The 72,089-nt window shown below is 30.2% G+C and overlaps 2 protein-coding genes across 2 annotated transcripts in view; both read left to right on the forward strand.

Moving 5' to 3' along the window:
* The first annotated feature begins 18,753 nt into the window (after positions 1–18,753).
* On the forward strand, positions 18,754–54,485 carry LOC147078439 (uncharacterized). Its single transcript, XM_085960472.1, has 6 exons — positions 18,754–18,763; positions 19,491–19,702; positions 21,855–21,990; positions 49,006–49,268; positions 50,698–50,839; positions 54,082–54,485. The coding sequence occupies exons 1-6, from the start codon at positions 18,754–18,756 to the stop codon at positions 54,168–54,170; spliced, it is 852 nt and encodes a 283-aa protein (XP_085816598.1). The 3' UTR covers positions 54,171–54,485.
* An 8,611-nt stretch (positions 54,486–63,096) lies between these two features.
* Positions 63,097–72,089, forward strand: part of LOC147078440 (leucine-rich repeat-containing protein 40-like) — a 15,295-nt gene continuing 6,302 nt past the window's right edge. Inside the window, exons 1-4 of the mRNA XM_085959633.1 lie at positions 63,097–63,360; positions 63,442–63,629; positions 65,033–65,236; positions 69,934–70,057. Coding sequence (XP_085815759.1) covers positions 63,210–63,360; positions 63,442–63,629; positions 65,033–65,236; positions 69,934–70,057 — 667 coding nt within the window. The 5' untranslated portion in view covers positions 63,097–63,209. The remainder of the gene's footprint in view (positions 63,361–63,441; positions 63,630–65,032; positions 65,237–69,933; positions 70,058–72,089) is intronic.

The raw sequence follows: 72,089 nt of genomic DNA on the forward strand, positions 1-72,089 counted from the left end.
GGTCTTCCGCCGACTATTGGCAGAATAAATTATTCAACAAGTATCATGGCGGAGTTTTTCGTCGAAAGACAACAAGATAGAGCCTGCCATTGTAAGTTTTTAAAGCAGTTAATATTACATAAACACACAAACCGGTAATTAATTAAATTACGTAAGTGCTGATTGATACCTTATGACGTATGCTTCTTTCACATTATGCGGGTTTGACCATATGGCAAAAAATCAAACGGCGACATTCTTTTAGTGGCATGAAGAAGAGCATGGCCTTTTTCACATTACAAGGTGACGGTTAAAAACTGAAACGGCGCCGTATAGCAGCCGTCCGTTTTCACTGTATTCACGGCACCCGGACGGCCACCGATGACTCAGTGGTGTACATGACCTAATGCACGCTTTCATATTATACGGTTTTAAATCGTATGGTCAACACAAAACTCAACCAAAAACTGAGGTTGTGACGAAAACAAACCGTGCATAAACCGTATAGTGTGAATAGAGTGTGAACTTGGTGCCGATTCGGATTTTTACCGTTCGATTTTTTCCCGTACGGTTAAACCGTATAGTGTGAAATAAGGGTTAAGGTCACATTTGAACGGACGATATACCAGAAGTTGTAATTTCTTGATAAGGGATGAGTGATAAATCAAATTAACGATTCGTATGCAGAAGAGATCTCTCCGAGCATATTTATTTCATGAATATTTATCAGTAAGAACAAAGCAAAGTATTACAATACAAATTAAACTTAATTACAAACTATTGGTAGGCACAGGATAAGTCCCAAAATATAGTATAACCTCGTTTTTACGTGCCCGGAATTCACGTTTTCCCGGCAATTGCGTGTATTTTTTTCAGTCCCGATGTATTTCAGTACATTTAATACTCGCATTTACGTTTCTCTTTCCAGCGATTTACGTCGGAAATATTCAAAATATGCGAATTACGCGCGCTTCTGAAGAACTGTCTGATGAAGAAGAGATTGATATTCCAACAAAAGAAGAAGCAATGAGGTTCACCGAGGGTTTAAAAACCTACTTTACAAACTTTGCTGATATCCAAGATGACACTTTTAAATGTTTATATAGTCTTGAAAGAGAATTACATAACAAAAAACAAAAATGCAACAAACTAATATACATGATTTTTTAAATAAAATTTTTAATTGAATGTTGTTTTTTAATAAAACGTTATTTTTTTAGAAACATAAAATTTTAATGTTCTTTTTTTCAATACCCCCCTTTTACATTTTCCCTCCAATTAGGTTTTTTTTTCCAGTCCCTTAAAAAACGTAAAATAGGGGTTATACTGTAGTTATATACAAAAATGACTTATCTTTAATTTTAAAACAATCCGTTTTGCCGGCATACGATACGGCGAGCGGCGAACTGTACAAAGTAGATGAGAAAAGGTTCACGCGCTATTTCTAAGCCGTCTCTCCTCGTATCGTTTTGCAATTTTCAGAGTGTAAGAATGGTGGAAAATCAAAAATTTATAGAATTAAATGGCTATAAAGTTATTGATGTAAATAAATAATTTGCGATATTTCATTTTCTTATACAATATGAGAAAATATATTTAATTGCACCCCGCGACAGAATATTTTGAACAGCCATCATATACCATCGATCGATACATGCTATATATGAGAAATATTACTCTAATTAAAATGAATTATAAACATTCTAATCATCATATTAATTTTCTGCTTTAACTGTTATACATTTATGTAGGTATGTATATCAAAATATTATTAATCTTTGCAAAATATTAAAATATTAGAGTAATTATGTTATATAAGAAAACATAAGTTTACTTTGATATTTTATAAGATAAGTGAAAATAAATTTAAAGTACAATAGAAAATAATTTGTAGGCTTACGTATATAAAAAAATTCTGACCCTATCCTGTAGTTAATCAGTTAAATGATCACCGAAGTTCTTCTTTATATTTGGAATACCCACTAGTACTACGAGTGAAAGAAGATTTTATGGTATTTTTATATCTTCCTTTATATTGCATAAAAGGAAAATGATAGATATAAAAACCAGGAGAATAAATTCTGTCGCGATAGTATGTAAAGAGATTTTTGTATCTGGCAGAGATTGATCCATAACTGTAAAATTTCTATGAAAATTTATATTAACGCTAGGTAGGGGAAAATAATTTATTTTTACAACAATTGATAAAAAACGAAACTGAGATATCTAGACCCTTAGTTATTACAAAGGTAGTATTTATTTACTAAGTATACACCATCGTCATTAGCCTAAATCAATCCAATTCTGGATGAAAGTTTCAATAATCTGATTCCCATCATTATGTGAATCGCTCTGCCATGTGATTCTATTTCTTTTTGTCGATCAAGTGGTAGGTATAGGTACTTCTTGAACGTTTTGTACCCATGTCTTGGGAACCAATACAAATGGACGACTGATTTTTTTTTGAAAACAATTTTCTTTTATTTGAACTGTGTGTTCTACTTCCAAATCCATTTAAGATTAAAAAATATTTATTATGGTCATATAAAAATACTCATATTAAATTCGCAATCGATTTTTAAGTATTTCGATTGTTGCACCTTCATCAAGGCAATTTTTGCGCATATAAAATATATCAAAATGAAACTTAAAATTAATTTTAATCAACTTATGGCAAGATTTCCGTTGTAATTATAAACTAAATACTAATTAATTTATAAACATTAGAGTAGAATGAAGATAAATCATGTGTTTTATTTATTAATATAATTAGAAAGTATTTTTAACTGTTGGAGAAAATATTCACAAAATCGAAAATACAAAATTTCATACCTCCTTAAGACGTTAATATCATAAGATCTAATATTATGTAAATTTAATATTTCAGTACACGAAACCGGTTCTGATCTTTATTTTATTTTGTGAATTTTTTCCCTCATATTTGTTATCCTCAATGTTGAGGATCGCAAACTCAACTCCATTGCTCTTTACTATCAGTCGTACATTCCTTCGTGGTTATTCTCTAACTCTTGCAAGAGAGAAGTTCGTAGTATCCTTCACCTGATTATTCTGATGAGTCGATATTCTTTTCATTTTTCGGCAACTTCAGATTGTCGCCGTTGTATCGGGAAAAGATGGCGAATAACTGTATTACTCATAACGCTTGGATTTTGGAACATATCCAGGATATGTAACAACATCTGGATAGAGGCGATGTTACTGTGAATGATCATGGAATTTAGAACATATTGTTCCGGCACCATAAAATATTCCAGAAGATTAAGAATCCAGTTGTTGCCACCCTCTTGATTTCAATGGTCATGTTTTAACACCGTGAAGGCATTATGGAGAATACTAGTGATCATACTAGATGTCTTTTAGTCAGCGCTCGAAATGGAAAAGTTTACGAACCGGAGCGCTCTAAAATTTTCTGGGGATATTATCATGGTTATCAAATTTTATGTGTATTTTATAAACATAAGTGTGCTCGATTTTTTGTTATATCTATGGCATATCTAGCTCAGACGGTCAAATTATTTTGTCCGTGTGACGGAGCGATAACTTTACATATTTCACGAACCGGAACGGCGCTCCGATGCGTTCCGGTCCATTTCGAGCCCTGCTTTTAGTCTAAAAAATTCTTATTAATTAAAATAAAACACAGTGCGAAATACTACGTCCACTTATTTTATTATAAGTCATGAATGATTTCAACAGCTTCAATGGGATCTTGTTAACTGGGTTCTCTTGACGTTTGTGTTTTATTTTAATTAATAAAATGCATTTCCACCAAGAATTTACAGTTAACACCATACAATTAACTGAAAATTCTTTCTAGCTGAGGTGTCTGTTTTTGTAATCTGCATTCGCATAATGATTTTAGGTTCACAAATCTTACATTAAGTAATATATAATTATTGTCTTTTATTTTAATAAATATAATGTGTTTATATCAAGAATTGACAGTAAAAACCAATACCTATAGTGATTCTAGTATGTAAATTTAATATCATTAAATATCAAATTATAACTATCAAAATACACCTGTATACCTGGATAAGTGTAAATATGTAGTAGGCATAATATTAGTTTATTATACACTATTGTTACATAATTATAATAGTACCTATATAATAAATATATATATATATATTTCATAGCTGCTATGGTATACATTTAAATTACCGCATTGGCAGCTATGTGGTTTAAGGAGGGATGTAATTTCATTGTAATGTTAACAAGAGGTATACGGCACTGTTATTACCATTATAATCATGTATTATGTTATCGTCTTATGTTTGATTATATTATGTATAATAAAATATTTTTTATGAACAATACCTATATCAAACAAAATTTCTACTTTTAATTATTTAAGTGGTTTTAATTAAATGAAAATTAATATTATATAGATTTTTACATAATATATATTACAGAAAAAAAAACATAATCTCTCGGATAGTATAAGTCTATGGGCTCAAGAGTGAATAAAATGTAAAACGACAAATATTTGAACATAGATAATGGTTATGGATTTTTCATAGTAACCATGAATCAAAGTGTTCATAGAATAATAATAGAATATCTGTAGCTCTTCGAACATATTTTATTACTTGTTTAACAATATTTACTCCTGAGCCATTCAATTTGTAAGTATTACCTTCTACTTCTTCTTTTTCGATTACGCTACGACTCAATTCGAGCCTTGGTCTACTTCACCGCCCTTCATCAGTAAATAAAATAATTTATGCTCAATCTCCAGTCCTTGGCATTGGACAAATTTCATACATACCTACTTCTAATAACACTATCATCATTGTCCCAGCGTGATTTCTTAATTTTGATTTTATCTCTGTATTCCCTGAAAAGACTATAATAGTCTTCATTTGCATATGCAGTTTTATCAGTTTTACGGAGGTAAGAAATGGAAAGTTTAGAACCCTAATAATTAAAAACAGTAATACTCATCTAAGTAGTATCTCTCAGATTCTCTACGAATTACATTCATTCATGAGTCTGCATAGTGAGTAGTCGTACCTACTGCTTGCAAAATTAACGAGTCTAGATAGCTTCACTCCTCCACCTTATGTAATCTTTTACACCTTGGTATCCACGATTCGATTCCATTTTCCATCACTACGAGTATTTGTATAATATTATTATTTTTCTTCTTCTCGTGCCATCCCCTAACGGAGATCGATCACCATCAGGGCGATCTTTACTTTATCATTTGCTACCCGGAACAATTCGACTGAGCTGCATTCGTACAAATCACGGAGGTTTTTAAGCCATGATATGCGGTTTCGTCCTCTGCTACGTTTAAATTTAATCTTTTCTTGAATGACAAGCTGGGAAATGCTGCACTTTTGTCCTCTTATAATCATAACGTGGCCGATATACCTACTGTAGTTTTCTGGTTTTGATACTACGCAGAACTTCTTGTTCCTTTCTCATTCCATTGAGAACATTAACACAGTGTTATTGTTAGTGGCGAGAGGTGGCGGCAGGCTGTTAAGATCTGAAATAAATAGTACATACTAAGCTTTGTCAATCATACTTATTTGTTTTCATTACAATAAGAATACAAATCGCAGATGGTACTGGTTAGTTTTTAAAGTTCACTTAAAGCCTGCCTATAGTTTAGGTATGCTAAGGGCGATCCGATAAAAATAGTGCTCACTTTTTCAGTCATACATATTTGTTTTCGTTGAATTATGAATACATTTTATATATTATGGTGTTGGTTAGTTTTTTTTTTAATTTTTTAAGCTTTACCTAAATAAAACCATTATCGAAAAAAAAATCTTAAATTATGTATGATTTAATGACATTATTTCAGATATTTTATGGTTAATCGAATATTTTTTACTGTTATCTAATACGGCTTGGTTTACGCGCAGGGTTTAATTGATTTTTTTAAACTAACAAACCCTATCTGCAATTTGTAGTCTCATTTCAATGAAAATACATATTACGTATGACTAACAAAGCTAAGTGTGTCTCCCAATCTTCGCCACCATTGTATTTTGCATACATACATATATTTATAACGTATATTTAATATATATATATATATATATAATTGATATATTATATCAATACGTATTTGTTATATCAGAGAGATTACTTATTACTTACAGATTATCTTTGTTTGTATGTTATCAGCTATGCTATAAATTAGATGAGTATTTCAGTCAGAAAATACTAAGTATTCATAATCTTTAAACAATAAACTACCTGCGGTATTCTCCAAAAAGTTACAACGATTATGACACTCAAAAGCAGTATCTCAAAATTGTATAGCTCCAAAAAGAGTAAATAATGACAAGTTAGGTCGAGTCGGCATGTACATAGGTACTCGCGCACTGAGACACCCTGACACCTGAGTGATTACCTGTCGCGCGCGCCGTGTGACACATCGGGCCGACCAGGTGGAAGGGAACGGAAAAGCTAATATCAGAGCTTTCCACAATGCATCCACGCAGGCATGTCATCGTTATATTACTGAGGAAAAGGCCAGCGACTTAATTCGGTATATTATATGAAGGGTCGTCAAATGTCTCACACTGTTATATTTATTACTATGAGCAACAGTGGGCTTATAGTATGGGTATATTGGAAGGTGGCCTTGTATTATTGAGTTCAAGCACTGCCCGATGCTTTTGTTATGAAGTCTTTCATTTCCAAATTTATTCTGTAATCGATACAAAAAAAAACAAGCCTGCCTAAAACGTCAAGACGTCAGAAATTGTTTGCTACGTTGACTTACTAAGGCCTTGTTTTCATTGGTATAGTTAGCGGTAGACTATACTAGCATACTAATTACTAAAACACTTTATTTGACCGGATTTAGTAGAGTACACGTACATGAGTAAACTTGAGTTATCGAAGAGTTGAATTTTTCTATCTAGCTCGCCCAATGTCATTTTCATCGCACGCCTCGCACATTTTTGAAACTCACGAAAAAAAAACACTTGGAAAACAATCACGAATAGTACTACTAGATCGTAGAAAAAGGTGGTGGGGAAAGGCAAGTAGCAGAATTACTATCCCACAGTACAATCTTATTCAACTCTCTCTACTAAGATCTACTAGTCTACTGGCAGTACGTATTTGCTAAAGTACACTACCGCTAACTCTACCAATAAAAATATAAATCAATGGACTCAGCATAATATGAAAAACAAAAGAGTCTTCGCAAATGACCCTGCCCATAGGCACATGAGTCTGATAATATTATGAATTTCATTATTTTTTAAACAGATAATAATACAAATTAATGTGGTTGATAAAATGCACTTTTCCTGACCATGTCAGATCCTAATAAGATCATAATATAGGCCTCTACAGAGTGGAAGTTTACATTAACAGATTTTATTTTTTACGAGAAATGGATATCAGATGCCTACTTGCTCAACCTATTAGGTCCATAATCTGACTCTTACACGATTTGAAAAAGAATGTGTTTGCTAGACCCAGGATTCGAAACTGGGACCCACAACGTTATAGGCATACGCTTAAGCCGCATGGCCATCGTGGGTGTACTCTTATATCGTTAAAATCTGAATTCATATATTTACAACGTTATTGTTATAAGTATCATATTAATGCTGGTGTAGTGGCCACAAATTATATTGTATAAAACATGTATGTGGTTAAAACATGTATGTGGTTAAAAATTAACTCAATTATTGCAAATATGCGTTAAAGTTGTTGATTTATTTTGCTAATATGTTTACTTTACCTAATATTCAGATTTCATACATGAGAGAATATTCTGGTAAGTGTATATAAATGGTTTAATAACATAAATTTTTCTATAACCTCAGTCGATAACGTTCACCATGAGACAGCGATTAAAATGTTCAGTTATTGCCCTATAACTCGGGGATTCCATTCCTGCATCAAATTCTCAATATAAATAAGTATTCAATTTTTTTTTTAAATTTATATTAGGTATTTTAAAAATTTAGGTCGTAGTGAGTCAATTTTTTTCAAATGTTAGCTTACAACCTATTCTTGTGAGCATCGGAGAGGATAACTGTCATACCGCGTCAATTTTTACAAACACCTACACATATATAATATATCTATCGTGACGTCACGTAGGACAACTTTTTGACGGTTTAATCCTCCATATGCAATGCGTCATTCATACTTTCCTGACAGTTAGCCCTTAATGACGTCATGAGCAATAGCAACTAAAGCTGGTATTTTAATAATTATTCTACCCGTCCTATCTGATTATATTCCATATCGGAACAAAATTTTAATTTGTATACGCATCGCTTATCCACTCATAATAAGTTCCATTAAATTTAGTCATACGTATCGTGGCATTTACTTATTTATCGCATCATCAAAAATACCTACATAACTAGTCAGAGTGGGTTAAGTGCAATTTCATGTCTAAAAATATGGTGATTTGACATATTCGTTAACTACTTTGAGCACTAAACACTCTTCCCCCAACTCTCGTGACTAAATTTGAAAAGAGATAGGTACATAATATTAATAATTGTTCATAGTAGTTTATTCTTCTGACAGGTTTTTGAATTGATTCTTGTCGCTATAATTATTATGTTCTGTATAATAACAATAAGCAATACTTTCATACAAATTGATAATAATAATATTATGATAATATCAGTGCCGAACGTTGGACTTTTACTTGCAGGGATACTTTTGGAAAAATAGATATAGCCCTACTTATTATTAGATTCATATAGGGTTATGTTACTAATTGAATCATATCGAACAACTAATGAAGTAGTATGCTGTGTTTTATAACGGAGTGGTCTAAACATATGCAATTATGTATGTATTATTTCATAGTATGAAAGTAAATAATAATAACAATCAACCGTGAAATCTCAAGCAAAATATAGCCTTCAGAAGAAGTATAGTTAAGTAAAATTTACAAAGATGTTGCACACTAAAGACATACTATAATTTATCCAATATTTATGGGAATACTTTGCATCTACAGACTGCATGCTACTGGATAATACATAACTAGATATACTTATTAAAAAATCATAGAAAAAATCTTCTATCGGGTGAGATTTGATCATTCATTTTTCAATCAGGGCCCGACCCAAGTTTTAACCTTGTAGATAACATATAATAGTATTATTAGCTTAATTCATAGATGGGGTTAGAATTACTAAAAAATAAATAGTAATTATATGTATTGAAAACTTTTAGTAATTCAAATGACGCCATAACTTATTTTTATCTTGACGCATGTCGATTAAGTAAGTGATTGTTACCCCAATTGAAATCCAAAGATGGTGACAGATATTGATGGTCTGTGAAAACACATGAGGTAGGGTAGTTATTAGATTATATTATCTCCAAGATACTTGGATCGGTAGCTAAGTGGTCACTAACGTTGTCCAGAAATTGAAAGATGTGTATTTTTTTTATATTATTCTTTTCTGAAGGTATATATTTTCAATTAATAATGCACATTTATTAAATTTTATATAATGTAAGTGTTTAATAAAAAATAAATTAATTAATATAATAATATTCTGCAAGTAAATTATTGTAAACAGAACCTTTTCTATCATTATTCCATGATTATACCAGTATCATAATATAAAATTATAATTTCTATTTTTTTAAATAAAGCGATAAGTTTTATAGTATTGTTAGACCTCAAGGTAAGTATGTTTATTTTGGTTGTAAAAAAGGCTGAATAATAATTATGATTGTCACCAAAAAAATAAAAATATCTGGTTGTTTCTTTTTCTCTGGTATGGGGTTTATGTCACCATTTGTTATGTAGGTAGGTGAAATGTTAATTTTACATCCTTTGAACTACAATATTCAAATGAAGTTTTATACGCAGTGTTGTTTCAATAAAATTCTAACAAGTTAATAATAATTATTATGTAGGTATGTTATTTTTAGATATTGCGAACTTTGTGTCAATAGAATAATATTAGGTAGGTATCAATAAAGTTGCAAATGAGTATCATCATCTATTGACGCCCACTTGTATCATGATTTTTTCTTATTGCACAATTTGAGACAATATTGTATCATTTTCAATGACATTAATATGGACGAATCATCTGGAAAAAAAATGACACTCACTTTATTGTCGGGTCTGCCGAATGGCATAATCTGTTCTAACGCCATTACAATAGAGGTGATATTGCTATAAATTCCTGATGCTTTTTGTTGGGTCTGCCGAATGGTTCGGTTCGAACGGGTTCGCTCAAATGAACATTGACATTAGAAACACGGCTGTAACGCCATTACAATAAAGGTCATATTGCTATAAATTCTCGATGCGTGATATCGTATACTGGAAATTGCGTAATGTCTACCTATACATGCGAATGCCCGAATTTACTTGCTAGCTACTGTACTTACTAGCGTCGTCCATTAATAATGTCATTGAGTATTTTAGTGAAATAAAAATAATGCTTGTTTTTCAATGAAAGTACGTGTTCATATTATTATCTACCTGAATTCAGGTTGTGATTTTCTACAGTGATAATATTATAATAATATATTTCTTCTCTTTAATTTGTTAAACTTGCTCGTTCTGTGATTTCAAATCACGTTATACACTATTTTCCTTAACCTATTTTACATTTCAGTAAATATATTATAAACTACTTATTTATTTAATATTTGAGATATCAAAATAGTAAATAATATTGATAAATCAGTGTGTGCTGCCATTTCTTAATTCACTTATTGTATACAGTATACATACTAAGAATATTAATAATATACAATAGCTTCATAAATATAATAATATATTTATCTATAAAAACATTTTATTCCACAAAATTGATACTATTTCTCCCATAGGCCACAAAATTATAAAGTTCCCCTGAATAAAAATTTCAAATAAAAGCAATATTCTCTGGAGCCTCTATCTTATCACAGGAAATTCTGTAATCTATACGCAAAACGTGTGGGTTTATGAAAAAGTCAGGATCTTTGATATACATTTTCAGAGTACATTTGCCCACATGTATTGCTTCAATTTATAACTATATCTGTTTTTTTTCTCTTTCGTGAAAATAACCATAATGATGTGGCTTTATTCAAGAACATTGTTTTTGAATACAAAGTCGACATTTTACATTTTTTACAGAACATTTTGTGTATGAAATATTAAACTAGGTACCACTTACATAAACTCGTAGTTTTCTTTAAAATGGATGTAGCAGTTATTTCTTGAGAAATAAAAGAAAGATAAAAAAAATATAGAGAAAAATCACAAAAAATTAAAACAAAAATTGAGATGAGACCACATTTCTCAAAATGAGGCACAAAGACTTCAATATAAACCTAATAATACGCATACGTACTATTCGATATTATACTATTTTATTACATTATTTTACACGGCATTATCATAGACACTAAACAAGAAGTGATTTAGCTTTTATGCTTCAAATACACTCTATGACGATCGGTCATATATATGTCGAAAAACCAGTTTCTTATGTTGGCGTCCTGTGTCACAGGGTGTCACAGAGTGTAAATATGAAGTCATAGCTGTCATACAATATGTATGTATAAATGTCAGAATGGCATAGATTTGATCATAGACACTAAAACGCTCTTAGCATATATGTGCCCGATCGTCATATAGTCTATTTGAACCATTACAGATATGCAGATATGCAGATACATCCTCTGCATATATGTACCCACATAATATTATTCACATCCCTAAATAAATAGGAAAGGATTGTGAAGTTATACGTACAATAAAAGTTTAAAAAAACCAGTTTAATAATCAAAACAAATTAATGTGAATAGTGTTGTGACATTCTTTGGCATTGGCTATATAAATGTTTCCTCAAAAATCATTCAACTGACAGAGTGACTTATATTAACGCTTTCAAAAAAATTCGAAAGGACCGAAAAGTTTTGCGTAGAATAAAACTTAAAACATACATTACTTTACAAGTACAACATTCTCTAACTTACTATCCAATAGTAAATAACGGTATATTATTTGGCAGAAGAAGATTCAGTCAATAAAACAAACGCAATAATGGTGTCCTATCATTATTAGAAGATGCCACAAGATGAATAAAAGCTGTTTAAATAATTTATTCAGTCTTTTTCATCTTCGATATCTTCATCGTGGAAATTTCTCAAATAAATGAAGAAACCTTAAAATAAAATATTTATTTCTAAATAACCAGTTTACATTCATAAGAGATTAAATTAACGAATATAAATATTGTAAGTATTCTAATTATCGAAATATTTTTACCAGTTCGTTAACATAAGGAATTTTTCCTAAATTCTTTATAGTTACTTTCTTCCGGACCCAATATCCCGTGGCCATCAATTTTCTCTTGACGACTGTCATGCATAATTATAATTATTGTTTTCACGACTAACAGTTATTATTATAGACTTACGATTTTTTTAAATTTCCACGAATATTCCCAATTACATTTCTATAAAATGATAAAATTACTATAGATTTAACCCTTTCTTTACGTTTAATAACAAATATTAATAACAGTAATGTACGAGTAACAAAAAAATAAGCCTATGTTTGAACTTTACGAAAGCTTTTCAATTATTTTTAAATTTAACTTGATTGATATCTTTGCATCAACTGGGCTTATTCTTAAAATAAATGGGGGCAATATTTCTATCATTTCTTTTGTTTTATAAATAATATTTCAAGAATTCTAAAGTATGCCAGTTGTAACAATAGCTTATTGGGCTACTTGTGTATGCTTCTACTATACAGAATGTAAATTTTCCAGGCTGTGAACTTGGCGGGCATAACACAATATTTCTTTGAGAAAAAACGCAAAAAGAACAAGTAGGAAAAATGTAGAATAAAAAGAAAATATTTTCCGGAGAAAAATGAAACATGATTTGACGTAAGCTACAAAGATTCAAGAACAAGCACAATTGAACACTCAAATATAATGCCGCGGTTTTTGACGGTAATTCTCTCTGTTTTGTGCTTAAAAATTTTCTTGCTTAAATCTGTCTTAAATTTTATTTAAAATACTAAATATACATACAAACGTAAGTATCTAATATTTGTAATCATTAGGCTTTTATTGTTAATAACGTATACATTATTTTATCATATTGATAGATTTTTTAAAGCTACACAAACACTAACAGCATCAAGATTGCAAGAGATTGCAATCCCGGGTTGATTTCTTGATTCCGTTAACCCTTGATATTTCTCAGTTAAGTCATGAACTGTAATTTAACTAAAATGGTTAGTTTACAAATTTAAAAAATACTAATAATACCATTAATCTTCTAACTTTCATGGAACTACTAACATAGGTTAAATATGCATGGTTATAAAACTTCGTACCTAGCTAGGTATCTACTTACTAAATTTTCAATTAAAAAAATGCTACCTAATTTATTGAAAAAATTATATCTTCTTTTATGTTCTATTAGTGACTTAGTGTACCTAACTTGATTAAGCTAGCGCTATAGACCATACAGGTCCATGACCGACTTCGCGGCCGTCCTTCAGGTATCTTTATACCGAGCTCTCTTTCTCTCTCTTTCCAGTCGGTCATAATCAGCATCTCTGCGCCCCTGTTAACGTTACCCACTCATATCCTACGGGGGTGGACCAGGGGCCGAGTGACTATAGAGGTTCTTTCATAAACCACATAATAAATAATATACCTATTATGTTGGTATCATGCAGGATTTCTTATCTCGTATTGAAAACTCTGCCCGTGATTGATTTCTAATCTATATATTATTCAAATTTCAAATTCAAAACAATTATTCATTATGATATAAAGTGAATATGAAAAAATATTATAAATTAAAGATGTTCATAACATAACATTGGGAAAGAACAAATAACTTTATTAATATATCACAGTAGTAACAATATTTATAAAAATATAAAATTTACTTAATTATAAGAGTAAAACATAGAAACATCGTAGAAAAGTACACGGAAAAACACAAAATTATATATCAAATAACGTACATCTAAACTCATCCTCACACAATTAAAATATATCAATATCTGAAGCGAATTGATTGGAAAGAGTTATTGCTCTCTCAATATTTGCCATTACCAATGACATTCATAACACAATGACATGAAGATTTCGATTTCTAAGATAGTTATCAGGGACACACAGGTCAATATTATAAACTACCAAGAATGGCAGGGTTCTCATTTACACTGCGTATAAATCGGAAAAAAAATACGTGGCCTAATATACATAGGTAAGTATATTCTAGTATACATACGAGTTTGTAGGCATAGCTAAGATATTGTTTTGATAGGACAAATGCAGTTACTTACATTATAAATAAAGTTTTGTATGTTATATAGGTACAGATTATTTTTCACAAAATAAAATAAAATAAAATATGAAAAAGTTATTATTACTTATAATGTTATATACTTACTTTTTAGACCTTATGTGTTTGTTATTCGTTTTGAGATATATATATTTAAATAGAAGCTTTTATAATAATTTGAAATAATAATCTATAGTTGGTGGTTGTAGTTTGCTCTTTATCATAGGGATGTGCTATTTTAAAAGTAAATCAAACCACTTTCTATCAAATATCTTCATTATTATGAATATATTTCCCGAATGGTTACCTGAGTAAACTAGACTATTCATCACAGGCATACGTAATTATCATTGTTTAGTTTAATAAAGTAAATCATTGCTTTTATGCCTTTAATTAAATAAATATAACACTATTTTGATTATTATATATTTGAAATGATTGTTATTATCCAATGTGAGATTCTTTTTCCACCTATTTTTTCATAACTGTCAACATTAATTCATGATAAAATTAAGTCTGGATATTATTCGTAATTATTGTAATCGTTATTTATTATCCTGTAATACTTAAAATATATGACAAAGTTTTTTTTCTAATGGTTGTTTTCCACATTATATTTGAAACCTTTTAATATAACATTTTATTAAATAAATCACTATAAACTATTTAAAACTATGACAATAAAAACATTCGTAACATTAAAAATGTTCCCCGTTTAAATCTCAGTGCATTATTCACTTCACAGTGATTTTTTTTGAAAATATTTCATAATGCGGCATGTTGTTTTAAAACTAGTTCAGCTGTATAATACTGCAATTTCAATTTTATGTGAAACGGTTAAATAAAGGAAAATTACATGTGCAAAATAGCTTATTGTCGGAAAATTGCGGCAAGTATTTTAAGCTCTCAGTGTCATGAATAAATGAGGTTTTAAACAAAACGATATTTCATTTTTAGTACCTACAAGTAACCTTAAAATGTGTTTAGGTATATATACATAATACACGTATTATGTTTTATACAGAGCTTCAAACTTTTGTTAATAAAAGCTATTTTATTATTTGTTTATGGGAATCAACACAGGACATTCTTATTTACCTGTACCTTTACCTGTACCCGTAGCCTTAAGTCTAATTTTGCCAAGAAATAATTAAAGTACAGATTTTTAACTTAAATTATTACATTTGTCAGGCCCAATTCACAAGTGAATTCATAACACAAGCCCGAAATTCTTGAAAAAAAAGCCGTACTAACATTATCATTACCAGCATAAAAAATCTTCCAATGATTTTTTCTCAAAGTATTCTTATTTGGGGATAGATTTAGTCTGGTTTACAGGTACAGAATTATTATTATACCGTAGAGATTGACTCCTTTTGTTTTAACGATGTGCTCGCATATCTACATAATGTTTTTTAAACATTATGTGTATCAATAATATGGATGTTTGAAATGATGCTCTGTTATCATACATATATTTCTCCTAGATAAGGATTAAATAAAAACCACTCGTTCTAAAATGAATACTTTTCATATGGATACGGATCTATGTGCTATGTATGACATCATAATAGTGAAATAAATAATGGTTTATAAATGGAATTTATGTAATTATAATGTACCCATAAGAAACTGGCGTTTTGTTGTTTTCACTTTTCGAGACGGGATTACCATTAATAATTGTAGTTTTTTGTTATTTTAATTTGGTACCTATGACGTCCAACTACTAGAATTGATAAACACATAAGTAACTGTTATTATGGTTGTTTTAATGTATGCAGTTGTACACTGTATCGCATTATTTGTAACACAGTATGCGATGAACAATCATTCTTGCTTGCTTGATTGAAAGGTTTGATATTGAATAATCATTATAATATCTAGGTAGTGCAGTGCCTAAGGCATTCGCCTTCTACCCGAGAGTTCTGGGTTCGATCCCGATGAGGACACAAGCTGTATATGTTTATCTCAAAGACTGGGTATTTGTGATTGTTCAAAATTACTAACAACCATCTTGTACGAAAAAGCAAGGATATGGTTATTAATAATTCTATAAAAAATCATTATATCTAATACAATGTAATATGATAAGTTCGAGTGACGAGTAGGTATTTAATTATTGTCTGAGATTATAAGTTATATATATTATGTTGATAAATGTTACTATAATTTTATTTCAGAAATTAGACATAATATGTCTAGTAAAAAAAAATAATGAAATAGTTAGTAGAGCGCCAGTAAAATATGGAAGGTGCAAGTTTAAAACCTGTGCCTGGAAATAAATATGTTAATTTATAATGTAATATTTCATCAACAGAAAGGAACCATATGGTTGGGCGAATGGGTAAAAATAATTTCTTATAGAAAAGGGTGATAATACTTTTAAGTAAAGGTTATAATATATAACCTTAATTTAAAGAGACTCATATAATTTACTTGTTACACAAACATGTATAAAACCATTAATGATTAATAGTGTGTTTTCATTATCTAGCACTAGTTTGTTATCTAATGCCGGGTCCACACTGGCAACATGTCGCCGGCAACCTCGTTAAATTTTACGATAAGTATGATAATTATCGTAAAATTAAACGAAGTTGCCGGCGAAATGTTACCAGTGTGAACCCGGCATAACGCTAACGTAACATAACATCGAAACTTATGTTTTCAAGATCGAATTCAGTTTTGAAAGGTTTTATAATATAGTATTAAATGTTTATTCTACGCCTTTCAGAGAAACGTCACAAAAGTTATGCAAAAAGTACCATTGGCGACAATCTGATCTTATGAAAGGTCAAAAAAGGTTTCAGAGTCGCAAGGCAATGATATTGAAAAATCTATTATTGACATGCAAAATTATATTTCCCGCGTTATTCGGCTATTACACATTTTCATATTCTGAATTCATCCAAATGGCAGTTTTTTATTGGCTCGTTATGCTAATGCCTTCGCTCCCGCCCTTGGGCGATGGTCCAATAAAAAGCCTCTGACAGACTCTAATGTAAATAATAGAATGAGACAAAGTTATAACAAGAAAATTAAGATAGCTTATTTTCAAAGAAAAAAAACCATACGTTTTTTTATTCACCAGCGGCTGCTTGGTACTAACGTTAAATACTTTAAGGTGTGTTTTTGCTTGTGCGCACAACGCATGCATTGTGAGTACGCGGTGAACGCTCGCGTATTCGTATATTACGCACAACGCATTCAGTTGCCTATTACGGCAGTTATAATTATCGAGTTCACTTCCTCTCGTACTATCGTATACATACTCAGCAATAATTTGACGGAGAGAATTGAATAAATGTTCGCACACAGTTAAGTTAACAATATTCAAATAGAAAGTTTAAAATATTTAACTTGGTAAGCGTTATCATTAGTCCAATTGAACTCTTCTTCACTTGTGACTTCAGGTGAGCGGAACGTGACGAAATCTCATCGATTTCTTTTTCCTTTACCTGAAGACGCTGTAGTGGAAGTGCCGTGTGCCTTACTTATAAACAGCTCACTGGCAGAACATATTGTCTCAGCAGTACTTTACAATTCTTAAAGTTTATCAATCAAACATGTATGGACACATAGACAATAAAATAATATTAATGTTAGCTAAATTGCAGCCAACTACTCCAGGTTATAAAACCGTCAGAAGCAGTTTAAGCCTAATTTAGTGGATATTAAGTAAGTTTGTTGTTGATTGCATTTTGACTAATCTGCGGCATACCTGTAATTATCGTCATTTAGATTATGTTTATAGCTTTGACCTAATCAATTAAATATTAATTTTAAATTTGGTCTTCTTTTCTTTAAAAAAACTTTATATTGTTTTCGATTTTTTTTAAATTGATGAATTGTAAAATATATTTTATTGTGTTTCTACAACATAATGGTAAATGTTCAGTTCAGTTCAGTTTGATATTTGTAGGAAAGAAACTCAGTAATATACTGAGTAATAATTTTATGATAATTTTACATATTCTGAAATTATGTTAGTTGCCGGAAGCAGCTGTCAAGTATTGTTATTATAAAACCATAATATGAAAACATATTTTACAAAGTATCCGTTTTTATTAAATCAATACCTAATTAATAAAAACATTTTAAATGAAAATATTTTTAACCTTTTTTAGTGAGTAACTTATGCTTCAGGTGTCTTACATATACAAATCAATGTAATATGAACTTGGACTACAAAAAAAAAAACTTCCACACTTGTTTATAATAATTATATAACTAGCACACCATCATAGGATTCAAAAGAGCGCCTGTCATATTATAATAATGTCAAATTAGTCGTAAACGTGATATTATGTAAGACGTGGTATTATGTGCATTCAAATTTCGTCATATAAATCGAAAGTTTCTATTCTAAAATGAGATAAGTGATTTTTTGGTGAACATAAGTTATTTAAGACGATAGATTGTTTATAATCTCACATTTGACCTAAAACTCCTTTAGCAAGAGTTATTATGTCACAGAGTAATATCAAAGATAAAATTGAAAAATTCTTTTTTCAAATTCCTATCTAGTACAGTTACAAATTATAAAATTTGCTTTCACTCTCGGTATAGTTAGGTGTTGTTTTATTATATTCTTCTCAAATTAAATAATTTTCTGGCCTGACATTCCACTACCTTGTAAGTACATGATAATAGTAGGAATGATAATCAAACTGTTTAAGATATTATAGTGACAATTTTATCACATACAAAAACATGTACCTGTTGGCTTGGTAAATTTTGTTGCTGGTATGTGCTCCCATGGCAAAAATTACGTTAATTCATTTCAGAACATTAAGAAAGTAGTATGTTGTTTGTGTATAGCTATTAAATTTCAAGAACAAAAATGACGAGCTCTAGATATCTATTTGCAAACTAAATTATAAATAGGTAATGCGATAACGTGATCTCACATATATATTAAAATGAATTATACCTATATTAATTGTCTCTACAATTTTTTTAGGAGTATCTTTATGAGAAATGGATTTTAGTTACATTCTCAACATATTAGGAATGTTCATATCCTGAGTTAAAACAACATATTGTGAATTTTCCAGACCAAAGATTCAAACTCAAGACGACTCTTTAAGTCAACACGTTATTGTTTGGTCACCTCGGACCTTGTGAAAAAATCCAATGTATAAAATAGAATATGTAGGTATACATCAAAACATTAAATAAAGCTATTTTATTTTTTCTTTTAGCATTCAGCTGTTGCTTGAATCTGGTAGAAGTAAAAATTCCAAGCCATGCCATCCGCGACAGCCTCGCAAGATTGGAATGCAAATACAACTTGGACCCCGATGAACACCTCTACTCAGTCAAGTGGTATAAAGATGGAAATGAATTCTTCAGATACATCCCAGGAGATGATCCACCATCGCAAGCTTTTGACTTACCAGGTGTCAATTTAGATGTAAGTATTTTTTTTAAATATTTTTATTGCAAAATTATTATGGATCATCTCATACCATAAAACAGAAATTGCTAGATAGTTAGTTTATAAAATTACGTTTTATAATAATTGCACAAAAATATAGTCTCTATAAACAAAAATGGCATTTTCTATTTTTTCAAATGTTGTCTATAAAAATGTCCTGTTTCGCTCTTGTCGATATATTTAAAAAAAATATATATAAATAATATAATGTCATATTATTAGAATACGAGAGACTTTTAAAAACACTTTTTCAGAAATTTTACTTAAGTGTAAAAAGGATATTATGGTATTACTATAACTTGCCAATACTGTACGAAATGGAAACTGCCGTTTTTGTTTCTAAACCCCTCAATGTAGGAATTATTCACACGTATTAAAAGAATTAATAAATTTACCATTAAGATCATTATTTTTTTCTTTTCTTTCTTCTAGAAAACGTGTATCTTCCACGCATGATTAAAAAGAAATGATAAATTTGAAGTTTACTTAATTTTATTTCATAAATCATACCTTATTTTTTAGAGAAAATACATATTATTAAAATAGTGTAATAATAATAGCAACGTATTATTCAATTCAATCGGTATTTTAAAATATTAATTATTAAGAATTGATTAGACATAAAATAGTTTTAGTTACCTAATAAATAAAGTAGCTTCATTTTAAAATCAAGCCTGCCCTGATATTTAAAAAGTATGGTAAACATAATATAATACTTAGGTACTTATCGTTAACTAATGACATATACATTCTATTTATCAATTAATAGTACCTATATAGTTATTTTTTACATTGATATGATAGAGAGCTAATTAATAAATATATATGAATATAGATAACGCTGTATTTTTTCAGCTAGAAATTAACTATACTACCTTATCATTTTACTAAATAATATGTAATGTATAAGTACTTTGGTATGTACATATGAAGCGCCTAGTTTCAAAAGCCCCTAAAACGATTTTAGGTTGTTCTGAGAAAAATGAGAAAAACGATTTTAGGTAGTTTTGAGAAAAATGAGAAAAAATCATATCTATTAAATCTCTGAACTTTATGTATTTATTTTTTAATTCGTCACATTCTAACGAGTATTTTATCTTTCCATTTTAGCGGTATTTGTAAAGCACACCCAACCATTTTAGCGGGTTTTGAAATTTACCCTAATTTTTGATCATACGTATTGACGAATTTTGGAGTTTTTTGAAGTTCAATCTTAAGCCATCATATAGGACACAAAAATATCTATCTAACTACATATCTAACTCAAAAATTTTCAAAAACCGTTTTAGGGGCTTTTGAAACAAGGCGCTTCATATATGAAATAATATTATTATTAACTAACTATGTAGGTACATATTCAAAAAAGACCTTCTATAATATGAATATTTTCATTTATAATAGCATTATTTGTTTCTCATATCAAAAGAAATTTGGAAAAAGATCAGCTATTTTTGTATTAAATATTCCGTTTTTATTGAGATTTCTTTTCTGCTGACATCGTACAGGGTAAATTAAATTAGAGTTTTATTTCGGAGCAGGGTTTGTTTTTCCTATACATCTTAATATGTCACGTGGAGTCTCAACAGGATAATGCTTTCCTTTTTATCTTATTATTATTGCATGCTTGGCATAATAGTCTATTTAAATTTGATTTTTTATTTATTATTTCAACTTTATCAAAAGCGACGACAAATTTATCAAAAGCAAGGGATAACATAAAACGATAAATATAATATTCCTATATATTCTAAAGTGAATAAGAATGATATTATTTATGTACTTGTTTTTTTTTTGTATTACAGTGTATTTCAATCAAGTCTGATTTGGCCAAAAAAAATAGTAATGTACAGATTTCGTACCTAAATTATCATTTCTTTCAGGACCAACTACCTTAAGAGTTTATACAAAACATAACTAAAAATTCTTAAAATTATATATATAATAAATCTTAAATTAATGTATTTTTTAATATACCCTTTTTAAATATATTTTGTGTACACTCAGTTAGTCAACAGTTAATAATAGAGGGTCTCGGTGTTATATCTTAAGTGACAATATGACAGGTATAATACTGATCCCAATAATTAATTACCTATGTATCTGATATGTATATTATATTTTATTTTAGGTGGAAAATTGTACAGAGAATACAATCTCGTTAGGTCCTCTGACTCTTGCTTCATCGGGCCGTTACCGCTGTGAAGTATCTGGAGAAGCTCCTCTGTTTCAGACAGTTTCTAACCACGGGGATTTAGTTGTAGTGGGTAAGTTGATTTCAATAACAATATATGTATAGCTATCTCATTAAGATCTTATCATAATTTATATGTTAATATGACTGCCATTAATCAAACCAATATCTGATTTTGCTTTAGATATGTTTCCAGATTATTTTTACACTCAGATTCTTAATACAATTTCCATATTTTAAGATTTTGGTACTATTTGATAAGGCGACCGCTTAGTTTCATTAATATAAAACTACAACTGAGCATAGAGGGGTGAAATTGGAAAAAGATATTACTTATGTTATTTATAAAAATAATGAATATAATGAATAGGTAGCGGTTTGCGATTTGTTATGAAATTTGAATGTGTTCCATTATTAAATAAATGAAATTATATTAAACTAGCGCATAATAATTGGTATTACCAAAATGGCAAATTTGAAAACGATTCGCAAAATATGAAAGGTTTTATAAACTGATTACATTCAAATCAATTTTAATGGCGGACTTATTATTTGATCACGTCGAAAATTGGTTCACTTAACGCGGATGCTATGAAATATTATTCAATCAACTTAAAAATTTACGCACAGGATTTACTCTTATAGCATTTTTTTACGAACGGAAATTCAATTTTTCCCGTCATTTTCTTTTTTATAATGACCTAAATAAAAAATGACTCCCCCATAACAGTGAAAAATAAAAGGGTGAAAGGGGAAAATCGGGGTTCTAATTTTTATACTGCGTTTTTATATTAAGCTCACCCCCTCCTTTCGCTGTATACCACAATAGAAACTTAATAACTAAATTTTAAGGCTTCTCAGCTAAAACGGTCGTTATCTGATAAGCCGCAATGATTGACGCCACTAGTATACGAAATGCACTATTACAAATTCTCCGTCGGGATTCTGTTATTTCGTTTGAAGTAATTATATAATACAACCAAGATTGTTATCCTTTATCCCGAGTATTGTTGTCATCTTCATTGTGCCGCGTGGAACCTCGTTACTGGGGAACAACAAAAGGCTCTTCGACTAACCGTGGAACGGCATCAATCTTGGAAGACTGTTCGCAAAATACCCGGCCGAGGACAGATAAGTACCTACATACACAAATTGTGTACAATGTACATCTTCTACGGCGAGTATATCCCATTCTTTGCGCTACGCCAACTCGCACTCTGTACACAAAGAAATTTGGGAATTTGAAATTATCTTTCATAATTTTACTTTACTCGTGAGAGTATGTGCGGCGAAAAGAAAGGCTTCTATGAGTTTGACAAAGTGAAAGGACGTGTTTTGATAACGCGGCCTTTTTGTAAGTAAACAATGTAGAAGCTTCCGGGATTTATGTTAAATTATTCAGTTATTTATTTTCGTGTGTTGTCCTGTGACATAAGGAGAAATCTTATTTACATGTAATTTATTTTATGTACATAAGACATAATATTATGCATATTGTATTAATTTGTCACAGGTCGACTTTTTAATGTTTGCAAAAGTGGTTTTAGCTCTGACAAGTGATTATAATTAATTAGGCCATTCTGAATTTAATATTTTTTAGTGTTTTTTACAAAGAAATATTTGATTACGTATTGGTGTAGTGAAGAGTACTCATTTTTTATTATAATTATTACAGTACATCTGTATGAATGTAATATATTTATAATACAGAAAATATTCATATTCATAATATTGATCTGCTATAAATTTTCTAAACTGCATTTTCTAGTTTTCCTTCTGAATTCTATTTCATATTTCTTTAGTTAGTAACAGTAACCAACCATCACAGTCATATAACATGTATTTCCTATATATCTTGGTGAAATAATCTTTTTTTTCTTAAATTTTTACCGACAAATAGTTGACATGCAAATACAATAATTAATGTTAAAAACGCACTTTTTCATTAAACGAAAAACCGATTGCAAAAAATTAACGCAATTTATTAAGCGATTCAGATTATATAATTAATAGATAATTTCATCGTAATTAGATAGGACATACACGGTTTAATTGGTAAAGCGTATTAGTCAAAATCCAGTGGAGTCCAGGTGTAATCTAGTGGAGTTTGTTACCCGAAGGTCATCATATTTTTTTCAAAGTTTTTTACTAGTAGTATCTTAGCTGTTTTAACATGTTATTGTATTTTCATATTACAACTCGTTTAGATATTATTTAGCATATTTTAGCCATTTTTTTATAATTTGTTTATTCTTTCCAAACAAATTATCTGCGACATCTTTAAAACTAGATCAAGCTTATTTTTTTTTTACATAAATCATTATTTATTTAAATTAACCATTCGATGTCCATATTCTAATTTGAGTGAAATTCCAGTACTGTGATGACTTTAATATAGCGATAGAATACAAAGCATGAAATATAATACAACTTAATGATAATTTACATTCTGAAATATTTTATGAAATCAATACGTAGGTACCTAACTAAAAACATTATGAAAATAAATTAATCAAGTAATATATTTCTTTAAATTAACATATACATTTTATTGTATGGTTATTAATATAATTCAAATGTAGTTTAATAAATTTCTTCGAGAGGACCAGTTTTTTCTTAAATATTCCATTTTATAATATTATTTTATACTTACATTTAATTTAAAAAATGTCCGTTTTTTTTAATCTTTTTTATTTAAATCAAACCGAGCTTCGCTATCCTAACCATACCTAGATAATCATAATATTATATTTTTTACGTCAACTAAGTTTTCCCGAACAATACTTCTGGTATTAGGCTTTCTCGAACCGGCCATTGTTATTGTGTTTAATGTTTATCAGGTGTTTTACTTTAAAACAAAAAAACTTTATGAAACCGGACCGTTGACTGAAAACTATACAAATAGTTGCAAGGTATACACATATGTTCTAACCATACCTACACCAAAACACTAGTTTCCACTAAAATATCTTGTATTTAGCCTTAACTATATTTGTGTAAAGATTAAAGTATCCATATTGTACAGTGATAAGTTAAATCAGACTATTTATATGAATTATCAGTTACAAAATTCATACACATGGCTTAATTATGTTATTGGAAAAACATAATATTCGTTATCAGATAACCAAAACTAATACAAACAAGTACCCAAATTCCCACGTGCGCTCGCAACCGGAACATAATAATATATAGGCCTCCACAGAGTTGACGTTACTGAAATATAACATATTAGGAGGAATAGTCGTTAGCCATTTATCCAACCCATTGGGTGCGGGCACTAGATGAAATAAGCAATGAGAAATATGCATTTTCATGCATTAAATTGAAAGCGGCCATCTCTGTATTATTTGTATATAATAGAGCATCTTAATATATAATGCATAATAAACAATCCTACCCCTCATAATGATAATATGTAACTATTTAAGTATAACGCTTTTATAATTATTTTACATTTAGAATATGTACAGTATAAATTCTATATAGTGTACCCATGGTGACCTGGTATAGATGTCTCCCACGGTTTAACGGTGAATTTATTACGCGGCAGGGTTCAAAAAAATGCATTTTTTTTTTGCAAATTTTCGATCGCCGATAGTTTTAGTATAAGAACCCAATAGGTTGCGTAAAAATACTATTAACATAACCTTCGCTCTATAGACAGAGTCCCACATGCTTGCTCAGAAATGAACATGGTGGTTTTTTATTTATTTATTACTTTTTTGATTTTACTTTTGAGATAGTAATATTTATTCAATGGGTACATTATTATTATTGTCGCGCATTTTTTCGATTTTTAAGTGACGATATTAAAAATTAAAGAAGAATAGTAAGATTAGTTTTCATAAACCTGTGATTATATATAATTTAATACTGTATAATCATAATGAGTACTACAGCATGAAATCCTTTTAATTTATATACTAAACCTACCCTATTTCATCAATATAAGATAGTCTATGGATATCCATTACCTAATTTATGTATACTACATTGCACCCAACTCAATTAGTAGTACTTATTAAAACATTAAACAATATCGAAATTTTGGGTGTTTTGAATCTAAACGTTCAATGAATTGGAATTTGATCTTATTTTAATTGATGTTTCCTATCCTGCAATTTAAGTTATTGTTTTAATTAATAAGAACCTGTTTATCTACTCCTACTATTATAAATGATTATAATATTTCATAATTATTGTTATTGTTGTAGGTATTATTAAGTAAAAGGGTTTAGGATTCATTTGTAATAATTCATAAGGTAAATTAATAATAAAATAATACATACACAATGTTTTATTTGTAAACTCAGCATTGCGTACCTACATGCTGACTAACCCCACATGGCACAACATTTTTTTCAAATACGTATGGACAAAATGAAAACCTGATTTGCTTTTCAAATTGCGTAAAAACAAAAAGGAGAAATTCATGTAAAGTAGAATCCCAAATAAAGAAAATGTTGACAACAAAAATATATTTCCGGATATTGGATCAAAAAATTAAGTATTTCACTCCACAGGTGAATCAGCCCGGGAATTTATTCCATTGTTATTATTTTTGATAAATTAAGGTTCATGTTGCTATACTAAAGCAGTTCATTTTAGAGGAGAATTGTTATGAAAGATTTTGAAATAATATTATAAATAAGATTATAAACTGAAAATAACACATTAGAATAGACAAAAAAACACGTATTAGCTTCCACTAAAATTACCCAATCTTTGTTAATTAGAGGAGAACTGGCTTCTTACGGTATCATAATCAAGAATTGGTTGGAATAGAGTATACAAATATTAAGTCTCTTGCCGATTTTAATCTGCTTATATACTTTCAGCTCATTACACTGTAGTTTTTTTCAAATAAAAACTGTTCTCTGACTTTATTTGATTTCTGGATATCTGGATACGTGATACATCGTAAATTGGAACAGATGACGCCTAAGAGTCTCGTATCAAACAGTAGGTACCTAATACTAATAATTTACTATTATGAGATATAATCTGGATGATGCCAGACCAAACAAAGCCTAAACCAAGTGTATATTACGAAACCTACACAAGTGAGCAAGACAAATAATATGATCATACCTACATACATGGTTGGCAAATATATTAAGATAGTTTTAAATCGAGACTGCAATAATAATAATAATATTATCAATCCTAGAATTTCGGCAATAGTATTTTTGTTCACGACGGCTATCAGAAAATTAGGAAATCTGAGAGAAAATGTCGCCCATCTTAAAAAAATGTACTCATTAATTATTTCTAAATAATATGAATTTACCTACTCGTACGAATTTACGCTACCTACTTAATAAGAAAATTTTACAAGAATTCCTCATTTGACATTTTTTAAATTGTAAAATAAATACTTTTTTGTTTAGTTCATGATTCACTATCAAAAAGGCAGGTACCGAACGATATTCCAAAGATGAATTTACCAAATTTCGAATGTCGAAAACGTAACTGATTAACTAACCAAAAGGTGAACTATTTGAAGTCTTGATTTTAATGTGAATAGATTAGTTATCTCTAACAAATTGCTATACATAATAGATTCAGCTGGAATACCACGTTTAAAGTTAATAAAACGTTTAATACAAATAAAATTACCTACTTCCACTTTCAATAGTTTGGAGTTATTGATAAATGTAGAAGAATTGGCGCAGAAGAGAAGTATTTAAATGTTTAATAATAACAGGTATTGTAATATTATTTATTTAAATTCAATCACTATCTCTTATAAGATAGATAATACATTCAAAAACTTATAATATATATACATTTTACTCAAGTTAAACATAATATTATACTACTGTTATACAAAAGCGTGCATTTTGTATCCCATATTTACATTGAAATCAGAATCAGTCGATCAAGCTATGTTTATGCAATAAATATTTATGAGGTAAAACATAGCGTGGCGAACTGATAACTAGGGCATGACGTCTGCATTTTCTTAAGGCATACCTGATACGTGCTCGGAATTACATATTGAAGCGGAAACTCGATAGTAAGTAATAATGCTTTTTTGTATGCAATTTTCATTTGAAAATGCAACAGTAATGCTAATATGTTTATTCAGCGCAACTTTCTTGTAAAGTTCCTACAATAATTATAATCTTATATAACTTTAAACATAATAATTCTAATGGATTTAAGTTTTGTATTATTCCATTTGAGTCGTTTTTTGCGCCGCGTGTTTCGCCTTTCGGCATCTTCAGACACTATGTACACTCAACAAAAGGCAAATATACACTGACAACGAATACAATTAACACTAATTTATATAACAAATCAATACAATAAAGTAGGTAAAATCTTTATCACCTACCTATTAATTCTATAAAAAAATATATAACAAACAAATTATGAATAGTTGAAGTGTTTGTACAAAACCCCCTACCTTATCAATACCTAATAATACACTCGATAAGCATATATAAATCGTCAAAATCTTATAATATATCATTAGAAATTATAAAAAAAATAAAAATACTACACCCAAAAGGTGTAAAATCGTCCATTCTGGGAGCAATGGTAACGTATTGGGAATTATTGGAGTTAACTAATGAGATATATCTATGATAGCAGTCTTTAAAAGTTAGTTAAACAATTAATGTTAAATAAATCCTTACATGATACCTACATTTTTGTAATACTATTTTTTAATTTAAAAATCCACAGTGCCTGAAGATGCCGAAAGGCGGAACCCGGGTCGCACAAAACGACTCAAATGGAATAGTACAAAACTTATATTCATTAGAATTTAAATTCAAATTCCATTTAGTACCTTCGGTCGATAGTATTAATATTAAACATAATATGTATATATTTGATTACTCATAACATTAAGAGAGAAAAAACGTATAATAGTATTAACATTAATGTGGAGTGACCATGTAAAGGAGCTCACTGGGAGCAGCTTTCACTCTGTCTTGAGCCTTATGAGAGGACCCAGAGGGTGGAAAGTCTTGGTCGCTCAGAAGGTAATGGAATTTCAGGTGGCCATGATTCTCAATCATGAGGGAACGACCAAAATTAGAGAATGTGGATTAAGTAATTATATAATATATTTTATTTGATTTTTATTAAAATATTGTATTTTAAACAAAGAATGACGCTTAACAACTACTGATAAGTACTTCAGTTATAAACATAAATAATCGTTTACTTTGGTATTAATCATTAGTACTCGCTACTTATAATAATACCGATACGTTATGTAAACAGGCTGAATATTCATGGCTATTACTAATTCGGATTATTTACTCGTGGTATTCAATTGTTTTTTTTTTTTTTTTTTTTTTTTACATACCGTGAACATTACAAATTACAAATTTAAGACGTTCACAACATAACATTTAAAAACAAATAAACAGTGTATAGAAAAAAAAATATGTGCAATATCACAAAAACAGTATGAAAAGTAAAGTAGAAATTGAACATAAAAAATATAAATTATAAAGCATGGAAGTATACCCTATGTTAAGAATTTATAAAACAACGTCCACCTATACTCATCCTCACGTAGATGGAATATATCAATATCCGAAGCGATTTGATATTACAATTGGTATCACCAATGGCAGGTTAGTTCTACTCCTCGGGTGAACAAACAACTGATGCTCCCGATTTCTATGATAGTTATCAGGGACACACAAGTCAATACTACAAAGAATGACAGAGTGTGCGATAAGTGCGAGTTGTGAGTACTAATAGTGTTAGCACTAAGCCGGTATAAACTATCCTTAATTTTGTTTATAATAAATAAATAAAAAATATTATGAGCTGTCTTTTCAACTACCTACATATTTAAAATAATTAAAATTATTTATAAAAATAATCCAGATAAATCGTTATTTATTCGCATTATCATTAAAAATAAACTATACAAAGATAACAGTGTTATACTAATAGGCCTCTCTTATGATAGCACAACCGACTTATGCCAAGAAAGACTGCAATTTTATTTGGAATATGCAGACGCCATAGTCAGACTTGAACTCACACCGTGCGGGCCTTCATCTGAATACATCAAAACTCAAAATCCTTGTATCCAGCTACAACATTTGATGGCGATTCCTTCATGTTTTAGTATAATTGAACTGGTAGCTAAAATAAAATATTATTCTGTAGGTATGTTGATACAGTGAAAGATAGCGGCTATATATATGTTTATAATTGCTATCATTTTCACTGTATATTGCACTGTAGTCCATTTAACAGTATTTCTAAATGTGTACAATAATTGATACGGTATTTGCTTTCATAAGAAGTTATATCTTCATTTGTATTAGAAAATGAACGCATTGGTTCCGGTACAAGTCGAACCCGTTTCTTATTCTAAATGGCCAACATGTAATAATTAATTATTAAAAAAAGATACCATCAACTCGTAACAAATCTTGATTCATGGTTTATATTGGCAATATAATCTACATACTTCTAATAGTTTATAATGCGTTTAAATATTTGCGGTATATGATAAATATGTGGTATAATGGTTTTTTTCTTTTAGTAATCAGAATCTTTGGGTTAGTAAGTTAGTAAAATCATTCCAATAGTTAGATTACAGTATGATGCAAATACCGATTGGATAATAAATTAACATCACTTCTCACACATTTTCACAAATTTGTTCATTTGCTATGTATTTTTAATAAAACTGCAGTATCGTAACAAGTATTGTATAGTTTCGGTGCTTTTAAAAAAGCTCTCGGTGGAAACGGTGACCGGGCCGATAGCAAAGTGTGGGAAAGCGAGCAGATGTTCTGGGCGTGCAATCCGGTATAAGGCCGGGGATTAAAGGGAGCAAACATTTTAGTGCTGGTGGAAAACCTAGCGAAAAATTTATTGTGATACCGCCTCTTCCTGTTTATGCAAGGGTTTAGAGAGGCGAATGCAATTTCTCTACGAGATTTTTTGGCCACATGTGAATATGCGACATCAATGAATTGTATTGTATCTTTTTAGCACCGTCGTATTATAGCTTCCAACTTGTTAAGCATTCTTATTTTTAATAAGTATTCTCTGTCGCATTTATTATGTGCCAAAATATTAAGTTTGCTTTTTTAAAATTAGTTTCTGCTTTTTTATCGTAAGGTCCATCAGTGGATTCTTTTTATTTTTTGATTTTTTAATCTCAAATACCATGTCTGTATTTCCTGCATTTTTTGTTAATTTTTTTTATCGACATTTACTTAAGCACTAAAACATGTTTTTTTCATTCATATTATTATTATACCATCCCCTAACGAAGGTCAACTACCATCTGTGCGAAATTTGTTCTGTTTAAAATATGTGTTAATGTAATGATGATAAAAAAATGTAAATTTGTACTCAGTTTGGTATGCATGCCATGTCATGAAATGCGCCGTCGTTTTCTTGGGTAACAAATAATTGGGGAATGCTGTACCTTTGCCCTCTCATAATATGGCCGAGGTACTGTAGTTTTCTGGTTTTGATACTTTTTGGTCCTTTCCTATTATTTGAAAATATCAATCAACCAGTCATTTTAAAGATTTTTGAAGATGCATCTATATAGCCACATCGTGAAAGCCTGCACTTTCTGTAAACCTTCTGCTTTAGTTTATAGGTAAGGTTTAGTTTACGATTCTTATACTACTAATAATAAAACAAATGGGTTTGGGTTGAAATCCCGAAGGCCAAAATTCCGAAAAATGACAAAATATAAACAATAATAAATGTCAACCGCTACCACCTGAAAGCAACAAATACTATTTTTTTTTAAATAGAAAATGTAATTTAAAATATATATTTTGACAATTATTAATGTCCGTTGAAAAATCAGATTTTTTGAAAAGTTATTTGTAAACAATATTTACTGTAACAGAATTTCTATGTTATACCTAGATACTTTTTATTCCAGAAGTTTCTAACCTTATTTTCATCATGAGCTCATATATTTTATAGAAAAATATGGAATGGCGAGCACTATTTTGTTCAGTGAAACTTACATATAATTTACTGACGATATTTATTGACGAATAAATATTGGTTTTATTTTTTTAATAATTCATAGTCCCCCGGTATTAATGAAGAATAAATATAATTAAAAAAACATTATTCAATAATCTGACGAAAAGGATACATAATTAAGAATATGTAATCATATTTTGATGAAAAAATTGATAAACAAATGATAATATAAATTATATTAAATTCTACAGGTGTTCTCTCTCTCTCTCTCCTCTACTAATATATTTTTCATTGAATTTTCTTTTTTAAAAAAGTAGTATTTTTACTCTCGGGTAGGTAGTTGTTGAGAATAATTATTAGGTATTTTTCGGGATTTCGGCCTTCGGGATGCCGGCCATTCGGGAATTAGGCCTTCGAGATTTCGGCCTTCGGTATTTTGGCTTTCGGGATTTCGGCCATTCGGAATATCATCATTCGGGATCGTAGTATATTCTTGGGTTTTCACCGTGTCTCCTTCTTCCTTCTTTACTCGACGTTTCGGGCTCGTTGCAGAGGCCATTATCAAGAGATATGTTTTATGATGAAATGTAGTGTATGTATGTGAATGTAAACGTTGCTCTAAGAAAGTCAAAAGGAATCCGATTATCTAAGAGCAAACGTTGTTCAGAGTAATCTGTCAATCATTACGACCGGAGATACTGGCTCGAATATTAGATTTTGGCCTTCGGGATTTCGTCCGGCACCTACGGCATGGATTTTTAAAATAATAAAGGTCTTTAATTTTTGGACATCCCTCGTACACTCGTGCTGATGATTCCATTTTCACATGGAACCTGAACGTTCATATCGAAGATAACGACCAGAATAACGAATTAAGAAACGTAAGAGAATACTTGTTTCTGTTACCTATTTCTGAGACAATAACAATAATACTATATATTTTATTTTATTTTCTCAATAGGTACGTCAGTTTCATGTTTTACCCTCGATGTAAAACCATTATTCAATAATATTTTCCCACTTACTATTAATAAACTGGCCAGATATATTGTCTAGTCTTTAATAGTATTTATTTTGTATGATGCATAAGAAAACGTATATATTGCATTGCGGAATTTTATCTGGAACTCTTTTTGTTCAGCTACACACTGTGCTTATTTATTTATTAGATGTTAGACTTATTATTATAATATTGTCTGCAAATCTTGACAAACTGTAGTGCATTCTTCATTATCCTAGTTTCATAATTTGAGTATTATGTAATCTTTACATGTCATCGAACTACATCTTTATAATATTATATTATATAATCATATTTTGAATCATATATTATCATTAAACAAATACAAAGAAAACACTAATCTACAAGTGCATTCGAATTGCGAATAATGATATATTATATAAATTTAATAACAATATGTTGTTTGTCTTATAATTTAACATCATCCGCTTAATACATTTTCTTTCCGGCCTTATAAATTTCGTTGATGTTGCATCCATTTAATTTTATACCTAAAGTATCACTGGATGATCCACTGGATTATTCAGAATTTGTCTCTAGCTTTATCGAGCATATTTCTTTTTAGTGTTTTTTTTTATTTTTATTACGTCGCATACACTAATTTTTTCCCTTATCTTAACACGTTATGACTAGCATGTATGTCTCTATACCACGTTATGCAACTAGGTCATTATTTGGTACTGTCAATTAAAAACAAACTTTGGATGGACGTTTAAAATTTGCCACCATTCACATCACCGAGTCAAACAGTACGACATAATACCGTAAGGCAAAAGACGCGCGCATACTTTTTTCTCATGTCCCGGAGATTCAGTCAAACACCGCCGCACGCCGTCTTTTGCAACGTATCTCGTCAAAATGTTATTAAAATGTAACCAGCTTAACCCATCGTTTATTATAAGGGCCAAGCAAAATTATTAAAGTCACAAGACTTACTCTGTAATTCATTTCGATTTGTATTGTGTTCTTGTTAACTATAAAATTACTGTTCGAAATATAAACACACCTGTATATTAGGTTCACTACTAATTATAGCTCCTTCTTCATTATGGTCCTTTCTAAAGTCATAGACAAAAGGTAACACTACGTATTTAAATGAAAGCAGTAATAAAAAAAATATCTTACTAGTATCAACGTAGATATAGGTACACGTTTTAGATATTCGAGTAATACATCTGACTTTAGTGAATACTTTAAATAGCATTTATTATAAAATATTAATCATAACGATAGTTTGAAAGTGATATGTAGCTCATAGCTTTCATTGTTTCATGAAGCCCTACATAACAGTCATTTAATTTACGTTCGAAACATTTATTTTAGGGAATAAAGTGAGCTTCGACCGTGGCTATTTTTGCCGTTTAAAAGCTTTTAAATTTATTCAAAGGCAATTTCAGGTGAACGGATGACCATTAAGTTTTCAAATAATGTTTTTTATACCGTCCATTATGTGGAATAAAATTTTGTATTCATAAAAATATCCACAATAGTATTTAACTATTTATTGAAATTGTTAACCACCTTCGATTAAGCTTTTGAATATGCTTTAACCGGCAATGTATCAATAAAAGTACGTAGTAATGCCTAAGTACTAAGTAATAATTTGCGAAAAAAGCTCACATTACCAACTGCTTTCATGTTATTTTTTTTTTTTTTATATTATTTTAATTTAATAACCAAATGACCTAAATAATACTGTTAAAATTGCTAAGATGTAGAACAAAACCATTCGCATTTCGGATATATTGCAGTATTTATTTTACATTTTTGAACTAAGTATATTGATTTCTACAGAATGCAAGTTAATAATAATAATTACAAGATAAAAAGAACTTTTTATGTACAACGTTTCTAAATTTTCTGTTGAATCATATAAACTCGACTTGACTAGCTTAAACGATCAAAAAAATTGTACTTAATAAAAATACTGAATAATGAAATGTCATTCCATATTGGTTTGCATAGTAACGCAAGTATATATTATTCATAATTTAGTTACTAGGACCTCCTAGCAAACAATAATGGTATTGAAATAACTTTTCATACAAAACAGAATTAACTAAAAATGAACCCAATTCTAATTAAAGATGGCTAAAAGTATAAAAAAAATGCATTGGCATCGTGTTCTGATATATTCTAAAAGTTTCAAATCTCTAGCTAGTTAGGAAATTAGTTAAAAATCGATTGCAAGATTTGTACCGGACAAACAACCATCGGAAAAATAAAAATACGACCCAAGAAAAACGTTGTAATTATATAAATAGACTTTTTTCAAGATACAGTGGTCAGCCATTCGCCTACCCCACTTTATCATAGCTACTAACCTAATACACCATGAAAAATAAAATGTAATTTGTCATACGCAAGGTTAACTATTTCATTATGTTACCATTGTGGCAGTCAAGCTTAGTTCAATTCGAATAATACTATCGAAATAAGTGATTACTTTATAAATAAAACCAATCACATAATGCTACCCAAATATAAGTAAAATAAAAGTTTTGAATTTTTCTGTAATATTGAATGAAGTTGATATTTTTCTTTGCCATTAATAATTTTTCCGCAGAGAGAAAATGTGTAAGTTTAAAATACTTCGTAAAAGTAATGAAACTGTGTATAAGAAAATAACGTTTTCCAATATTTTTTTCTATCAAAAATCCCACCGTAGACGTCATACCAACGCAGACAGATTCGACGGCCTTTTCTCACATCAGCAACGATACAGATATGAAAAACAGTAATCCATCACCGTGCCGAAGCGTCAAAATTGACACGTTATCCAGAATTTTACAATGATGCTAAATTTTTCGTACCTGACATTATCATACGAGTTTTTCCTTCACTCAATACCCTTGGGTAATTGGATACTCTGTCTTAATAATCTGCCGAAGTCTCTTCCTCCAAGGATATCGGTTGCGGAATCTGCAATGCGTCATCTCTCGCAGAAATTGCTGAAGGTGGCAAAAGGGTTGGGGAGGATTTTGTAAAATGCTTTTGTTGTTGACATTTCACAAAAACAACACGTTGTCTACTCGGACCGGCTTGAGTATTAGTTCGCCTCGCGGTTATGAGGGAGCACTCTTACACGCGAAGGTTTATCTGACCTAATACGTGCATCCTAAAATTCCAGAGTTAAATCTAATTATTTTGTTTAGAGCTCAATTAATATTCATTAGATATTGTAGGCATATAGATTTTTAAATTAAATACTGCTCTATGCTAAATTATTTATTCGTAGACTATTTCATTAAGGTACCTACTTTGACAGAAATTACATTACTTATATAACATAATATAACAATCACAATGTGAAAAATACAAATAATGATCAATTTTCTAGAAATATTCGCCTTGAAAGTGAAATCAACAAACTAACGCTCGAATTGTCAAACTAGAGAAAGAAGCAAAATAATTGGCCGTAAAACAGTTTTACTTCATTTACCGACATCCTAAAGTTTAAAACTTTTCCGTATAAAATTTATAGCTGGTTATCCAAATATATTATTAAAATTACTATTAAAATTATTATTAAAATACATACAAACGTAACTCGCAACATATCAGAAAAGTACAAAGTTAGGACAAAATAGAAAACATGTACTAATTGGGACAAATTGGAAAGATATAAATATATGTGTTTCTAAGGTGTTCAATAAAAAAATTTAGATTCTTATGATTAATCTAGACAAAGACACATAATAATAATATATTCGTGAATAACGGTGCATAATTATAAAAACGGTAATTTAGAAAGTATTATGTATAATTAAAAAGTTCTGATTGCGATATTTCGTATTACACTCCGCTACAGAAGAAAAACATTATTCACATAATATATTATGTTCTTGGTCTGGACTATGCCTTAAGTCTTGTGTAGTATTTATAGAATAATACATACCTAGTTTATTTTAAACATATTATAATATAGAGATATTAACTTTTTAACTTTAAAGATTAACAACTAAAATATTTATTTTGTAAGATCCGATCCCACCATACTCTTGATTTTGCTTACAAGGTGATTCTTTTTCCATACATATTTTCCTCGCGTTTATTGTACTTACATTTTTATGTAGTTAACATTCTTTTGAGAGGAATTGAAATTTATTATATAGAGATATTGAGATTGATACAATAGTAAACTAATGTTAGATTTAATGGAGAAAACTAATATTTTTTTCTTTTATACGTCATTTTTAATTGGAGGTTTATTTTCGTACGAGTTTATTATAGTTATAATGCTAAATTAAATTAGTGAGTAGTTATAGTTGAGTTACGTTAAATTACATGCTATATTTCGTTTTTATATTTTGTAATAAGAAAGATATGACTCAATGTAATAATTTTATTTTATCGAATTAATGCTTATATACCGACCAGTGACGTGTGCTAATTTTTACTTGTAGGGATTTTGTTAGGAAATTTAATACATTCCTACCTAATATTAGCTACATATATTCCATAATATTAAAGTGAACAAAAACAACCAACCTTAAAGTCTCAAGCAAAATAGAACCATTAAAAGAAGTATAGTAAAGTAAAATGTACAACAATATTGTGCAATAAATACATGATCTTGTAATTTAACCAATATTTCTGAAGAGGTATGTAGGATCAAGTAACATTTAGAAAAATGACCGTGATAGAATGCTAGTGCATTTTTTATTGCTCAACGATTAGAATAGTAGTCTCTTGTCAAAAGTCAATAATTATACTGACTAAGGGTTTTGGTGGATGACATAACATGATGTAGAATAAGGAAAGTTATAATGATACGGCGAGCGTTCGTTCGTATTTTAATTTTCTGTAGAAATGCAACACATGCTATTGTAAAATTCGTTCTTCACATATTATATGAAGCTAGAGAAAGAATTATTATTACCTATTGAATTTTCAATTGAAATCGGTATCAGTTATAATTAATTACGAAGTTCACACGACTTGGTGTAGGCTTGGTATTTTACGCAAGAACATTAATTGTACATGGGGATACGTCAGTGCTATATAATATAAGAATATACGAAGAACGGTCAATCAAACCTCGAGTGATTCAGTATGTTTATTTAATCTTTTAGATAAGACTTGTATAAAACTGAGCATGTAATATGGATCCTGGGCTAACGCAGGCTGTTATAGTGCCTCGCCTTTACCCCTATATGAGATTTGTTTCAGCACACGTGACAGATTTACGAACAAGATATACAGAGTTTTCAAACATCATACCGCTCCGGCTTTATTTCAAAAAGGCAAAAACACAAAATTGCAAAGTATTTACATGTCTACATTGTAAAATAAGGTTAGTAAAATGCGATGATTTCAAATTATTTATTTAAAATACGACTGTATTACCGGGTTATTTAAGGACACGTACATGTGGTTTATTAAACAAATACTTCCTTTCAAGGAATATATAAACATTTTTTGTAGTTTATCATACATAACATAACATGTCACCAATTACACATTGGTGCATTATTAAGTTCATCTTATAGGTCATTTTAAATCAATGCATGATTACAGCCAAGTACTGAAACCCATTTATTTGCCTTGAAACAATAACTAGATTACAAAGATATTTGAAAAAAAAAAACAATTTTTATTTATTTAAAATGATTATTATGGCATTACAGTTAAATATAAATAGTATCCATTACATAGATTAAAAAAAAACTGAATTACTAATAACAAAAAATATAAGTAAAACAAGAAATATGAAAAGAACACGTCCACAAACATTTAATACATTGTTCAAAAAATATATAGCCGTCTTGCGACGGAGTAGCATGAAGAACGCAGAGTTACGAGTGAGATTGGTGGAAGTATGAAATTCAATATTTTCCAGTATACATGTATTGTAAATGGATCCACGACGAAGTAAAATACTTTAAAAGAAGAATCACTCTTCCGGTGGACAGTGATTGCAGAATAAAATCAGTCAGAAAATTCTTGTAATATTAATAGATAATCACATTTATCGGATGTTATAAGTTATAATACCTACAGCAATTAATTAAGCCACATTTAAATTATTTTATCTACGGCACAAAGAAAAGAGTGTTATATACGTCAATAAATTCAATGTATGCGATTAATATTGCAATATTTTTTTTAAATAATCAACAGATGAATCCCCTAGCATCTTCAATCAGTTATGAAATTTTGAATAGCATATCAGAAGATTTCTAATGAATATTTTTGTGCCATATCCGTAACCGTATATCGACGATGATTTTGGTTAGTATTACCATGTTATCTTACCTCGTAATTGGATTAAAATACTGAGCATAAATCAGTCTTTAAGATTTTTGAAACAGAACATTTTTCTTCTATCAAAGCTTCCGTTACCGTAATTCTTACCTTAAATATAATCGTATTGTGATAAATAATGACCCAAAGCTATATAACACAACTCAAGCATTATGTAAACTATAAACTATGTCTTATTTCAAAGAAACTCTTAAAAATTTAGTGTGGTAACTTTTCCTGAAACGGTTTAGAAGATTGTGATTTAATCGGTTGCCGCGATGAAATAGCCTTTTCGGTTTTATTGCCACCGGATTTCCTTCATAAATGTTTTCACCATTCATTGCAGTTGCATGTTTCATAAGTTTTAAAACATATGAACATATAGATATTCTGTTTATATCAGTTTACTTCGTTTAATATTTAATTTCAAGGTGTATTTTTCACACAAATATTTAACATTATTATAAGTACGTGTAATTTATGTATTTTTTTTTTAATTTATAGCGAATATATTAAACTGACATTTTCTTAAAGTTCAGTATTAGGTTTGTAAAATAAAATTGTATGGTATGTAATCCATATAATATAATACTGACTACAACTGAAATTAATCATTAATTGATTATGTTTTTCTTAGCAGATAAAGTTGGCCTTGAGCTTTTCTAGAATATAAATTATTTAAACTTTTAATTATGTCTATATTACTTAATATCATGTATTTTACTTCATTTAATTAAAGATTATGCTTCTTGATAGTGATCCACTTAAAAATGTATATTTTATTTCATGTACCTAATAGATATAATATTTTATACAGTATTAATGTTGAGAAAAAACTCTCTCTAAATTAATTAGCTAGTTTTCAATTGAAATCGTAATTTATTAAAGTTATAATATTAAAAATTTCTTGGCATAAATTACTTAATTATTCTCAAAGTATTAAAACTATTAAAGCTTAAGGCTTATTCAATTATGTATGGATTTTAGTAAATTAATTTTCTAAAAATTATCAGAATTTTTCCTTTGATCCAATGATTTCGTATACTTTCATCAAAATAAGTCTTACATTATTATTCCATCAGTTGCCAGTCTCTAGCCAAGTACGAAGCTGAGTGCTTTTTCTAGTGATGCTTATTTTGGTGACCGTTTTCATGGAATTTTATTGCACTAAGATCCGTCTCAACTCTTGGAAAATACATTCGTTTATAAGAGACGGAATAAGTAGAATTGATCTCTATTTTAGCGCACCGATACTCAACTTGTTTTCTCCGAGAACCTTTAGTAACGGATTTAGGTTTCGAAAAGCTGTACAAAGTTTTAAAAAATTACAACATGGTTATATCTCTTTATCGGTATTTTTTATTAAATTTAAAATTGACAAAATATAACTAACTATGTTTACAGATAACGACTTTTTGGTCAATTTGGTTAGTTATCCATATACATTTGGCTGTGGATGACCAGGCGAAGGCAGGTGAGTTTAGCGGTGTAGATGGATGTAGATGTTTATTGTCTTGGTGTAGTACAGAGAGTTACTATGGTAGGAGATGTGATCGAGATCTGTTTGTGTTGATGAACTGAGAGACGTGATTCGCGTAGAATGATCGTTTACTACGTCGAGCGAAGACTCGATGAGATGAGTGAGGATTCATGCATTGTCCTTCTAATTTATACAAATGCGGTAAATATAATATAATAAGAGATATTGTAGCAATTAACAAATCAAAACGTACCCTTATGATCTAGTTATGATTGATGAAATGCTGACAAATATTCTCGTATTGTTTTATTTTGACAACAAAACATACATAATAAAGTATGTCACTCACGTATCGTCTAATTATTTGTCCATCGTATGGAAGGAAATGTTATAGTTTATCAATTTAACCTTGGAATTGCGCGGATTGCGATTATTTTCTACTGCGCACGAATGACATACATGGTAAATTTTATCATTTTTACCGTTATTATTTCCGACCGCTATTACATGAAGCATATTGCATCGTTTTTACTCGCTGGTCGTCACTATAACTACGTCATATTTTCTGTCAAAACTATCGAACTTCACTATATAATGTGGTATGTTTATAGGAAAGAGTACTTTTCGATAATCGTATCGTAAGGGTTATTACCTATTAAATAAGATGATTTTATGTTGTCAATTACAATTATTGTATTATTAATAATTGTGTATCAGAAGTAAAAGGTCAGGTGTCCGTTTTCTACAAAAATTAATTATGGACGTAGTCTTTTTAGAGCTCTTTTTTGTCTACATATTGGCAAAAGAATAAAATGAAAATGATGAAGTTAAACCAGTCCAGATATCTAAAAACCTATGAAAATATTTTGAACAGATTTGAAGTTATAACAAAAGAAAAATATTTTATTAGTGATAATAATAATAGAATGAATGACACAAAAAAAATACAAAAATTTAACTTTTAAGTACCCACCTATGTGGTTAAACTATTAATCTACATTTTGCTGTCCTAATTTTTTTTTAAATGTGACACCGACCTCCAGACCTTTGAATTCTGGATTTAAAAATTTAAAAATTGAAAAAAAATACTTCTCCAATCTTGTTATAATATGTAAATTGTTTATTTCAATATTTTTATATCCAGGTTACCCCACAAAAAAGAGTAAAAAATACAATGACATACATTTGTAGAAATTTATTCTCTCCAAAGTAAGCAGCTTTTAAGTAGAACGGAGATTTAGGATCACTGGCGTAGTTGTAAGCATCTCGGAGACAATAAAATCCGATACATAAAAGAGACAAACAGCGAGTCGGTTATCCCTTTTAGAATCCGTTTTGATATTGCATATTTGACTGCATGTAAGTGGCTTTCAACGAGATACTGGTGACAAAATCGCGATTCAATGATAGCATTTAAACTTAATCAACAATATTGTATTTAAGTGTATTCATATTTAAATTGCGCTCGATTAAATTTACTATCAAGTTATATCATAATTCATATAAAAAATAATAGTATTATAGATAATAAAATTTATATTAGTTTCAGTTACTTTTTGGTTGAAGTTAAAAGAATTGATATAATAGGATAATAAATTATATGATAATATTACAATGTTTATTAGTCAATAACTATTTCGCTATCATATTCTGAGTTAAAATATTTTTCCTTGATTGAATATTTTACTCACAGAAGGGAATGCCACGTTGCAAATGTACCTAATCCTGTACCTAAAGGTGCCGATATAAGCAATTAGAAAAAGACACAAAACTGATTTTCTCTTTTACAGCAACTGCAACGCTGCGGCAGAAGAGAATGACTTTAGATTCATTTGACTCTGTCAATCTAATCTTAACTTCACAGATAGACAAATTTCTTTAATAAATAGTTTACCTTGACGGTTGCCGCTTGGACGGCATCCAACTTTAAATTCAATGTGATAAGTAGCTTTATTTCAAATTTTAATAAAATTAGCGAATATAAAAGGACGTACAGAGTATTATCCACGTATATATGATGTTTTTTTTATCAATTCTCTATCTCTACAAACATAGATCACGAGTCTCCATTGTTAGAACATATCTTGTCTACTTTTTTAATTTGTTTTAATTGTAAACTATTTAAATTACAGTATTTTCTTTAAATCGCAGTATTCCATCATGTACATATTATTAAGATAATAATTGGCGCCGTATTTACTAATATATATATATATATATATATATATATATATATATATATATATATATATATATATACGGCTTTAATCTACTGATATCCATTTTTCATATATATATCCTTTAGATTCATGTTTTACTGATAGTCAAATCCACGTGACAGCGCGATCATACGTCCCAATATTGAGAGTCATTTAATTAATTTAGTTTATGGTCGAGCATTACCAAAATTACCTACATTTCACCTTTTATGCTTTACACATCTTTTATTTTTATACCAAAGTGAATTAAAACTAGACAATGTGACAGGAACTATATATAAAATTGTGCATTTAGGTACCTACACGTATTATTTACGATTCGGAAATATAAATACCTCTTAACATCGACCGTCCAACATTATTAAGGCAACTTTAAACACATATATGGATTATTACCGCATATTGTTTATGTTTGGATAGTTTTAATATTGCAGAGGATTATTGCAAACAGCAAAATAAAAAAGAAGAAACTGTAGATACGCTTGCAAAAATAAATAAATGTGAAAACAGTCTACAGACTGAGGTCTTATTCGGTTTTTCTGGTATAAATGGATGACCTGAAACACGGCTGTAATTATTTAAAATGAAAAATAAAATTATTAGTGATACGTAGTCAAAAATCATCATTTCAGTGTATCTATTCTATTTGCATTAACATGAATAAAAATATAGTAATTTATAATTATTTATTTTTAAAAAATACTATAATAATATTATACCATGAAATGTAACTACTCAATATGTGAAAAATCACACATCATGTACTTACCTATGTTCTTACTTATTAACATGTTAATTAGTAAAATTCTGAAAAAAAAATATTTTGTGTCCCGTGAGTATGGCTGTAGATGTGTGCATTTTTGGTGACCTATCGCTTACTTTCCTCCAATAGGCACCCTTCTCCACTGCCTGTTAGTCAGGGAACACAGGATTAATGCCAACTGAAATACCTAACGGGTGTGGTGTAACAGGCAACCGATCTTGAGTGAGAAAGAATATGGGATAAACTTAAACATGTGTCAAGAAAACGTCATTCTAATCTTATCCTTCGCTCCGACAACTGGTTTCGGTTTATCCACTGACGCTCATTCAATATTGGTGTATTAATTTGAAGGTTGAAACACATACTATTGCTCTCTATAATATGTGTTTCATTTTCGTAAGACACACACATTCTAAACCCTGCTTCAAAACGTAGTGTATGGGGGATAGCCTATTTGAATTCTATGTATTAATCTGTTTTGTGCTGTAAGTGATAGATGCTATCAGTACAATGCTTGATGAGTCTGAACATATTCAATGAACGAAAACAACGGATTTTCCGGGATTAGGTCGGATTGAAAAACTAAATGGCGACGACATGCATAACGAAAAACACTGTTGATCAAAGAATTCCGATTCCGAAACTCATTAGCATAGCCCGGGTCGGTGCTTGCCAAGAAGAATTACCGTGGAACAGAATGTAAGCGCATTATCCGTTCTGATTAACTTAATGCTGGCGATAAAACAAACAATGTAAAAGCCAAACTATTCCAGATCGTTACCATTAAAATTAGTTCACACACGCCACGCGTGAGCCAACCTGCTCGAACGACGGCGCACGCACGATACTCTCGATCTGATATAGTATTGTAGATTGCGTAGACACGGCCATTGATTTAGACGACTGTCTAATTCGGTAGCTAAATCTTAGTGTTGCCAACTGTACTATAATTATAGTATTTGTACCATAAAATGTATGGGGATAAATAACTCAATCCGTGTCAGCATATTGATCGACGATATTGAATAACTGACCGCAATTATAAATTCCTTAATATCCGTTTCCCGTAGTGTCCAATTATGGCAAACTCAGTAAATAGATTACTGAAATTATAATTTTCGGAATATCCATTTTTTCACATAGTCAGCTATATCCAATGACGTAAACTCCATATAGAGTAGCTGACCCAATTATAATAATTGACTATTCAGTGCTCAAGTCTGACTATAGTCGGCCATGGGCCAACCCCAATGGTATTCATTTTGGAAAAAGGATAGTTGATGAAGTTCCAAGTCATAATTCTAAATTAAATTTCTAGCAATATGTAGATTTATAACAATAGGTATACACACCATAATAATTATGATGCATTAGTATTATGAGTAGGTAAACGTTTTATCCCTTGAAAAGTTCAGTTTGTATGCAAAAAATATTAAGTCGAATAGGAATAACAGATCAAATTTGCTTATTGTTATTCATTTTGTCTGTTACAATCGATTCATAACCTCTAGAACAGATAGTCTTTGCGATGCATACAATTAAAATTCATATAGGAAAAATCCTTTAAATCGTATGATAATAATATTGTATTCAGATATGTCTAGTATGTGGTTATTTCTATTAAGCCAAGTTTAAACGAACATGACGTGTTTAAGGGTTATAAACGATATGATAAAATTACAATTCAACAATTAATTTTACATTATTCCACCTGATATTAATTATTTATTTATTACAAACCTTACGCGTGTCACATTTTTTCGACTAGTGGGGTTTTTCACATCTCCATAAAAATATTAGGGAAATTCTGAATTTTATAAACAAAACTATTTAAAAGTTCAAAATAACCATATTAAGATCTTCATAAATTAGAATGAAAGTTTTTAATAATTTTTGTTACAGAGAGATAATCGGACAAAAAGGATTTATCACTGTATGTTCAACTATAATTATCAAAAACCATTAAAAACGCCTGCAGTGTTCCTTTCTTTTGCATTTTTTAATACGAGTAATTACTCAATATTAGCAATTCTATCAACCTGAAAAATAAATATGAGTATCAGAGTATAAAAGCCTTCGTATAGGTAGGTTCAGATGCTTATCAAAAAATCGTATGGGTGATTTTCTAGCTATATCTAATGGTGGCATGTTGTCTAGGGACATCCTTCATGACTAATTTAATAGTATTATATATTATTATAATATCAGTAGGCACATGTATGGGGATGAAATGAAAACTGGGATTGAATATATTCTCAGGTGACAGACACGCTATTGCCACCTGTGTAAGATTTAAATCATCGTGTCGTATATTGTAAGTGACAGTATTGCAATATAGTAGGATATCATTACATTAATTTAATTTAAGTGTTCACAAACGGTTCGTTTCCGGATCCATAAATATGATCATTCATGAACGATACCTACTAGTATCTTCAATTAACCAAATTGTTACAATACAACAGTTATTATTGACATTGAATATACCTAAAGACTAATGAGCAATGCGATTGTACCCAAAGTCTCGTATACCTTATTATATTCACTACATATGTATATTTAAATAAAAATCATCTGACAATAATAATATTATTACTTGACATGTTGAAATATTTAACTTCATATCGAAAATATTATTCATTCTACTAAGTAGGTACCCATTGCATTTTCATTATTTTATACATAATACATAATAATAATATTATTAATATATATAATATAAATGCTTGCCAGATTCCTTGGTGGTTGAAAAAAGCAGTACCCTAATAGATCGCAACCAAATATATTGAAGAAAACACTTTTCTATAGAGTTATAGCCTAAACATGTGAAAATGAAGCAACAAAAAAGGAATCCCATGTCTACTACTTTTCATACAAACCATGGAGTTGGAAAGGATTATGGTTGATGTTGTATAAACAAATTCACTAACGTACCTATATCAAACTGAAATTATTTCCTTCAACGATTTTGATGATAAAAAACCATAGAAGTTTCCATATGACTGGAAGGTGATTCAATATTATTTGATTGCTATAAAATTCTGATAACTTAAATAACGTATAATTTCCCTTACATTTTTTAAGTAACACTATTAAATCTCTGAGCATAGATCTTAGCCAATAATGTCATATTTTAACATTAAATATTGTCTACTATTTATACTTACTAATATGTGAAAAACTTATTGAGGGTGAGGTACGATTTTTCTTTTATAAATGAAATGGAACCAATATCGCTTGAATTTGAGAAAATGCCTACATCGGGAAAATAGTACCTACTTAAATAATTATAAACTGAGGTGACAATTTATTAGTATTTTTTAAACTAAATAATTCTAATTTTAACGAATATAATATTATGTAATGATGCTTTGATAATAGTTATATTATTATTATTTATTTTGTTGAATCAATAGCTCCCTACTACACGACATCAAATGACATGGAAGTAGTTTGTATTGACTCAAGAGTAATTGTAGCGAAGACGAATTATTCTACATTTCCTATTTCTCCCTGCGCATTCTTTTCGCTGCCAGCGCAAAATAAGGCTTTATTTGTATATTAATTTAGTGCGGAAATTTATGTTTCTAATAAAGGTTAGGCATATTTTACTGTCTGTAAACATGCAAATCATTTATGTTAAGGTGACGTGTTCAACAAAAGGATTATTTTACATTCTGCTTATAAATATAAGCTTGCGTTTTGTGAAAGAGGAAATGGAAAATTATACTGCATTTGTGATTAATTTATGGCGCTTTTCTATTTTCATTCTGATAATATATACGGTACGTAATTTGCATTTTTGTATCTAAATATTTATAAATTATCCAGTTTTAACCGTTATATTTATTTTTCTAAACTATGCAACTTTAACTGCGCCTGTACACGTGCATGGATTTATTTGCAGCAATAGTGAGTATTTTAAACTATCGTGACAATAACTGTTTACACGTAAAAGTGCTGACTGTCTCTCCAATCTCATTCTTCAAGAGTACCTAAGCCAGACGTGATGTTGTCATTTTATGGTAGGTACTATTTGACAGGTCGTAAAAATCGGTTAATCTCAAAATTAGTCTCTACGCGGTATAATTCGTTTTTCGCCGGTAGGTTTGCGACTATCGTTCTACTGGGCAGGCGCAGATCGAATAGATTCCAACTGTCACATGGCAATTCAGAAGCTTCCGAACTTTTTTAATTCATGCATGCAATATTGAAACATGCATGACAATACGTATGTACACGTGCATTTTCTTGTTATGGCCGCGATAATACGTACTGTCAGCAGTAAATCCATGCACGGGTAAAAGGGGTATAAGGTATAAGTGTGACAATAAATTCACGGTTGAATCCGTTCCTTGGACAGAAAACTAAGCACATTTTACGTAAAAATAGATTGTTTAAAGATTATGAATTACCTATCAAATTTAATATGCCTGACTGATAAAAAATATTATAATTATTCAAACGGCACCAATACGCCGTTTGATTTATATTATAATAATTAAGATTGTCATACAGAGTTGCCACTTCATAACTTTGCACTCCGGTTCTAGGATAATAATGATGTAATATATTCTAAAAATATTTTTTTTACATATATTATCTATTTATTTATTACTACGTCTATTAAGATAAGTAAATATCATTTTGATCTAATTTTTAGTAGTAAAAAGTGCAAAACAAGTGCAAGGTTATAGAGCGTAGGAGTGTAACTGCGATAGGAATAATTGTAGTATGTTGTTTAACTTTCAGATTTTTAATTACGATATTCATAACTTTAATGTTCAGGCGTTATCAAAAAACAAAGATCTTACAAAATATGCGTATTTTTCATAATTCAATTGTAAAAAATCAAGGTGTAAAAATATCAGGGAAACATAACTACCTTTGGTATTTCTAATTATTAAAAATGGCGATTTATCGTATATGCATCACTTTTGCAAGGACATCCAAATAAAAAATAACAAATGAAAAATCCAAATAATGATAAAAGAAGACCGTCTGTATTCAGGCCGGGCACAAAGCTGCAAATGTCGATTGCAGCGCTAGTTTTTTCCTTATTCTTCAAATGAAAAACGGTAAACTGTTTTTAGAAAATGATGATTGTTATAGAATGATTATACATTTAATTAATTTCAACAAAATATTCATTCGAAAATCAGCATTTTACTACAAACAGAATTACCGCATAGCATTCGAAAATAATCAACAACTAACACTACTATACTAACTCACTATTCATTGCCCCGGCCTGACTATAATAGTCGGTCTCTGATTAAAGTTAGTATTTCTAATATTTGTTGACAATGGTTGATTGTAAATAATATGTTTTTAACATTACATTTAATTATCTATTAATTAATTAGAAAACTTTTCTAATACCTATCTGTTATTTTTTTATTTCACAGCACTTCCAGAAGAAGGACCTAAAATACATGGCAGCAAATCCCGTTATCATATAAACGAGCTCGTCAGACTAAACTGTACATCCGGACCCTCGAAGCCAGCTCCAATTTTGAGCTGGTTCGTCAATGGTGATCTTGCTGAAGAAGTGGCGCTTCGAGGACCTACTGTTGTCACGGATAAGAAAACAGGACTTTTCGTTACAATACTGGGTCTGGAGTTCAGAGTCTATCCGAAACATTTCATGAATGGAGATATGAAAATGAAGGTGAGTTTGTCAGTCTTTAAATAAACTATTATACGTTTTTTGACTATGGGTAGGTTTATAAACACATTGTGCCTGTCTGTGGATTTATTGATGGCCGTATAGCAGTGATATAAAAAAAATCATGTTCGTAGAGCATTGCAGACAGTTATCTTCTAATTTTATTGGATTCAATGAGGACATTAATTTGATATTGACTGGTATCAAATATCCGATAATAATGTTCTCATTATTATCAGATATTTTCATAGGTACTACGTAATACTTACGATATTAGGAGCAGCTAACAGAAATTTATATAAATAAACACGATATGATTGTATTTATAATTTACTTACCTACCCATTTTCTTCTGTCTTTTCATTGTATTCTGGTGGTTTTTATTACGTATTTTTAAGTGTTTTATTTAAACATGCATAATGATCTCAATAATATACGGTCATACATTTCCGATACAAAAGCTAACGATGAACTGTGATCTGCATCTGCATACGTACAAATTTCCTGACATGTTTGGTTATAACTAAAAATTGTTGAAACATGCACAGTTTATAAACTAAGTTGTTGGTGACAACTTGTTTTTATCTTCATTCTTTATAACTCAAAAGAAACTTCACGAAAATAATGCCGGGTCTACATTGGCAACATGTCGCGCGACAACCTCGTAAAATTTAACGAGGCTGTCGCGCGACATGTTGCCAGTGTGGACCCGTCATAATGCACTTGAAACAAAATAAGGTGACGGGCGATCTGAGAAAAGCGTGCTTATATGGCAACGCTAAATTCAGTACACTGGTAATAATAGAGTGACAATACATTATATTATAAATTAGGAGCGGACTGTAATTATAATGGTGTAAAAAAGCTTACTTTTCTGTTTATCCTAAACCTTCACTATAGATTTATGGCCGGAATGTAAAAAACATGGATGTCGTTGATTTACTTTTTATGATAATTGAACTTAAACGTTAGAGAGAAGGATAGGTGCTCTCGGGAGGTCGGAGCGGGGGGGGGGGTATAGAGTCAATATGATTATATAGAATATATAGGTTTATTTATTTTATACATTGGTACACGAATTGTTACGCTCTGGATGCAATTATCGTTAAGCTTGGGTTAGAAATCAGCTTGAAATATAATGAAAGAAGTCTAATCTTGTTATTTTATCTTTATCGTTAGTTTTAACATAAAAATATTTATACTCTTATGGTTTTTTTTAAAACACGAATATAATATACAATGTTACTAGTCAAGTTTATAACCATATTATTTAACTGTCAGTTTTTTTTGGATTTTCTGTGTGTATTCGCTCTTATTTACTTAAATTGTTTGTAGTATTGATCGATTTCCTATTCGTATAATGTGTAACAAAAAATACATTAGCTTAGCGATGTTTTACTGTCAAATTATATGATATTAACTTTTTTAACAGTGTTTGTCAACCATCGCCACAGTCTACTGGCGGAGCAACGAAGAGAGTGTCGAAGGCGAACGTCCACAACGTGCTCCAGCTCTTGAAAGTCGAGACAGTGCTGTGCAAGCCGCTGCTGACTCTAGAGCTGACAGAGTCCAAGGTCTATATTAAATATCATTTTATCTCATTTTAAACCTTTTGTCTTATTCATTTGAAATATTGGCGATTGTAGTCCTACAAGAAATCGACCACTCAAGTAATTGTTCAATAAAAGTGTTTATTGACTACTTATAATAATAATAATAATAATAAACCCATTCAACAATGGTACATAGCCCACGGCTTATTATGTAATTATTAAGGGAGAGGCTTCTACCTACCAGAGGCACCTAGCGGAAAATACGAACTTTGCAATTTGAGACATATTTTTGATAATTTACAATTTCAACTGTATAAATTAATAAATAATCTGAAAACATTAAAAAGAAAAATATTTTTTTAAAGTCAAAAATAAACTTAAATTAAAATGTTACAATAAAAAATCAAAAAAAAATGTGAATTTGTTACATATTTATGTCCATAGTTATTATTACATTATATTTTATGGTCATATTTATTATTAAAATTTAGTTTAAGTTTTCAATTTTTCCTCGTACAGATTTTTGGCTAATTCATGGTTTTAATATTTTTTTATATTTATTTAAAAAAATATCCATTTTTATAAAAATATAAATGTGTATAACTTGAAATTCTTTTTATTGAAATTGCATTGAATAATGTAAACTTGAGTTGGCACTTTCCATAATTGAATTTATAGGAATGATGAAACCATAGACTAAATTTGTCGCCATGAAACCACATGACAGCACGTGACGTGATTATAATGTAATCGCAGCTTTAATGACTTTAAAAAACAAGTATGTGTGTCTGCTCTTGGTGAAGGCGTCCCTCGTTACAATTGAAGGGGTTATTGCAAGACAATGATATGCCACAGAAACATAGTTTGGAGATATGAGCAATTTAATGTTCTTGTTCGTTCACTATTGCAACAGTAAAAATTACTATCCTCATTAAAATATTCGATATATCTCACATCTAATTATTCTGTTTGGAGCAAAAGGCGTGGATGACTGACCTATATCAATTTTGACTGGCATGGCATATCATATTATTGTTATAACCATTTTTATAGCAAAATTTGAATTTGTAAGAACTACACATTGATCATATTTATTGAGACATGTGTATTTTTTTTTTCAAAAGTGTGGAATTGGTTTTATTCAAAATCAACAAAATCATAATTATGTGGCATATCCATTGTCTTGCGATAACCCCTTCAATTATTAGACAATAATTAACTATACAAATGTTCCGCATCACCGGTATACCCTGCCTAGTATTAGATAGCTTTTCATATGAATTGATTGCCAGTTTTTCATTACAGTACATGACCATAATATCATTATAATAGTACTGATAAGTATCAATCTACTCTCTTGTTAATTGAATAATGTACTCATTATTAGGTACCCATATTTTTTTTAATAAATAAGTATAATGGGTACTTACCTATAAAGGTTTCTACAAAAATGTTGTCAGTAGGCACCTGGCTTTGATATAAAAAACGACGTTTTAATAAAATATTATGTTTTCTTTCAAATTAAATACGAAGAGTATTATTATATTTACCGTAAATATCGATACGCGCTCTACGGTATGAACAGTTCACGTGAAAAGGCATTTATTATTTATGGCCGTTCGAATTTATGGTCAAAAGGAACAAGGTCGAAGAAATCCAATACAGGTATCTACTATCCAGGAAAATCAATTTTTATAATATCATAGGAAAACATCAAACATTATAGGTATATAATTTATAATATCGTTACTCACAAAATGTAATTAAAAATGTAAATGTCTTATAAGACAATATGATGAGATCTGAGTGATATTTCGTTGGTGTGAGTTCCCGTTCACAGTGTTCCAGACGTGCCACTGTTTCTACCCTGTTTATTATTGTATTATCTGATAGTCAATTCAATCTTAGTATGACTCTTAGCTCAGGCTAAGCAGAAACTGGTGCACTTCTCCAGAAGCAACGGCTCGCAGTACAATAATTTTATTTATCACCATTTTGATCAATCATGGAATCTTTATCTGTACACATTTAATTCTAACTATCTTTGATATTTGAACAAAAACTATTTATCTGGCTAAATATTCTTTAAATGAGGCGTCTAATTACAAAAAGCGACAAGTCCGCAAGTCAATATTTTCGGAAAACAACGTTTTTATGTTTCAAGCTTCAATTATTTGTTTTAACGTGAGATTATTTTTTCCGTTGTATTTTATGTCGAAATTTGAACCAAATGATAATTTGTTTAATAAACTGTCGATAAACTCTTAAATGTAATAAACATAGGCAAAATAAAATTGGACGTAGCGCTACTTGTACCTCATATTTGAACTACATAAGGCACATATTCCGTGGCACTGTCATGAGTTTACCAGATGCTACAGCATGGGAGACGCCCTTTTCAATATTGAACGTTACCTTGTTGCGCGAAATCAACCAAGCTTTAAATAATATGAAACACGGACTTTTTTGCAATAAACCGAGATATCAAATATTTTTGTCGTAGGGTTATGTCGCGTTTTGGAATTTATAGATTAATACATATTGTGTAAAATTATACAAAGAATATGTGCGTATTTTTTTCTTGATTTTGACCAAATGTGGACTTATCGCTTTTTGGAATTATTCATATTAATATCAACATATATTATTGCCACACGTAGATAATGGTTCAATAAGTTGTATCATGTCCTTTTACATACTAAAGAATTGCTTTTTCCCATTTCATAATAATATCAATTTCTGATCAGAAAATGATAGTAAGAGACAAAAAAAAATACCTAATTTATCTATTACGTCATATTGAATGTGGGTTCCGAAAAACGGCCTAAGTTTTAATAAATCTTCACGAACCTCGAGATACCTACTACCGTCGAACTTTGATAAAAATTAGACACCAAAGAGGTGGAATCTCTTTGCCCACTCGTACCCACATACAAACGTATATAAATAACACTTTAGTTAAAATCTAGTTCTCGTTATATTTAAATGTTTATTATTTATAAATTATATAAAGCAAAAAATTCTATTGTCAGCTAAAGGGAAAAATAGTGGCTGATGATAGTGACCACCTTAAAATTCTGTCATCTTTTGAGCGACCATGACTTTCCATCCCTCTCGACCCTCTGCTTCTGCCAGAGCCGAGTGAAAGCTGCCCCCATTCAGCTCCTTCACTGGGTCAGTCTATCAAGATCAAGACCAATTCAAACTAGTATGTACCTTTATCTACTTAATCTTAAGAACGTAATTATTTATTTTTGTTTCAGCTGGAAGCAACATTGCAGCAAGATCTAATCGACTACTTTTGGCTGCTTCGATTATTACATCAATTTACTTCATTTTGAGCAACAGATAACCAGTCAAAATGAATTAAGCAAGTGATATTTTTAAATTAAGTTTACAGACAATGCCAAAGATCTCTTCATATGATATAATGTTGATCTACCTACAATAATAATTTAATAAATTGTATGTATTCAATGCATTCGAAAATTATGTTGTATACCTTTTTAACAAAGCAGTGGGCGGAAGATGCATTAATATAAGAATTATGCTAATTTGTAAATACATAATACAAAACCAATAGTCGAGATTTTTGCTCATACGTGAATTTTTTGTCACGTTGACCTTTTTCAATGGTATGAACAAAATTATAATATAATATGTGTGTTCCGGATCTATTTTTAAATATTTTGAAAAAATAATATTCGAAATGTTTTTTTAAACAGATAATATATTTTAATGATTTAATCGAAAATTGTCCTCGAAAAAAAGTGTAAAAATTTGATATAATTAATATTGAATAAATTTGTAAATACTTTATCGATAAAAATTGTTTATTTATTCAATGCTTCTGTAAATATCTGCTTAAAAACTATTTGTAATTTCTTCCAAAATAATATGTATGTATTAATTAGGTACGTGATGCAAAAATAAATGAATTTAAAATCCTGGATATTATCTTATTCTGACTCTATTACCATTTCCTCTTCCAGTTTTCAGCCCTCAAAGTGGAGAATATCATGAAACGGAACAATGTAAATAATTTAAAATTTGTAAAATAATCTCTATATATATAAAAATCTCGTGTCACGGTGTTTGTGGTCGCACTCCTCCGAAATGGCTCGACCGATTTTTATGAATTTTTTAATGTATATTTGTTAGGTATGAGGATAGGTCAACAAGTATATTTCATACCGTTAGGTGATTAGGGTATCTCTATCCCGAAATTTTTTTCTTTTATTTTGTTGACAATTTTTTTTTGTATTTTTTTTATTATTTGGCCTTAAAAATACCTATAAACCCAAATTTTTACTCTCCTACCCCTACCCTCCCATTTTTTAATTTTATTATTTTTGTATGAACGTCGTTCGTATTTCAAACAGAACGAAATTATTTATGTTGTTGAATGACAGATGGCGCTACGTCCGAGAAGAATTTAAGAGAAGCGTCACGTCATTTTGACATTTCATTCGGCATATCACAACGCAGTGCGTGCAAAATTTTGTACGATTTATTTTAATTTATTTATTTTTGTGTGCGTGTATTACAGTGCACAATCCCAATAAGACGCAAGGGGGGCCATTTGGGCCGTCGAATGAATAAAGCAACAAACATGCGAAATAGTAGAGCAGAAAGAACAGACGAACAAATCCAACAAGATAACAAAAACGTGCGAGTGAGCAATTCCGTGCATCTCAATCACAAGTGGCACGAGCTGAACAAAATCAACAACGACAATTGGAACGGAGCCAAGCGCGCCGGTTCGTAGTTAACACACGCAGAGCAAATGACTGAAAACGCCAACAAGTACATCGAGCATTTACATCCGCTTCGTTCCTTTGTCTCGCATTCGAGTACGAGCCAGATATTGAATATTCCGCTCATCCGAAAGTGCTGATTGGTGCTCTGGACAAAAAATGTCCCCATTGTCATGCGCTCAAATTCAAACATGAGTCAGCCGGGATGTGTTGCGCATCAGGAAAAGTGCAACTATCAGAAATTGAGATACCACCCGAACCATTGAACGGCTTGCTCATCGGCACGGTTCCAGATTCAAACCTGTTCCTGAAGTCCATTCGCACATTCAATTCATGCTTCCAAAAGACTTCGTTCGGAGCAACAGAAATAGTTCACAATACTGCGGAAAATGGTCTACAATTCCATTCTACGTTCAAAATCAAAGGCCAAGTATACCACAAAGTAGGCTCATTGCAAACGAACCACATATTTTTTTACAAATCTACTTCATGGGCGGTGAGGACATTAATCGTGTGAATACACGTTGCGGCTACGATAAACTCAATTCACCTAATGCCAGGCGCATCAGCGGCGAACTGGACGCCCTATTGAATGAACACAATGAATTATTGAAATTCTTCAAAGCACACATGCACGAATTGCAAAGTAACAATCACGATATTGTCATCAATCCTGATAAAACACCAGCTGGAGAGCATGTGCGTCGATTCAATGCGCCTGTTGTTGACGATATTGCTGGAATCATGGTTGGCGACCGCACATCGACGCGAGAAATCGTGATTCGAAGAAGAAACAATAATCTGGAGTTCATCGCTCACACACATCGTTCATACGACGCTCTCCAATATCCGCTAATTTTCTGGAAGGGACAAGACGGATATTGCATAAACAGTAAACAACGAGATCCAGTCACAGGTAATTCATTCATTATGAACATCATTACTCATTTTGAATTGAGAAAATGAATGATTGGTGTTTTTTTGTTTTTATCGGCGGTCACCGTCTACAGCGCTCCATTCCTCTTTCTGTCATAGATCCCATCCCCACATACTTACGATACATTCGTTATTTTTTATTTAACAACCAAAATATTCTCTAGAAATAATTTATATGGCAGAACAACGTTTGCCGGGTCAGCTAGTAATATATTATAATAAGTTCTCAATTTATATAACTTTAAAATACCTATAACATTATTCTTTGAACAATAATCTAATAACTGTAAAATCTTTGAAAAATCTTCATCCCTGCGAGATTCGAATACACACATCCATAGCATTTCGCCCGAAAACTACTTAGGTACTATTCTTTTCGTTTTTCTGTATTTTTTTTCATTTATTGGACATACTTACCTGGATGTAGGCAGCTCGAGAGAGATCCAACGCCCACATGTGGTTGAAGCGCCAGAATAAAAATGAACGTAAGTATATTATGATACCTAGAAACAGTATTCTACCATTATTTAAATAAATACTTACATAATATTATTACATTTCACACGCAAACAATGCTATACCGCTAACGCGTGCTAGTAAATAGTAGGCGCATGAAACTTTTATTTTTTTATAATAATTATAATTATCTCGGAAACTAAACTTTAATATATTAACAGGTATAAGATCTACCATCATAAATTGGCGTTTCAGCGAGGGCGCTAGTATGACATTGAGAATGTTGCCATAACTAACAAAAAAATGGTTATTTATACATTTTTATTGGTAGTAGATTTATGTACAAAAATATTAATATAAAAAATAAACACAATCAAAATAAAAACGCGTTACTTTCTTTATAACCATGAGGAAGAAATGCATAGTTGGAAAAATCATAAATTGTAAAATATAAAGTACTATTGTGTATATTTTAGTCATGGAAAAAATATAATAAAAAAGGCGAAAATAAATTAAATTCACTCTAAAGACAGTAAAATAGTATCAAAATCAATGGAATTTTAAATAAAACACGATAACAAACTATAAATTACACAAACAATGTAGAAATTATATAACTACTATTATAATGGTTCAATTCCAGATAGACTATCATCCGATTCTGTGTGACTCTTAGGACCATTTACAGTAAAAATAAAACCAGTCGAGGTCATATTATGGAATGCAAACTTGTAAATGTCAGTTTAATTAATACACTAAATTTCTTTATAAATCCGTTTACATACACAAATAATAAGTAAGTATTCATTTATATTGCTATCCGACATTAATTTTTATTTATATCATAACTTTGAACAAAACTAAAAAAAATAAGAAATAACTTGCGTTGTAATATAAATGCAACTTGGTAACACTGAACAACTGTCATGGCGACTTGCCGTTGTATTCCATTATCGATATAAATAATCATTTCGTTTTGTCCTTTTTCGTCATCGCAGAATTGCCATACTTTTAGAATGATGTCTCTGACATTTCCACGAACTGTTTTAGAACTACTTGCCATTATGCACTATACTTATTTCTTCTGTATTTTCAAAAACAAAATATATACCCCGAATCCTGCACACTGACGTTTCAAAATGTAAACATTCGACTCAGTCTGGAATAAATTTGTCATAACGCCCAATCACCCGGAGTTATTTTCGGATGTCTACATTAATTTCTTGGTGGAGACATAATTCGTTGTTGATTATATTAAAATATAGCTTACTTTAAATACTTACCAAATAATTGGTGCTAAGTAGCTATCGAATATTGTCAAATATTAAAAGGTCACATTCGTTTATTAATAATCTAAAATGCTCTTTATTTTTTCAAATGTACAAACAATAAAAATCTTGCGAGCAAGAAAAATAGCGTACCTACCTAAATTAGCAACAAACACTCATTCGATTATAAAATACTATATCAAATATAAAATTATGTATTAGGTACATTCCTTATTTAAGGAAAAAGGTTTTTTCACTTGTTGATCTCTTTTTTTAATAGGTAGGTATATTTTATTTATCAACACTAAATATAATGTGATTTTGATATTTTGACGCCATGAGAGCTAAATAAACGCAAGCGCAATCCATAATTCGAGAAACATGTTGTAAAATTAAATGACATTTGTGACAAATTTATCCTCGATAGACAATTTTAGTTTCAAATTCGACCGGCTGCCAATTTACGATGGTAGATCAAAAGTATTTGTAAAAAAAAATTATGTCTTCAAATATATATATATATGCTCAATAAGTTTAAAGAAAAAATAAAGAAATTATCCTGAGGAAAAATAATTTATTAATATATTATATGATGTATTTTGATTATTTTTTATATTTCTTGAAACCCAAAGATGCATATGATTTTCATCATCAATAATAATTATCTAATCATAATAACATACTTATTTTTTTATGTTTAAGAATATAACTGATAAATATATAATAAAAAATAAGAAAAATTGACAACACAATATTTTATTTATAATTTACCCATAAACTTTAAGTCTCATTATCTCATTTCAAAATATTCGTTGTATAGGCTGGTTTGGCCCTTTGCCACTCATATTACATTAGCATTTTCTAATAAGAATGAAAATGAGCCAACAACCAAATTCGACATTGTTTTATATTGTATACGCAATAAATGGAACATAAGAAAAATACACATTATAAACTAAGAGTAAAATTACCTTTTTTACACTAAGGCAGACCATATTATTATTAGTATACCTATGATAATTAGGTACGATACAATTGTTTTACTTGTAGGGATGATGTTGAAGCCAAATTACTATAACTATTTTAAGCATAGGGTTTTGTACTAATTTAATCCTGACGGGCGGGTGAATTCAGGGCTCGAAATGGACCGGAGCGCCGTTCCGGTTTATGAACTCCCAAAATGATCTCTCCGTCTCGTGGAAAAAATATTTTGACCGTTCGATATTATAAAAAAAATTAATACTTACACTTATTTTTATAAAATAATATACTTACCTACATTAAGATAACTATGTTTATTTTGACAAGTTATCAAGCGCTCCGGTTCGTAAAATTCTCCATTTAGAAGGCTGCGGGTGATGCATTAGTACTGTGAGTGGTATTAAGAAATAGTAGCTCTGCGATATTCTAAAAATCAGTAAGTGTCGATTCACTACTAAATGAAGACCTCCCCTAACCCCATAAACTCTTCTCGATCAAAAAGTACATATAGATACCTAATTATAATTAACGATACGCTCTAGCATCTGTTCCTCTGTGAGTGCAGTAGGAAAGTAATACAGTAAGTATAAGTTTACTAATGAAATCATTTAATATGTGGGAAGGTATATGAGTATATACCTATATTACTACTTTAGACCCATTTGTATGAAAGTAGGTTTCAAATTTAATTATTAATACTTATATCTAACGATAGCAATGACATTAATATGGACGAATCATCTGGGAATAAAAATGACACTCACTTTTTAGTCGGGTCTACCGAACGGGTTCGTCAAATGACACTAGAAATACTATTATAACGCCATTATAATAAAGGTGATATTGCTATAAATTCCTGATGCGTGATATCGCATAATGGAAATTCCGTGACGTCTACCTATACATGTGCGAATGTCGCTGTGCGTGAATTTAATTGCTAGCTACTGTATTGAGTGCGTTGTCCATTAGTAATGTCATTGAACGATAGACTTCAAAGCATGCACTGAAAATTTAAGGATAATTAATGTTTTGTTTTAATTCAAATATCAACTCGCTATTTAAAAACTGTTTTAAAGTGTGCGTTCATCGAACAACCTATCCCTATTATTTAAGAAAAAAGTAAACTAATTTAATCACTTTTTAAATAATTCTTGAACTGGAACGTAATTTTTTTATTTTTAGACGACGCGGAGCGATCGTTTCAAGGATTTTACGATCCGGTCCGCTTCGGTTCGCTCCGGTCCATGTCAAGCCCGAAACCAATATTGTGATCCCTGGAATGGCGACAATATTGAAATATAATTGAACAAAATAAAAATAGTTGAATATTAATAAATATGAAAATTTACCTAGGTACATGTATTTATCCAACTCTGAAAAAAACAGTATTTCTCAAAATCTACGATGAATTTGCATTTCAATATTATTTAACATACCTATTGCCTGTATTATTATAACGAAAGAAATGATTTTTTAAATTTTAAAATGATTTTTTTTCTTCATCAAATAACTAAAAATATAGTTTAGTTTCCCCATTAACGTTTCCACATTATGTAGGTACTTACAGGGAGTCAGTGAACTTACACCATATTTTATGTTTTTCTGTACCTTGTTTTAAACTGGTTAATTGACATACTATTTGATAATATAGTACTTAATATAATTACATAGGAACTTACTGGCGTATGCATATAACAGCAAACTGCATTCAAGCTATTTAATGCAAATTTGCATGCATAAACCTAAATAGAGTCCGTTGAATAGTGACGTCACGTCGCTGACGTAATACGCGTCATGCCGTCACTAATAAATGTTACCAACTTCATTCCCCGAAATTAATTTAAAATTTTGAAATTGTGAATAGGTGTAAACATGTGCAAACGGTACCATATAAATTTAATAATTATAAATGAATAATTAACATGAACTTTATATAATTTATTAGTTATAATATCATATTTATTTTATACTTCTAACAATAACGGTAATCAACAGTTCGATCGGGATTCCGGGATTTAGGTTTATGGAACCCCACCTCCCCCACCATGGCAGATGTGAACATATGATAATGTACGGCATAATATTTTAGTTTTATTGTTTGAGCGAAAAATCCTGACAAACAACCTCAGTGAATTTCAAACTAAGATATTATGATTCTTTTGTTGAAGCTAATTTTCAATTTGTCATTCTCTTACAGTACAACATTTCATTTATACGACCCCAACGTGGAGAAAGTATGTGGTAAAACTATCGGGATTATTACCAGTGTCCCTAATGTCGTGTGTAGTCATAACAGTTAATTATTTTAAAATTGTATCGAAAAAATGCTAGCATGCACGAAAAACACGTCATTAAGGACACGCATTAGTATAATAGCAGGGGAGAAGTAGATACATAGTGAAAGAACAATCTGAAAAGACTTTGACGGATTTTATTGTAGGTATTATCAGTTGCCGAATATCATGATACGAGTATTACGAATGAATCAGAATCTTCAGCCTACACTACAGTTATCGGATCGAGATAATATTATTATGTAGGTATAATTATTACACAATATAGAAAAAAACAAAGTAAGCGAAATTCTCCATGAATTAATTCTTTACCTATCGCTATCATGAATACCTTTGTAATAAAATAATGTAATATTGTGTTATCTGGGTACCTACCGACCATATTTGTATTAAACTATCTCGCTCAAAATGGTCATAATTATAATTATTAATTGGAAATTTTGTTTATTTACTAGCGATCGCTCATGACTTCCTCCGCGTGAATTATGGAAATAAAATAATAAACTAATAGATAATAATTATTATACACAGTGAAGATATTGATGTTTGAATTCTAGGTACGCGCTTCTCAACCTATGCCTCATCTACTGTTGAGTCAAGTTAATATGTTTATAATTTGCAAGATTTGTCAACATTGGTCTAATAGTTTTTAAGCTATGTTATACATACTCTCATACCCAGTGACGTCCTGTGGGGGTAGGCAGATTGAGCGTCGCTTGGGGGCGGCCGTTTCCCGAAGGGCGGCAAATCGAGGATAATAATTAGATATATATAGAAATAGCTACATAAACATAGTAATAACGGAAATATCGTTCCATTAAAAAATAGGCTCTCTGGTTGGAAACAAAATGTATTAATTACTATAAAAAGTTTAAAAGGACTATTTTTTGTCAGGTTTGCGATGTCTAGTTTACTTCCGTTGTCCTTGCAATAACATGTGCAGATTTGCGAATTACATTTGAATTATATGTAGGTACCTACATACTTATCTAATTTAAATTTATCCAAATATTTTTGAGTTTTGGAAGGTGTATTTTTAAATGTGTCTGAAACCGTGGACTCGCAATATTGTCCATTGAAGGCAATGACATGATTGAAGCAGATATGGCATTTAAATTAGATTTAGTGGTATATAATCTTGTTAGTAATGTATCCATACAAATTATTCATTAGATATTAATTGGTGTCAAGGTGAAAATATGATAAAAATACGGTAAAAAATGGGGCGGCATTTTGTCTTGGGACGTCACTGGCCATACCCCACAGACAGCTAGAAATACTCAATTTTTATTATTAGTGGGTACATATTGATTTATTATTATATCATATCGTATTTGATAACAAAAGCCGGCTTCACGGGTGTAATATCCATTTTCTTATTTTCAAAATACTATAAGACATATTAATATTATTATTATTATCTTGGGTAGGTCGAAATATCTATGGTTGAAATAGTCAAAAAGATTTATTTTTGAATGCACCCTATGTATCTATAGTCTATGAATGCACCACTTTTTTCTATAGTCCGTGTTGATCGGTAAAGCAGATTGCTGTTTTACCGTTGATGCCACAAGGTCACCTACGTCAGTCATGTCGTGAATGTCGTGAATAGTGTTTCGTTTGACATTTAACTCTTGTTTTGATCAATAATAACAACATTATTGAATAATACAAAACATAATAACTAAAAAATATAATCATGAGTAAAGTCAAGTGCAAAATTAACAAATCATCTCCTCTTTTTCAAGTGCTGGATGAAAAATCCACTGAAAACATATTGACACCTTCTTTATTGAGGTCAGCAAAACGAACAGGGCAATTAAATTTATCAGGGAGAGGCTTAGGGAAAGGTAAAAAGTGTTATGAATGCAATATTACCAGTATTTAGGGCATATTTTCAATTTTATAACCTAACTTATTGTTGCTTTAAGTTCCTGAACAAGTCTGGAAAATCAATGAATTAACAGTGGAAAAGGATATAAATGTCGATTTCAATAGATCAGCCAGTGAAAAACCTTGGTGGCATAGTGAGCCTTTGTTTCATTTAGACATCAGCTCAAATGCAATCACAGAAATATCTTCAGACATAGTCAAACTACCAGATTTGACAACTCTTTTGGTAAGTACAAACTGTCAGTGTTGTGTGTGTAATAGATGCATGTTGTATTTGTGTTTTCACCAGTTGCTCAAAAACTAAATAACTACATCTCAAACTAGCCTCTAGAACACAAAGGCGTCCCGTCCCATTTTATTTGTGCATTGTCTTTCATTAATTAACTTGTTGGTGCTCTTTTAATTAACTGAATCAACATGCAAATGTTATTCATATGACATTGTCCGACAATAAAAGCATGACTTCACTACTTGTTACTTGGATAATGCTAATTGACTTTATACCTAGTAAGTACTTACTTACAAAGTTAGTAATAAGTAGTAATAAGTAATTCAAATAACTCATTTCAGTGTTGTTTGAGCTTTAAATGAAGAGTTTATTTCTCATGTTTCGATATTGAAAATACATAACGTAGAACAGCTTCAGAAACACACCATAGTATTAAAAAAATCTTGGACTGAATGCGATTCAAACAAATACGTGTTGTATGCTGTGTGAGTGCTTTACCAATTAAACAACTGACTCAATTACCTACCATCCATGCAGATATTTCATAACTACACGTCTCGAGTATTTTAAAACTTAATAATGTTAATAATGGCAACCATAATTTTCTAATTTTAAATCGAGGTAATAATATATAACATTACTAACTTTGATTCATGGATGGTGGAGACAACTTTACAAGTCTCTTTGATTTCTTGCCTTATACCCCGTTCACACGTACATGTATTTACTGCTGACAATATGTATTGTATGTTTAAACACGTATTATCATGTAAGTTGCAAGATTGCACACATGGATCAAAAACTTTCAGCAGCTTCTGAATTTTCACGCGACAGCTGGAACTTGTACAATATCTGCGCCTGCGCAGTAGAATGATAGTGGCCAACCTGCCGGGAAAAAAACGAACTATACCGTGCAAAGCATTTTGACGTTTATCAATTTTCGTAACTAGTCATATAGCACCATACAATGACAACAACACGCCCTGCTTACGCTTGAAGAATAAGATTGGTAAAACAGTTACCACTTTTATATGTAAACAGTTATTATCGCGATAGCTTAATTTACACACTGTTGGTGCCAGTAAATCCATGCACGTGTACAGGCGCTATCATTCTGTGATGCTATATAAGCGATAATTTAATAATATACTTATTTGTACAGTAAGTACTTAAGTCAGAAATAGTAAAATATGCGTAAATGTTACATGCATTGATTTTAAAAAGGGTTGGCAATATTCACATTTTAATTTCTATGATTTACTTAATTTCATTTCTATGTGATTAGGTATAGAGAAACATGTAAAACTCAAATATGTTTTTTATTTAATTTTAGAAAACCATTTGTTCATTTTTTATATTTATTATTTAAATTTTTGTTCATTTCTGCATGCCTTTTTCAGTTACACGACAATGCTTTGGAGACTATTCCACCCCAGATAGGAGAGATTGTTAAATTGATGTGTCTCAACGTAAGCCGCAATAAATTGTCAGAATTGCCAAAAGAATTTTATAAATTGATTGAGGTGCGAAGCCTTAATTTGTCTCATAATCTTCTGACATCCTTGGAACCCGATATAGGAGATTTAGTCATGCTGAATAAACTGGTAATTATACAGCTTGATTGGTATCTATTGCAGAGGTGTTGGATTTGTCAATGAAAGTAATTCTAATAATAGTTGTATCAAAATTGATATATTTTATATGAGGCGTCTATTTCCAAAAACCGATAAGTCCACTTACTTACGGCTAAGTTTTAACAAAAATTTGTACATATTTTGTATGTTATTTCACACAATTTAATGAATTTATACCTTCCAAAACCTATCAAAAGGATACAAGAACCGACAAACTAAACAAATAATGCCGTTATGTCCAATTTTATTATGGGTAGATCAGATAAAAATGGCCATACTCTAGTATTGTTCTAATTTTAATGCAATATGTATGATGGAAAAAGAAACTGATATTATTAAGTACTTAACATCGATCATTTAATTAAGCTTGAAACATAAAAGTATAATTTACTTACCACAAATATTGAATTGTAGACATATAGGTATTTGGAAAAGGACATCACATTATAAACATACTCACTTACATCTTATTGGTTTTAATACATACTTAGTGATAATTATTAATGTAGAAATTCTTTAGTTCTTGTTTATTACCTTTGAATGATATTTTCTTTTTATTAACCTATTTACTTACTTAATTACAGTTGGGTTTTTACTTAATTTATGTATAATATAATTTTAAGTATTTCCACTCAGAGGCATCTTAATAGATATTTTATGACGTTTGATTATTTGTTATCCTCTCAACTAAGTATATGCTCTGAATGAAACACGCATTGAAAAACAACATGTGAATTTGACTCAGCTATGTGATTCGAACTTGTGAACCATTAATTAGAAAGCAAACGTCCTGACCTTTGCTCCACAGTAAATGCTAAGTACAACAGTATGCCAATAAAGACAGAGCATGATGACGATGCAGAACCATCTGAATTAACTTGGCAATAAACACCATCCAGAGTTACCAAGTTAGCTCGACTCGGCTCGAATGTGTTGATCGTATTTTAAATGGTTTCATTCTGGGCCGCTGAATTTTTCCCCTAGATTTGTGACCTGCTATTTGACATATTATTATGTATGGGTACTGTAGGCGACGCAATCTAAGTTGCCGATATTGGCCTCATAAAGTATGGTTATGCATCACGCTCTTAATCATCAATTGAATGAAGCATTTTGAATCCCCAATAATGCAATTCATTGAACGAATCGAATAGAAAATCATTTGAAGTAAGTTAGTGTAGTGTATTTCTCTCATGGTGGTGTGCCCCACTCCATTGACCATACCGTGCTGACCGGTTTTTTGTTAAAAAAATCTACTCAATATTTTTCTACCAATGTGGGGGTGTCTTCAGCAGGCAAATACACTATACTAATATTTACAGATCGACTAGCATATTTATACTCACTGCCAACAATTTTAAACAAATACACTATGCTGTCTATATGTATGAACATGTGGTTTTCTTGCAGTGCGATATGTATAAATTGATATGAAAATATAACAGTTCAGTTGATCTAACAAGAGTGTTGGTATAAGGAATTACTTAATAATATGTAATTAATATTTTCTAATAGTAATATTTCAGCTTTTTGTTAATAATTTAGACATTCATGAATAATTGATATATCTACAAAATATATAGAATATTTGTCTACAGACTTGAAATTGTACTAAATGTATTATAACTTTCATAAATAAAATATTTAACATGATGGCTTAATATGGATAAGAATGACTCACGGCAGCTATAGGAATAGATGTGCCTAAGTACATAACTATTTTGCACCAATCCATTCAATCTAACATGTTACATTGGTTACTGGCTCAATAGTTAAATGATCTATTAACCAATTCCTTCTTACACATAAATGATTGAAATAACACATACACATTCTTTTAGAGTCCTGTATCATATGTCTGAACAATTTTAAAAGTAGGTAAGTATATCTACTTATAGCTATAATTTATACACTGTATAATACCGAATATAGTTAAGGTTTAATAATGTTAGATTTTTTATTATAGAGTAAACATAATTTTGAAAACCTCAGCAACATACATATTAAAAATAAAATGTTAGACTGACTGGGACCTACACTCACGTCTTTCAGTTTCCGGGTGAATTCTTTCGCCTTTAACCTATCGGTCTGCACAAAGCAGACAGAATGAGAAAGACCTAGTACTTAGTATACTACCCCTTAAAAGTAAACAAATAATAATTAGTAAATATAGTCTGAATAATTTATTCTTATTCACTTTAGAGCAGTTCTATATTATAATAGTTGGACGAGTAAGAAAAAAAAACCACTTAAGGGGGGACATGCTCGTCGAAGGTCAAAATTGAGTTTTTATTGTATTTTCAAACCATGATCCTGGACACTCCTTAAACGTTGTAGATAATCTATTTATATAATTTTGAAGCCTTATTATCCTTTATAGTTATTTTACACATTTGATGACTGCATGAAGTATTTTTGTTACATAAAATAGTATTCTTTTAAACCTCTCGCTCTGATGTTTTAGAATATAGTCATATTTCGGTACAGAACTGTGCAGTGGTGTTAAGATTTTTTACATTTATTAATTTTTAAACGCATTTATAAAACCATTAGTATAATTTATTATGAGATAATTTTTGTAAAATATTCACGATAAAAAATTATTTTGATAATCTCTGTGATCCCAAATTTGACAAGAATTAGGCATTTTATTATTCAAAAAATCGGCAAGATTAACACATTTGAAGATGATTCTAAAGATACTTATTATAAGCTATGTCTTTGACCATTCAAGTGTGATAAAAATCCTATGAATAATGATTGCTTTATAATAATTATTGACCTAAGAATAAGGTAGTGTTTTTTTGAAATACGCCATTTCTTTTGTTATTCCCTAGTGGTTAAGCTACAACATTCGGCCGTAGCCATAAAATGACAAACTATAATTAAAGTAGGGAGTAAAATTATGTTAACGCGCGTGTTTGAACATGTACCTAACCAAATTTTTTTTTATTTTTTTTTTTAAACGGTATCTACATGTTCAAACACGCGCGTCAATATCATTTTACTCCCTACTTCAATTATAGTTTGTCAATTTATGGCTACGGCCGTATGTTGTAGCTTAACCACTGGGGAATGACAAAAGAAATGGCGTATTTCAAAAAACACTACCTTATTCTTAGGTCAATAATTATTATAAAGCAATCATTATTCAAAAGATGTTTATCACACTTGAATGGTCAAAGACATAGCTTATAATAAATATCTTTCGAATCATCTTGAAATGTGTTAATCTTGCCGATTTTTTGAATAATAAAATGCCTAATTCTTGTCAAATTTGGGATCACAGAGATTATCAATATAATTTTTTATCGTGAATATTTTACAAAAATTATCTCGTAATAAATTATGCTAATGGTTTTATAAATGCGTTTAAAAATTAATAAATGTAAAAAATCTTAACACCACTGCACAGTTATGTACCGAAATATGACTATATTCTAAAACATTAGAGCGAGAGGTTTAAAAGAATACTATTTTATGTAACAAAAATACGTTATGCAGTCATCAAATGTTTAAAATAACTATAAAGGATAATAAGGCTTCAAAATTATATAAATAGATTATCTACAACGTTTAAGGAGTGTCCAGGATCATGGTTTGAAAATACAATAAAAACTCAATTTTGACTTTCGACGAGCATGTCCCCCCTTAATGAGAAGTACACCAAACTTGCCATCATGTCCACATTCAATGTCACTCAACTTAAAATTTATATAAAAGGATTAAGTAAGTTAATACTTCTTTAAATACATTAGCTGAAAAATAATTATTACAGAGCGGCTATTTTGGTCGCCATGTTAGATATCTCATCCTATAGACTTCCAACAATGTTTTAGAGACTTTTTTAAGTCATCATCCCTAGAAATATAATTAAACATCCAACTTACATAATAATATTATATTTAAATAATATTAATTTTATAGCGGTTTATTTGGGCACCATTTTGGTGGAAAATAGGGTTCTAAACGTCCACAGTGGCTGTAGACATAGTGAATGGCAAGTTTGATGTTCTCATAAAGTGCGGTCACCTTCTTCGTTATAATTATTTTGTAAGAAATTAAAACCTTTCACTTGTTATTCAAATAAAATATTTCAACTAAAGTATGTAATCAATGTAAGTAACTGCAAGTTTTTTCTGTGGCGCTGCACCGCAGGAGAAATTGGCTCTCCTCCACGACAAATTTCCATTGATTCATGTCCTTTATTCTCCTCTCTCTTCCAGTTCCCAGACGTTCCCGTTCCCAGGTCCAATCTTTTCTATACAGTCAGCCTACCTCTTCATGGCGTGTCGCTCGCTAACTTCCTTTGATGTGTTCGCTTGGATCATCGTTTTGTCATTGGAGATGACCAACCCTTTGCCAATGTAACTGCTTACAACAAACTTAATATGTAACGTATCTATAAAATAATATAGAAACATGTTTATCAATGTTATATTTATTTTTGTAGTGCTTTGACAGATTTTAAATTTATTGATGTCAAAATATAATTCATGTGACTGGTTTTATTTTTTTACAACAAAATTTTAAATATCAAGTCTATTGTATAAATATACATAATCTATTTAATTAAAATTATTTCTATAATCAACATTTTTCCAATGCAATTATTGATACTTCTGTAATATACTTATAATTTCACTTAATATAATATGTGGATACAGGAACTTTCTCACAATAGTTTGACATTACTACCTCCTGGAATGGGTTACTTGGTGCGCCTAACGGAGATAGATCTCTCTCATAACAAACTAACCGAGCTACCTCCAGATATTGTTAACCTTAGAGGTTTGTTAAGTATATTGTATTTTTATTTTCCATCATACCATCCTTTTTCATTTCATTTGAATCATCTTACAACCGTCCACACATCAGATCCAACCTTTTAATTTTATTTATTATTTTGTATCTGGTACCCTAATACTCCTGAGAAGGGGACAAGTGATTGAATATAATGTTAAAATTTATATATGTGTTCTATTCAAACATAACTAGACTTTAAAATACCAATACTGTGATATTGATACTTTTTTTTACATACAATAACGGTATTGATACACATTCAGACACCAATGGGTCTATTCTATACACAAGGTGGCTATCGACGGTATTTTATCATATTTATTTACGTATTGAGGCATTATCATTGTTACAATAAGTTAGCCATCTAAACCAGGGGAGGGCAAACTTTTTGGATGGAGTGCCAAATTCAAGAATTCAAAATGAGCGGCGGGTCGCAAGTAAAATACCATTTTTAGATATACGCTATTTATTATTACGAAAAATAATACATTTTTTTAAATTCAGATGTTAATTTTATAGTTGATATTCTGAAAACTGCGTGTAAATGGGCATCGGAGATATTTGATCGTAAAGAATTTTTATTGAGGTTCATGATCGAAAATGTTTGTTCACATATATAGGTTGATCAAAAAATAACGCACATTTTTCTTGCACAATCTTTAAGTTGGTCGAATTTGTCTGAATTAAGGGCATTGTAAAATCTGGAGATTACTTCACGACGATGCAATTCTCTTAAATCAGTGTCACACTACAGATCAATAATCTCAAGTTGTAGCTCTATCGGTATACTATCAATATCCATTAAAAATGGATCGTTTACTATTGCTAAACTTGTCTCAATTTTTCGGAAGTCACCAAATCTTTGTGAAAAATCGTCATTCAGAGCTTTAATAATTTTACCATATTCTTCAAATTTATATTCTGGTATATTCAGCAACTTCAAAGTTGGAAAGTGGTCCACATTTTTAGGGCAAACTGCGGCCCGCCGAGTATTTTTTTGCGGCCCGCCATCATTAATTGTACTTCTGATTACGAATAACATTTGTTATAATTTTTAAAAAAAAATATTAACAATAGAATTGTTTGAAGAATTTGTTGTTTCGTAAATGTATTATCTCAGTACGTCTTCCTTGCGTCTTGTCTCACACTATGTAACCACTATTTTCTACGTTGAACATCGTGACACATTTAAATACTTTTAACTCCGCGTTGCAAGGAAAATAAAATATATGCCCATGATATAGTAAAAAGTTTGAATGGATTTCAATTAAAACTCAAGTTATTCCTTCGACAAATATCGAATAACAACGTGGACCACTTTCCAACTTTGAAGTTGCTGAATATACCAGAATATAAATTTGACGAATATGTAAAATTATTAAAGCTCTGAATGACGATTTTTCACAAAGATTTGGTGACATCCGAAAAATTGAGACAAGTTTAGCAATAGTACGCGATCCATTTTCAATAGATATTGATAGCGTACTGCCAGAGCTACAACTTGAGATTATTGATCTGCAGTGTGACACTGATTTAAGCGAATTGCATCGTCGTGAAGAAATCTCCAAATTTTACAATGCCCTTAAATCAGACAAATTCGACCAACTTACAGATTATGCAAGAAAAATGTTCGTTATTTTTGGATCAATCTATATATGTGAACAAACATTTTCGATCATGAACCTCAATAAAAATTCTTTACGATCAAATATCTCCGACGCCCGTTTACAAGCAGTTTTGAGAATATCAACTACAAAATTAACACCTGAATTTAAAAAAATGTTAAAAAATGTTTCATTCTTCTCATTATTTTTTTTTAAATATTTATTTTTGGTGATAATAAATAGTGTATATCTAAAAATGGTATTTTACTTGCAGCCCGCCGCTCATTTTGAATTCTTGAATTTGGCCCTCCATCCAAAAATTTTGCCCCCCCGCTGACTTAGGGTATATACAAATATAGTTAAACATTCTCATCAAATGGCTTCTTATTTTGGAAGTACCTATAAGTATTTGT

Source organism: Rhyacophila brunnea, unplaced genomic scaffold (assembly GCF_057557595.1).
Source record: "Rhyacophila brunnea isolate RB1 unplaced genomic scaffold, BYU_Rbru_1.0 scaffold_11, whole genome shotgun sequence".
In the NCBI taxonomy this organism is placed as follows: Eukaryota; Metazoa; Arthropoda; class Insecta; order Trichoptera; family Rhyacophilidae; genus Rhyacophila; species Rhyacophila brunnea.

What these genes read in the sequence shown, in the direction of transcription:
- LOC147078439 (XM_085960472.1), top strand. An exon ending in CGGGGATTTAGTTGTAGTGG is followed by an intron (nt 21,991 to 49,005) that starts GTAAGTTGATTT and finishes TTTATTTCACAG; the next exon opens with CACTTCCAGAAGAAGGACCT. An exon ending in ATGGAGATATGAAAATGAAG is followed by an intron (nt 49,269 to 50,697) that starts GTGAGTTTGTCA and finishes CTTTTTTAACAG; the next exon opens with TGTTTGTCAACCATCGCCAC.